This window comes from Cotesia glomerata, linkage group LG2 (assembly GCF_020080835.1).
Source record: "Cotesia glomerata isolate CgM1 linkage group LG2, MPM_Cglom_v2.3, whole genome shotgun sequence".
NCBI lineage: Eukaryota > Metazoa > Arthropoda > Insecta > Hymenoptera > Braconidae > Cotesia > Cotesia glomerata.
This window is the reverse complement of record NC_058159.1, coordinates 17,530,220-17,600,707: the sequence shown is the minus strand read 5'-3', so window position 1 is coordinate 17,600,707 and position 70,488 is coordinate 17,530,220. Positions and strand designations below refer to the sequence as shown.

The following is a 70,488-nucleotide window of genomic DNA, read 5'->3' as shown; positions in this document are numbered from 1 at the left end:
TGGTTAATTACAAATTTTTATGTTAATAACAATTATTCTTAATTACTACTTCTTATTTTTTATAACAATAATAATTATTATTCACAATAAAAAAATTACGGTTAAAACAGAACTCGAATTTCGACTCGGGACCCACAATGGAACCATTGCAAATTCACAATGGAACCATTGTGGAGCCACAGTAAGAACACCGCTAAACCACCATCGAACCACAGTCAAACCACAATAGATTCATAAGAAAGCTTTTACTTAACCACGGTGGAACCACGATGGCAAAACGTCACAAAATCCACAGTGGATCCACTGTTGTTCCACAGTACATCCCGTGTAGCTCCTCTGTGGACCCTTCATGTACCCACCATGGATCCTTAGTGATTTCAAGACCGCGAGGGCAGTATTATGTTCAATTGTGACAAATTACTGATGTAAAATAATGACTCTCAAATGGCATCGGTATTACGTACGACCGTGACTTGTCACTGATGTAAACGCATGATGTTAAACTTACGTCGTTATTACATACAATGATGGTATTAATGTTACGTAATATTGTAGTTTATATATTATGTTAGTTGTACGTAATATCTAAATCATTTCCGTGAAATCATAGAGAAGAAATAAACTTACATCAGTATGATGTCAAAATTATATCACAAATTTTTACATCATCTTTGGATCACAAGACAAGTCAATTTTACGGCATATTTACGTAGAATATTGTGACATTCCTATGACTTATTAATGACGTCATATTACAGTCATGTGTTCACTGCACTGATAAAAAATTTAACTTGATTCTAGAAAAAAGATCTTGAACCAAGAGAACCATTTTAAAGGAAATCATTTTCTTGAGTCAAGAGAAAAAATTCTTAAGTCAAGAAATTATTCTCAAATCAAAAATTTTCCTCTTGACTCAAGAAAACTATTATTTTCAAAATGGTATTCTTGATTCAAGATTTTTTATTTTGAATCAAGTTAAATTTTTTATCAGTGTGGGTTGTGACAATTTTAAATCGCCAGCATTTGCTACAAATTGTTGGTGGAAAAAATGCGTCAGAAACCAACAAGCCATTATAATATAAGTAAGTTATTTATAATTTTCAGTCAGTTTCTTGCACAAGGCACAAACGTAGATGGAGACGCTAGAAACTAAGGATTTTGAATAAGCTCTGCAAAAGGAAACTTGCTCGAGCCCGTGTTCTTTGGGCATTTCACGCGAAATCGACCACTGTAGAGTTTTTTGGATTTGGATTAAAATTTATTCTCATTTTTCTCGAGCAAAAAACTTCAGAAAATGAAATAGCTCTTTTCCAAATTTTTGTTTTTGAATAGAGTTCTTCAAAAATTAATTTAAAAAAATATTTTAAGCTACCTTCCTCGCTTTTTTTACAATTAAAGAAAAAAAAATTAGAAAAACGGTTGACCCTACACAGAAAAAAAGATTTCTTGACTGGAGCATAAAATTCTTGGCTCAAGTAAATTTTCGGGTGCCCGAAGGAAGACCGAAGCTGTCTTGGCCGAAGTAAAAATTTTTCTTGAAATTCTATTCTTGGTGGAAGTAATTTTTCTTAATTCAAATTATCATAAATACTTGATACATTAAATTTTTATATTGGATCAAGATTTTTTTTTTTTTTTTTTTTTTTTTATTGAAAAATAAAGAAAGGCTCGAGCTATGCGCTCACTCTGCCGTAGTTACAAGGTATTACAAAACTTACATACTAGAGCTCTCTTTGAGCCATAATAATGAATTATAGATTTCTATATATTTCTTATTATCTAGGGATCCATCTTCAGGATGATATAGGCATTATAAGGCTCTAAATTTTAAATTTATCTTAACAATAAAACTTCATTATCTGAAGCAAAAATATTAAAATATAAGTATTAAATATTAATGTTAATAGAATTTATAAACTTGGATATTGGTATCACAGCTATTAGATTCATTTCACTTAATAAGGCTTCGATATCATAAGGCGGAAAAATTTTTCCTTTAACAAGATCGTGAATGAAACCATTTCTAGCTTCCTCATATAGTTTACATTGCCAGAAGACGTGGTTCGGTTCTTCTGTTGCCTCACCACATGGGCATTGATCAGAATTGACCATTTCAAAACGTTTTAAACTGTGAGCTAGGGACGTATGTCCACTTCTTAATCTATTTATAGAGACAATAGTTTTTCTTCGAAATTTGAAATTGTGAAACCACGGATTTGCGCTTTCTGAATAAAATTTGTTGAAATAATTTTTACCTTTTTCTTTTCCAGTGATTAGACACCATTGATTGAATTTGTTTTTAATTTAAGTTTTCCAAATTGCTCTAAAGTCAGATGCAGAAATTAATAGCTGAGTATCTATACCGTTTTTTGCACTATCTTTAGCTGCTTGATCTACTAGTTCGTTGTAAGTAATGTCTTTATGCGCGGGAATCCATACTAATTTAATTTTCTTGTTGAGAAGACTGAGTCTGTAAAGCTGATTTTTAATTATATAAATAATGGGTTTTTGTTTTTCTGAATTGACAAAATTTTTAAGAGCTGATAGAACACTTTTGGAGTCGTTAAATATATAAAATTCCTTTTGATTTCGGTCGAAAAATGTCTCTAATGTAGTAGAGATAGCCATTGCCTCTACTGTGAAGATTGAGGCAAATTTTACAGTACAAAATTTATTTATTTCTCTTGTTCGAGCATTGAGATTTGCAAATCCTGCGAACTCATTATTATCTATCTTAGAGCCGTCAGTGAACCAGCAACTAGCTTTTCTCAATTCATGCCTGAAAAGGTTTTCAAACTCTAGTCTTGGATTGGGAGCTTTTTGAATACTTATTCCAGTGTCAAGATCAACATCGGTAATAAACCATAGAGATTCATAAGAGAAGTTGTAACACCAAGGTTTATCTGAGCAGGCAATATAATGTTGAATTGGTATTGTATCTTTATATGCAAAAAGCAATAAGGGTCTTGAACCCCGAAACAGTAAAGCTGGGTTTTCTCTTCTCGCTATGATATGGTCTAAAATTGGAATAAGGGGATGTTTTGTATTTGCTAATAGTTTGGTAAGGAAGTTATAACATAGGTACTGCATCCTAAGATGTATTGGAGGTTCCTTGGCTTCAGCGAACATAATATTAGTTGGAGTTGATTGCCTATAGCCCATGGCTATTCTCAATGCTTTATTTTGAATGATGTTTAGCTTTTTGAGCGATTTTTGTGATAAAGGATGAATCAGGAAACCACAATATTCCATTCGAGATCTAACCAATGCTTTATACAATCGTAATAATACTGTAGGATCAGCTCCTCTCCACGTGGTCCTAAGATAGCTCAGAATAGAAGTTGCTTTCAAACATTTTTCCCTGATATGTCCGATTTGAGCATCCCAAGCTAATGTGTTTTCAAAATATATACCGAGTAGTTTGAGTATCGATTTTGACTTGATTCTCTTGGTATCAATTTCTATAGACCATTGCTTGGAGAGTTCAAGTCCACTGTCGTTAAGAAATCTGAGAACGTCTACCATGGAGATTTCAAGAGCTTCTATTGCGATTCTTGGGTCTCTGTCTTTTTTTATAAAAGTTGTAACGGGGGTATTTATTCCCGCCGTTCCATAGCAGCCTTAATTTATTAATTAGATGTTAACTATCCATACCATGAGATTATTATTTTAAATGTTAAATTTAGGGCGCCACCAGGTTGTTATAACGGTGTCCTGGAAACCGTAAGAACATGAGAGATAATCTACAGGGCAGAGAGAATTAGGAAATTATTTGGAAATGAATAAAACTAATAATTCGCGGTTACCAATTATTTATTTTACAAATCACATTCACACGCACACTATAATTTCCATTGCAAAATTTCTATAATATAATTCCTTAATTTATATCCGCGAAGCAGAGGGGAAACCGTACCATAATTCACGGGTATGTAGACCATATGACCTCCAAATTCTTTTACCAATTTCCGTATTACAAAATGACCAATTTTATTGTAAACTTCTGATATAGAGGCAAAACCGTACCATTTACCAGAAGCTACTCGTCAACTTTCTCAACCTATTACCAAAATTTAGGAAACTTCTGATATAGAGGGGAAACCGTACCATTTATCAGAAGCTTCTTGTCAAATCTCACTCTCTATCACTCATAACCCAAACCGAATTAATTAAAACAAAATATTAACTTTATCTAACCGAACTAACAAATTTATCCGGTGGCTATTTTCAATACAATAGAATTACATGACGCTAGTAAACGTGACCTTGTGATTTTAGATGCGTAGTTAAAACGTTCTGCGTAGTAACAAAACCATATCACCACTTTCTTATAAAACCTGCCGATTAACAACCAATAACGAAACTACTTAATCGAAAATTATTAATAAATAATTAAATTAATTTAATAAAATTGACGATAAAATGGCGCGTAATTATCTTAACATAAAACTCGCCTCAAGGTCAATTAATATATTCCGGGTGTCGGACCACAGAATTCTCCAGCAATTTTATTTTACCCAATAATTAATTTAATTTATTTAACCCAATAAAAAATTTATTTAAACCTTGTCCAGAAGAGTAAATAAGACCGGGTGCTAACCACAGTCGAATTTTACCCACGAGACTTGACAATGTACCTTGTAATCGACGAACTACTTCCCGTCAACTTACAGCCACGGCTTTGTTCCGCTGCCGCCTCGTCGTTACTCGTACTCTCGGGGATTTTGTACTGCTTCCAACCGCAACAATTATTCCTAGACGAACCAATTGGATTAGTATAATGTAATTTATTAATTAGGAATAATTAATAAATATTAAACATCGCTTGCGTTCCAATTAAGTGAACGTGCGACTGGATATTTACCTGCTTATTCCAACTGCGTCCGGAACGTTCGGTAGTACAACCTCTTCTCCCTTGTCCACCGGCCACCAGGGGGACTCGTCTCGGCTTGAAATAAAATACTAGTTTGGTTAGCACTTAGGTATCTAAGGCTGAGGGCGCTTCGTTCGAATGAAGTGCTGCTCCTAGCGGGTTAATGCCATTTCTATAGTCGAATGTAAAAAAGTTCCTAAATTAAAAAAATTAATGTTTAAAAAATAAAAATAAATAAAAAATCTTTTTTTTTAGATCTTTAGTTGTTAATTGGATCCTTAAGCAACAAAAGATGACAAATAACATCATTTTTAATTTTAAACAATAAATTGTCATCCTCAAATTCGTGGCTTTTAATGTACATTTAAATAATTACCTGTAAGCTTTGCTTTGGCTATGCGGAAAAATCACAAGCGCCGGGGCAAGGCCGGGAGAGTTCAATCCAGGGTTACCAAACCTCGGGTAATTACCCGAACTGCGGGTAAATTTATCTCTTGCTGGTAAGGCAGCGGGTATTTCAACCATGGGGAATTTTCGGGTATAACTAGTAATTGTCACCTTGATCTAACGTTGAAAGCTTCAGGTTATATTTTCATATTACACATTTGCACTTCTACATTCTACATTTTACTTGTTCCTTAGTTTATTCCTATTTAAAATTTGCTTTGAATCAGACAATTGAGTTCAACTCATAAATTTTACTCGTAAATTATTGGTCATGATAATAAATGAGTCAATCAAACGTTAAAGAATTGATACCGTTACTTGATGACAATAATGAAATGCGTCGAACTGTTACTGGCAATTATCTTTTTATTCTTAAACCTGGTAAGTATAAAATAATTATTCTAAAAATAATAGATCATCAAATTTTTATTTTAAAATAATGTATAAATGTTCGTTGTTATTTTTTAATGTAATCAATATTATTAATATTAATTTGTGAAAAAATTTTTTTAAGATGGAGTTATAATCAGTATTGAACCTGTTCATATTGTCGACGCAGATAAAGATTTGAGCAGCGATACATCTCTTGAGAATAGTTTTTCGTTAATTGATGAAGAAGTACACAGTAAGTATTTTATGTTTAATATTATAGTTTTCATCTTCTAATATTTATTTAATTAATTTTAACTAGTTCATGACGAAAGGTTAGCTGAATCAGACAAACGAGAAGAATAAAATCTGCAAAATGGATCGCTAGTTAAAGAAGAATCCTAGTCAAGGTCCAGTCACTCCTAATTTATCAGACATTTGCAACATTGTATCTCTCCCTTCACCAAGCAGTGATAGTGAAACAGATTCATCGGCAACTATAAAAAAAGTAAAAGTTAAAAGATTATCGCAATCACAACGCTCATCAAAACAAACTAAAAACAAATTCCAACGAAGTTGGCTTCAGGATGAAGAATTTAAGGGTTGGTTAATGAAGCATGATAAAACTAAAAATGGGTATGAGATGGCTTTTTGTAAGATTTGCGATAAAATCCTTACTTGTCACAAAAATGATATTCGACGGCATAAAAATTCTCACGCCCATAAAGACAATTCGACAGGAATCCAAATTTCTCAAAAAATGCCTGAACAATGCAAGTTTGAGACATCAGTACGAAAAGCCGAACTATTATTTGCAGGAATTTTAGTTTCTCAAAATATAGCATTTTCTTTTATGGATGTTTTGAGCCCATGTTTAGCCAAAGCATTTCCAGACTCTGAAATAGCTAAAAAATTTTCTATGCGTCGAACAAAAGTAACTCAGATTGTAAATAATGTACTTGGTGCTAATTTAAAAGAGGATCTTTATCAACAATTACAAACCCCCGGATGCTTTTACTCTGTGATAATGGATGAAACGACTGATAAAACTACCACCAAACAATGTGCTTTCACGGTGATATTTTTTGACGAAAAAAAAGAACAAATTACAACACGGTTTTTGGACATGGTGGAAATAAAAAACAGCGGTACGGCGAAAAATTTATATGAGTGTTTGAAACTTTGTCTAGCTGAAAAAAATATAACTGCGAATCTCATCGGCTTTGCATCGGACACTACATCTGTAATGGCAGGATCTAAGCATTCTATATTTACATTATTGAAAGTGGACTTTCCAAATATTGTAATTGTGAAATGTTCATGTCATATGATTCATTTAGTGGCGTCAAAAGCGTGTCAAAAGCTGCCAGAATCGTTAGAAAGTTTATTAAAAAAATTAAGCAGTCATTTTCACAAAAGTAGCATTAGACAAGATCGACTACGAGAATTTCAAGAATATTTTTCCGTGCAATCGCATAGAATCTTGTCACCTTCAAATACTCGCTGGTTAGCGTTGAAAGAATGTGTTGATCGAGTTCTGGAGCAATACACGCCGCTGAATGAGTATCTCAGAGAATCTGTCTTTAGTGAACCAACTGTAGCAGTTAATGAAATGCTTGAAATAATGGAAGATGAATTTACTAAGATATATCTTGAGTTCATGTCGTATATTTTAGAAATTTTGGTCGACTTTAATAAGTTATTTCAGTCTGAAAACTCACTGTTACATATTTTGAAATCAGAAACCGAAAAAATGCTGAAAATTATTTATTGCAACTATTTAAATATTCACTACGTGAAAAGTAATGACGTCTTCACATTGAATCACGAAAATGTCGAGGAGTTTGTTCCACTAGAAAAAATATATTTTGGAGTTTCGGCATTCGCTACTCTAAGTGACCTGAAAAAAGAGAATTCTTTTCCAGAATTTGAAATAAAAGAAAAAGAATTCTTGACTGTTATTAGAGATTTCTATATAGAGTTGGCTAACTTGATTAAACGATATTTTAAATTTGACGATGATTTATATTCTATAATATCCATTGTAAGTCCAGAAGAAGCTCAAAAGTTCAGCAAGAAAAGTCTTTAGGATGTCTTGATTCGTTTCCCAATTCTAAAAGACTATGTTAATCCTCAAGCTCTAGATCAAGAGTGGCGAGAACACGCTCTTCTTGATTACGAAAAGTTAGGTTTAGATAGTGATCAGATAGCAGAAAAGTACTGGGTTAAAGTTTTCAATCTTAAAAATAAATTAGGTGCAACTTTATTTCCTAATTTAAAAATTGTCATGCGTTTGTTACTAGCTCTACCATTTTCAAATGCGAGTGTTGAGCGCGTGTTCAGCGCTCTTAAAATTTGTAAAACAGATTTAAGAAATCGAATGGATACCTCAACTATCGTTAATAGTTTAGTTATTCGCGAAAGCATCGAAAAAGACGGTGGGTGTAAAGCTTTTAATCCCAGTATGAAAATGATTAACACGGCTACATGGCCAAAAAAATCTGAAGACTCAACATAAATATTAATTGATCAGTAATTTTATACTACTAACTACAATAACATAAATCCTGTGATTTAATGATATCATTTTAAATAATATATTTTAAGTATAAATAATAATTAATCAGTCAAGTTATACTACTACTAATTAAAATAGTATAAATCCTGTGATTTAATAATATTTTATATTATTTAAATAATACATTCTAAGTAAAAATAATAATTAATCAGTCATTTTATACTACTAATTAAAATAGTATAAATCCTGTGATTTAATAATATCATTTTATATTATATTCAAATTTATTATGATTATATTATAAATATAATGTAACATTTTTAAATAAAGTTGAATGTGCATGTAAAAAAAAAACTTGAATAAAAATTTTATGAATATCAATTTTTTTATTCAAATTTGAATTTGGCGCTTTATTTTATTCGTTCGAGTAAATTCGGGTATTTCATCGAACTCCTACGGGTAATAGAAAAAAAATTATTGGCAACACTGATTTTAACGTCAAAATTCTGAACGAAACTAGGTTATAGACAAAATTGAGAAATAATTCAGGTACCCCTTCTTCTTTGAGTCTTTGAATCAAGATTTCTGGTAGAACATTATCATACGCTCCTTTAATATCAATTGATAGCACAGCTACGACTTCATTTTCATCAAAGGCATTTAGAATTTCGGAATTTAGGAGTGTGAGGTTGTCTAAACAAGACTTACCTCGTCGAAAACCAAATTGTCTATTTGGGAGTTTTTGATGATGCTCTAACCACCAGCAGAGCCTGAGATTAAGCATTCGTTCTAGAGTCTTCAGGAGACAGTAAGCCAGTGAAATTGGTCGAACTTTTTTGCCATCACCTTTAGGTATAAAATAGACAAGATGTTCACGCCATTCATTTGGGAATGTCCCCGTGAGGAAAATCTCATTATACAGAGTAAGAAGAAGTTTGCGCAATTTTTCTGGGAACCTTTTTATGATTTGATAATCGATGCCATCTATTCCAGGACTACTGTTGGTATTCCCTTTGTCAATAGCTACTTCCAACTCTTCCAGGAGGAAAGGTTGATCTAGAAATTGGTCGCCTATTTCGTTGTAGAAGTCAGGTTTAGCTAACGGGACCCAGGCTGGATACAACTGTTCTATTGCGATGTTTACATTATTAATTATTTCTTTTGAGTACTCGTTTGCTATACTTGAAGTATTCCACCTACTTTTTAATTTTTTAAGCTTTTTCCAGATATAAGAGGGGTTGGTGTATTTATTTAAAGTATCACAAAAGGTCTTGAAGCTTTCTTTTTTGATTTTTGCTAGTTCTGTTTTTGTATTGTGTTCAGCTATAACTAATTTGCGAAAATTGTCACTCCCTGATTAAGAAATCTAATTTGAAATGATTCAAAGAGACGCGGTTTTGATCATTTTAAATCATTCCAAATTGTATGGATCATTTGACTTTCAAGCATAAATTTTGGAACGAATTATTTTAAATCATATCAAATTAGTAAATAGAGTAGTATTTTTTGATGATTTGGAATAATTTGAAATGATTTCAACTTTCAAGTCATTTAAAATTGAATTGAATAAGAAAATAACTTCAGAATTTCCGGCTTCTCAGACAATTAGAAATTATTTAGAATAATTAAAACGTTTGAATCATTTCGAATTGAATTGAATCAGAAAATAATATCACAATTTCTGATTCTTCAGATGATTAAAAATTATTTGGAACAATTCAAACGTTTGAATAATTTTAAATTGAATGAAATGAAGAAATAATATCACAATTTCTGACTCTTCAGATGATTAAAAATTATTTGGAACAATTCAAACGTTTGAATAATTTTGAATTGAATTGAATTGAATAAGAAAATAATATCAGAACTTTTGGCTTCACAGACAATTAGAAATTATTTATAATAATTTAAACGTTCGAATCATTTTGAATTGAATTGAATGAGAAAATAATATCACAATTTCTTATTCTTCAGACAATTAAAAATTATTTAGAATAATTTAAACGTTCGAATCATTTTGAATTTAATTGAATGAGGAAATAATACCACAATTTCTGATTCTTCAGACAATTAAAAATTATTTAGAATAATTTAAACGTTTGAATAATTTTAAATTGAATTGAATGAAGAAATAATATCACAATTTCTGATTCTTCAGACAATAAAGAATTATTTGGAATAATTTAAACGCTTGTATCATTTCAAATTGAATTCAATAAGAAAATAATATCAGAATTTCTGATTCTTCAGATAATTAGAAATTATTTAGAATAATTTAAACATTTGAATCACTTTAAATTCAATTGAATGAGATAATAATATTGAAATTTCTGCTTCCTTAATTCAATATTAAAAATGATAGATGATTTAATTATTATTATTATTGCACGCTTCACAGAGCGAAGCGCGTGAGGTTGTGCTTTATACTCGACTCGTCAAGGTCAAGCAATTTTGTGATCTTTGAATGCCTCTATCACAACCATATTACATTTATACAATAATATAAGTAAATATACACTGAGAAAACACTTAAATTAACCCGTTGAGGACACACCTCGAAAAAATTACGTTGAGGACGCACGGGGTCCAGTGGACCACACTCAGCAAAACAGTTCTAATTCATTTCCTATGTGATGTATTGACTTATAATTGGCACCAAACTTTAATATAACATTCCCTCTAAATATCTTACTAGTTGTTTTTAATTTCTAATAATTTAAAAATACCGAAATACGAATTTCGGTCAGTCGCTTAAAATGAGAAAAAGACATTTAAACATGCAAAATAATATAGAATGATTTAGTTTTTTTGTCTTAAAACTTTTTTATTATAATTATTGCAATAAAAAAATAGAAATATCTTCAAAAATATCAATGAAATAAATCGTAAATGAGACTAAGTCTCATTTATAAATCTCCTTCTAAATTTAAATTGCCTCAAAGTTCGCCTGGGGTCCACTGGACCCCATGTGTCCTCAACGGGTTAAACCATTTTTTACTTTCTAAAATTATTTCATGTTGCTATATTGAAAAAAAAAAAACGTTCTGAATAAAATTTTACGTGGACATCCGGATGTCACCCCATTTTGGATGTACCAACGATTACTCCCGAAGAAATTGATATTTCAAGACCGGACCTTTTTTATTAGTTTAAGAATGCGATGAACTGGGTCCGTATTTCATATCTTTAGTCTAGGTTACGTATTTTTTGTTTTTTAATTGAATTTTCATTAAAATTCACTACGGTACAACCGTACAAAGACAAACGAACTTTTTTTATTTGTCACGTGAAAACTATGGCGCCACTTGATCAAGCTAGACCCTGATAGCCAGCGCTTTCTCAGCAAGTAGTTGACTTCTAGCAGTTACGGTTAACTTAACATCAAGTTGGCGGTAATTCTTCACTCAACAACAGTTGTAAGCAAATTGACGGAAATCTATGGCCGCAACTTGAATACAAGTTAACAATCAAACTTGTAGTTAAATTTCCTTTCAACTTTACTACAATTTGACAGAAATACTTGTACAGCAAGTTTTGACGTCTATTTGCAGAGTAAGTTATAGGTAACTAAAAGGTAATCGCTTGCTTTGCCAACTCTTTCCGTCAAGTTTGCTCAAATTGCGGACGTAGATTGACAGTAAGTTTAAGGTAAGGTGTTATGCTTCCATCTAGTGGATGTTATTTTTATTTATTGAAAACTTAACTTACTGTAGTTCTTTCGCCCGGGTGTATTAAAATACTCGGTTTCAGCGCGGGAAAGGAATCATTTTAAATAAAAGAATTCTATTTAGACGTTATTTAAGGGGGTATTCTGGTCTAGAAATTTGAAAAAATCGATTTTTTTTGCATATTTTCAAAGTTTAGACCCTTAAAAATATGTCCTTAAATGGATTTTTCAAAATTCGAATTATTTTCGAAGATACAGTCGATTTTGTGACGCAGCATCTAAGCCGGCCGATCGTCGCGAATCACACAATAAACAGTGGCAGTTCCTGGAAGACTTGAGCACTCGTTCTTTCCAAGAACTCTTTTGTTTTCGACATAAGCCTTCATATATATTCAATATATATTTTTATACTTCTATATATACCTTTATACATACTTAATATACTAGGAATATACATACTAAATATACCAGGAACTGTTCAATGCGAAAGTTATAATGTTGATATTGTTTATCATTTATTATTCTGTTCAGTTTAGTTTCAATCTTGAAGCGAAGTAGACAAGTGCTCTGTGGATAGTTTTGTGAAATAATAAATTTTGTTTTTTTTATTTGCTTAAAATGGATAGAAAAAGTGCGCGGGGGAGCAGTAGTCGTCCAGATAGGCACAAGAAGAAACGATTTTCATCAAATCAATTTACCGCTGAAAAAGATTGTAGTTATACGAGTGCTTCCGCAGCAAAGTTAAAAAGTTTGGAGATGAGGAAATAGTTATTAACAAAAATTTTGGGTACTGTCTTCTGGAATTTTTCTCAGTTTTTCAAACTCTCTCAACTTTAATTGTGTGTGCTACCTGCAAAGAAGAAATTAAATTTTCTCAAACGGCACCACGCGGTTTAGGATTTAAAATTACATTACAGTGCAGTTGTGAAAATGTTCGATACATTCAATCATGTCCGTTGGTGAACAAAGCTTATGAAATTAATCGCCGGATTGTTACAGCTATGAGACTTTTAGGAGTAGGAAGAGAAGGAATAAATATTTTTTGTAGTGTCATGGATATATGCAAAGGTTTATGTATCAGTACTTACTACAGTTGTCTTGATAATTTACATACAGCCGCAAGTGCAATTTACGATCAGCTAATATCAAAAGCTGTAAAAGAAGAGCAAGAATTATTATCAGAATTTGAGCCTAATGAAAATCCAAAACACTTGACGGTTTCTGGAGATGGCACCTGGAAGAAGCGAGGGTTTACTTCACTTTTGGCGTTACAACCCTTATTGGTAAATACAGTAAAAAAGTTATCGATACTGTCGTAAAATCTAGTTTTTGCCAAGGCTGTTGCCAAGGCGATTTACTACATCGATGTTTGGGATCCGAAACTCAAAATAACAATGAATCGCTCAATTCATTAATATGGACTTTTGCTCCCAAGCATATTCACGCTGGATCTCAAACAATTCAAATTGCGAATTATTTAGCTGTTGCCATTTTTAATGAAGGTTATTTACCCATCTTAAAAATGATGGAAGTTATGGGCATCACCGTTGGTACTGAAGCTCATTCATTTGCTATCAGACGTAACGAAGTTCGGATTGAGCGCTCTGAGCTACGAGCTACTGCTGCTTCCAAAGAAGGCAGAACAGCTCGATTAGCTGAAAGAACTTCACAAAACATCGAATATGAAGTTGAGGAAGGCCCAATGTATGGATCTGGAATCGCCGATTAATCCAAAGTGAGTATTGAATGTTATTATACGAGTTATTCTACTATAATTGTTTCTCAAACTTTAAACGCGTTTTTCTCAAAACTACTTTTTTTGAAGTGGTTGACATGATATCTCCCGAGATATCATGTCTACCCGACCGATTCTTTTGAAATTTGGTGGGAATCTTCTTTATATATCTCTCTATCGCGTCTGCCTTGGATTTTAAAAAATTTCAATTTAGAGTATTTTTAAAAAATTCGAAAAGGTTAAAAAAAGGGGGTAAAAAAAAATTGATATTTCATGTCGACGCCATTTTGTGAATTTTTTTTTTTTTTTCTTGACTAAAGTCAACGCGATAGCGACATCTTTACAGATTGAGAATTTTTCAAATTTTTTTGTTTCAGATCACTACAAGGGCTGGAATCATGTCAACCAGGGTGCACCGTTTTTTTTGTAGCCCCCACTTCACCGACCTGTAATTTGTCCAATTTATCATTTTTTTTTTTTTTTTCAATTTTTTTTTATATTCTTGAAACGTTAATAAACATCATATAAAAAAACCGATGGTAAAAATGTTCTTAATTTTTTTTTTATGTTAGTTTGAAAAATGCCTAAAATTTAGGCTTCTAGACCAGAATACCCCCTTAATTTTGATCAAAATTATTTAGTTGGTTTCAATTTATTATTCAAGTTGACAAAATATTAAAAAGCTTCAAAATATGAAATTGAGGTTTAATATGACGTGATCTTAGCAATCTAAGCTCTCGGTGAGAAGTATCGTTACATAGTTTTTCCGAAGAGCTTCAAACTCCGTTCTTCTCCCACCATAACTTCCATACATACATCCACTCTAAGGAATACATAAGCACACACATTTTCTACTACATATAAATGATCCTTATATACTAACATGTATTTTCTCTATATCTATATATATTTATTTCAGCCTATCGGCCTGAAAGTTAGACTTCACTAATATACACTTTTAGCAATACAGTCATTATGTTTATTTAACTATTTTTATTAATTTAACAGACCCTTTTAAAATCTATTTATAATAAAAATGAACTTATAATTAACTTGAAATTAAATTACAATAAAAAATTATAATAAACTATAACATGAATATATATTGTAACAGGCCGCTTTTAGCGCCACCTGTTAAGACGTTTGTTTATTATTTATTTTCTTTTATGATAATTTTATTTTGAATTTAAATTTTAAAAGAAAATTTAAATTGGGCTCTTAAATTTATTTAATGTCCGTTGATTGAATTCGCCGCGACCGAGTCGCCCTCGCGTGGAAAAAAAATTTGACCGAAGCTCGATTGCGTTCGAAACAAAATTTATTGCGAATAGGAATTTAATTTAGCGAATAAGTTAGTTAAGTATTGTATTATTGAGAATGGTACTACCGGCCACAAACCCGCGAAGAGAGACCAACGAGGATCAACGACGTGGATCATCTGCAAGATTATCAACGGCGGGCGGATGTTTATCTCGGGAACGAGCAACTGTTCCAGCCAATATATCACTCAATAAACGTCGATATTGGTAAATTGGACTTGCGGCGCCATCTCTGGAGTTCAAAGCTAACGACGGACCCAGAAGGGGGAAGAGACGAGGAATGCGACATGTGCTAATTTTTCCTTCTTCCACGTTTTCCACTTGCCACGTGCGGATGTAATTTCGATTCGGAGGATTTTTGTTGTCTGATTTTGAGATTTATGAGAACGACTATCGTGAAATTTCTCGCGTTTGAAATCTATTGTGTTTAGCTGCGAATTTGTTTGCCAAAAATTTATTACGGCATTACGACGATAATTGGCTGTCGCCAATTATTTATTTAATAGAAGCGATCTATTACGACGTTTTTTTTTGTTGGGTGATCGCTGGTTGACGTGTGCAAGTGACGAACAAAAATCACCCGTATCTTTGCCGAGGAGGTTCATTGTCCGAGATAGTTCGACGTGGAAGCCGAGTACGACCTGGTGTGGCCAATCGACGGACGGGATTAAGCGACGTCTTCGACCAGGGTGAGTGCCACGGGTTTCGTAAATAAATAGCTCGTGGGATTTATATTCATCAAGTAATATTTTTTTTTTTATTAAATTTGTCGATGAGGAATTTCAAGGTTGTGTTGACTCAGCCAGTAACCGAGTAATCCCACGAGGTATTTCGGTACCGCCATTGTTGTTATTTTTTTTGTGTACTGATGTATGAAAGTTACAATTAATACTGTTATTATCATTTTTTTTTGTAATTGCGACGTTTACTCCCGGGATAATCGACGAGGTCGATTATCCATTGATCGAGCTTCGGATTCGTGCTGAATAATTAATTTAACTATTATTTAACTGCGGTGAATGAATTTTTTTTTGTTTATTATTATTAGTACCAAAAATTCGGCGAAATTTTAGAAAGTAAAATTTAAAATTAATTATGATGAATTAGTTATTTGACTGCTATAAATTTGAACCGAGTGAATTTTATAAATTTTTTTGTGTTAATTTACTGAACGTAATTGAATTGAGCGACGATTTATGAACAAGTCATTTTTTTGGGTTAGTTAATAACAACTGACTTGAGCGACGATTTATATTTAACTATTTCAATTAATTGTTATTAATTGAATTTCAAGGACGTTCTTTTATTATTATTATTAGTATTATTTAATTAGGGGATTTCAATTAATTTAAGTGAAGATTCAATTTTTTTGGTTATTTAGTTAATCAATTGCGATTGAGTGAATTGCGGGGAGCTTTATTTTGTTGCTGTCGTTAACTGACTAAATTAACTGAGTGAGCGACGACAAAATTATTTTTTGAGATTGTTTGAGTGAAATTTGCCGGAGTATTTTGTTTATGAAACCGTTGAAGTTTGCTTTTCGGCGAAACTGCGTATCGACGGCGTATCGACGAGATCGTCGACGATTATTATTATTTTTCGCGTTTAATTCTTGTATTTTGTTAATTTTGAACAACTATTTGAATTTATTGTCAATAAATTGATAATTTATTTTTTTTTTAATTAATTGCGAATTAATGCGAATAGCCCGAATACTTTCCTCGTTCCTCTATAATTAAGTCGTACCCTTGAGGCCCGCCACCCGACGAAAGGAGTCCCGAACCGGAGTAGCCGGACATCGACGTGATTGGAGCAAGGCTCCTGGCGCCCAACAACAGGTAAAGCAGGTAGGCCAGATTATTTATTTCGGGCTTCGTTCTCGCTAACGCACGAGTACGAAATTACCCGTTATATAATTTGGCGCCCAACGTGGGGCACACAAAAGGGCAAATTACGACGCGTTATAATTAAATTAGAACGTAGGTTAGTTAATCGGCGAAATGAGCGATAGTCGCGAAGGAATTGTCCCGAATGATGGGGTGGGAGACGAGTCTCTGGTGACATGGGATCAAATCGTAAATGATTCCACGCAACAGGGTAATCAGGAGAACGCGAATGGACGAACGAATCCCGGGGATTCCCCGAAATTGACGACCACGACGAGTACTACAGTACATACAAGTAGTCCGACGCATATGGTGTCTCAACTTATTACAGTGACGACGACTAGTGCCAATGTATTCGGCCCACCATCGCCACCTAGACGTCGTATTCGGGTACCTCCGAATGCCATTGATGAGAATGAGACATACGAGTGGTATCTGAGGCGCAGGGGGAGTTAAGTGCGGAACGGCTGCGGCTGGAGACGATTCAGCGTAATATGGCTGATCAGCTCGCGCAGCTGGCAATCCGTGAGGGTATAATTCAGGACGAACTAGCCGCGATAGAAGGACGCCATGAATCGATGGGAGGATCCAGCGGATCAAGCGGGCAGTATGATTGGATCGCGGATGCGTCACCTCTGCAGGTGCAGGAAATCCTCGTGACGATGAATGCCAACCCGATAGGGAGCGCTGCGGTGATCCGCGACCGACTACATCGGTGTTTGCGTCTGAGGCGGTTTCCGAACACTGTCTGGACACACGAGGACCAGGCAATACCAGACAGACAGGTTCTGAACGCGTTTGAGCGAGAGCAACGACGTCCATCGAGGATGATGCCTTGCTCGACCGCAATGACAGGTTGTTCGACAGCGAACAACATGATTCCGCTGTCGACCACTATAACGGCGACGACCGCGAGCAATACGACGACGACCTGGACGACATTAGCCCCAGGAGCAATACATGTGGACGTCAATGGACGTACCACATACATGACGCAGCACGGGATTAACAATCAACGCCCGAGAATGACATCATTGCCGATAGTGCGTCCAATTCCGAGTCCTAGGCGACGAAATCGTCTAAATGAGGGACTTCTGCGACCTACTGCGAATTCGACACATTTGCCGGCACATAACGTGACTTTTGCACCAGAGGTGGCACCACTGGGTGCGAATTCACCTCAGCATCCACACAGTGAGCTCTGTGTGCTGTCTGGAATGGGTGGAGGACCACATTATCAACCCGCGATGTATGAGAGAGTGTCGAAATGGAATTTGAAGTTTTCCGGTTTAGGTAGCGCGCGCGTTGAATCATTTTTGAATCGGTTGGATGAATGTTTGACGACGTGTGGTATGACAGATGCGGATGCATTGGCAGTATTACCGTTATTGCTATCAGATGTGGCCAAAACGTGGTGGTCACACATGAAACGTCGTGTTACGTCGTATTCTCAATTCAGATCCGAGTTGCGTCGACGTTTTGGAGAGCCATCAGTTGGATGCAGGATTAAATGGGAAGTTATCACGCGTACTCAAAGGGAAGCTTGAGATGGGGTTAGACTTCCTAGACGCCGTGATCGCGCTGTGGTCGCGAGTAGACGATCCATTGCCGTTGAAGGATCAATTGGACTTTGCATACAATGGTTTACGCCCGGAATACCACCAGAAGTTCGAGCGGTACGATTTTAACAACTTCGAAGAGTTGTATGAGCACGTACGAGCGGTCGATATTCCCCGCAATCGTATTCAACGACGCGAGCCAGTACCCGTGGAACAGAGCGTCGTTCCAGAGTACGCCTACCAACCTGACAAGTACGAATCTAAGCGACGTACTGTTGGTCAGGTTGCTGCTGTATCGAACTCCTCCCAAGATGCGAAGAAAAATAAGAAGAAGCAGAATAAGTCGAACAATGCTGATCAGTCAGATGATCAGGTTGTTGCGATAAACTCGCAAGAGACGACGAACGCAAACCGAGGGCCGCCCTCAAGGCCTCCAAACAACAATGGAGCTCAGCGAGGTTGCAGGCCCCTCGAATGGCCGATCAAGCCCGAAGCAGGGTAAACCCAAGACGCCGGTATGTCGTGATCTTTGGGGCAAATGTTTTAATTGCTTCTCGACGGATCACGGATGGCGTAATTGTCCCGAGGCAAGACAAGAGAAGTTCTGTTTCGGTTGTGGAACGCGAACCGAACCAACGCCTGGATGCACGTGCTGCATGGTGTTCTTCGAGTACAACAGGCCGGAAAACGACGTCGGGAATCAGTAAGGACGGGTCCAGAACTGATTTCCCGCGACGTAAATGGGCCGATGATTGATGTGGAAGTCAACATGTCGAACGAGTCGCTGCCAGACATCTTTAACATTGACATTGAGCCTTGCGGGCCCGTGAACCAGTCCTCGGATGCTGGTTCCTCACCTGGATGTGACGTGAGAATACCGACGATAACTGAGGAAGACCTTTTGCGGCAGCGCCATCGCTGTGGCGTCTGTGGCGCAGAAGGCAACTTATGGCGATGTTTGGGGTGCAAGAATGCGTTTTACTGTTCGCGTGAGCATCAAGAAGCGGATTGGCCGATCCACCAGTGGATCTGCGTGCCGATTGATGACCGTGAGCGAATTTTTCTTGAATTAGCCGAGGAAGTATGTCCTATGCAGTCTGAGGGCGACGATGTAAGACCCTTTATAGATGTTAGGATAGGCGAAAGGGAAATTAAGGCTTTATTAGATACCGGTTCGACGATGACGTGCGTCAGAGAAGTTGACGAGTTGAATTGGGTCTATGGGTGCGGTGCTCGAGTGAGACCAGCACCTCGAAACTCAGCAGCAGTTGCTGATGGTTCGATGATGTCAGTGCAATCGCTGATCACGCTGCCACTTGCGATTAACGACGAAATCATGCCGATTGAGGTTCGTGTCATCCCGAAGTTGAAGTACGAGATGATACTAGGCATGGATGCGATAATTGCTTTTGGTATTTGCTACGACGGGGGTTCGGAGCGATGGTGGACTCGACGCGAGGGCCAGATATACGATTGGAACGCGAAAGATTACCTCATCGATGAGGAAATAGCGGCCATAGTTGAGATAACCCCGGATCAGCAGTCAGCGTTGGATGAATTGCTGGCACGACGATTGCCTAACGTGAATTATACAGGAGAAACGACGTTTACGAATCTGATGACCCATGAAATCGACGTGCAGGGTCATGAACCGATTCGACAGCGGAACTATCCGACTTCTCCGATCATTGAGGCAGAAATGTGCCGGCAAGTAGACGATCTACTTGCGGCGGGTATAATTGAGCCTTCGACGAGTGCTTGGTGCAATCCAGTCATCATGGTAAAGAAATCGACAGGCGAGTATCGAATGTGCCTGGATTTCCGACGATTAAATGCCGTTTCGAAGCCATGTGCGTATCCATTGCCGCTGATGACATGGATCTTGGACCAATTGAGTGGTGCGAAGTTTATTTCGAAGATAGATTTGAAACATGCGTACCACCAGGTGAAACTCGACCCTGCAAGTCGAGAGTATACGGCGTTTTGCGTACCCGGAAGGGGTATGTTCCAGTATGTAGGCATGCCGTTTGGCCTTGCTGGAGCGCCGCCGCACTTCCAACGTCTAATTGATAAAATGTTGGGACAAAGACGTGGTTTGAAGGTATTTGGGTACCTTGACGACCTGATTATCGTCACCGAGACGTTTGAGGAGCACTTAGAAGTGCTTGATGAAGTATTCGACGGTCTAAAAGCTGCGAATCTGAAGATAAATGCTGACAAATGTGAGTTCTGTACGAATGAGGTTCGTTATTTAGGCTACCGCGTAAATGAGAAGGGTTTATTAGTAGACCAAGAGCGTATAAAACCGATATTCGAGTTCCCGAGGCCGACGACGTTGAAGAAAATGCGACGATTTTTAGGAATGGCCTCGTGGTATCGACGTTTTATACCTGATTTTGCGACGATAGCCGAGCCATTGACGCGTTTAACGAGTAAGAAGGTCAGATGGACCTGGACCGTGGATCAAGAGACGGCTTTTGAAGCGTTGAAACTAGCATTGGCAACAGCACCAGTGCTGGCGTGTCCTGATTACTCAAAGACGTTCGTGTTGCAGACTGACGCGAGCGCAACTGGTCTTGGAGCTGTTTTGACCCAAGAACATGAAGATGGTGAGCGAGTTGTAGCATACGCGAGTCGCGTCATGAATAAAGCCGAGCGGAATTACTCAGCGACTGAGCGCGAATGCCTCGCAGTTCTCTGGGCATGTGAGCATTTTCGACGATATCTTGAAGGATATCGATTTAAAGTTATTACTGATCACAGCAGTCTTCGTTGGCTGCGTGATCTAAAAAGTAAGACGCCGAGATTGAGTCGATGGGCGATGCGTTTAGCCGAGTACCAGTTTCCGATCGAGTATCGAAAGGGTTCATTGAACGACGTTCCTGATGCGTTATCACGAATGTTTGAACCAGACGAACTGGAAAATTGCGATGACATCATGGCAATTGACGAATTGCCTGAGCAGGCTGACGAAATACCTGCTGCTGAAGTAGTTGACGATTGGTACTCGCGACGAAAACGCGACGTATTAGCTTTTCCGACGAAATTCAAGGACTGGCGTGTCGAGGAGGAACGTTTGTATCGACATATGCCGAATTCTCTTGTATCGAGCGTCGTTGAGGACTTGGATGCCTGGAAGTTAGTTCCACCGAAGGCCGCACATCAGGGAATCATCGAAGAAAACCATGATCCACCTGATGCAGGTCATTTAGGCATTGAGAAGACGGTATCACGTATTAAAGTCGATTATTATTGGCCAGGACTGGAAGAAGACGTCCGACGTTACATTGCTGAGTGCGATGTTTGCCAAACGTCGAAAGTGTCGCAACAACCAGCTGCTGGGCTGATGTGTCGACGGATTGTGAACACACCATGGACAGTGGTTGCTATCGATTGCATGGAATTTCCGCTTAGTCATGCAAAATGTAAATACATGGTGGTGTTCCAAGATTTATTTACGAAGTGGATCGAAGTATGCCCTATTAAGAAGGCTGATGGCCCGACGATAATTCGAGAGTTTGACAAACTCATCGTTCATCGTTTCCGATGTCCTGAAGTGATCTTGACTGATAACGGCACAGAGTTTGTGAATAAGCTGGTAGATGAGGTAGCAAAAGCTTATGGTATTCATCATTCTCGCACACCGCCGTATCACGCGCAAGCGAATCCCGTCGAGCGCGTAAATCGCGTTTTGAAGACAATGATCATCTCCTTTGTCGAGTTGGATCACCGAGCGTGGGACGAACACGTCCATGAGTTTAGGCATGCGTATAACACCGCTGTACATAGTTCGTTACATGTTTCCCCAGCGATGTTGAATTACGGGTGGCAACCGCGTGCGCCGAAATACTATCGAAAGTTGATCGAAGGTGCGACGGACATTCCGTGTCCTGATACTGCGGCGTGGTTAGACCGAATTGGGCGTTTAATGCAGTTACACGACTTAGTTGCACATAATTTAGGTCGAAGTTTTGAGCGACAAGCAAGATATTATAATCGTCATCACCGAGATGAACGATTTGCGGTAGGAGACGTTGTAAGGGTGCGACAGCACACACTGTCACGCGGAGTTGATCGTTTTTCGTCGAAGCTGGCGCGTAAATACTCGCAGGAGACGTATGTAGTTTCGAAAGTAATTTCACCGGTTGTTTATGAGTTAGTGAGCGAGAATAATCGTCCAGCGGGACGACAACATGTCAAAGCGTTGCGTTTAGTTGAGCGTGCGCTCGAGAACGACGAGATCGACGAATAACCGAAGCTCGAATCCCCTTAATTTAGTTAACTGTTGTTCAAGCATGTAATTGTTGGTTTGGGGTGTGTGTGTGAATTTCAGATGGCGAATAACGACGAAATCCAACGTCGCGTGCTGGCACGTCTACGCGCTGAGAACCAGAGCCTGTTCGACGAACTGCTGGAAAGAGAAGAGCGTACAATGCGCGCTGAGCGATGCCGCATTGTTGCGCTCCCGACGACACGACGAATGCGCCTGGGATGGTATCAGCGTTATCTGCTGTCCATCCAGATTCCAATGGCGCCGATCGCCGTGGGCTGGCGGTGTCCAACGTGCCGACGACCGACGTACGCAGCACAAGCGTGCGTGAGAGGAGCTGACGCGATCCTGGCGTCCCACCTGACGCTTGTCGAACGAGTGCGCCGAGCGGAAGCAACGTTGGAGGAGTTGCTGCCGTTGGCGGAGCGGTTGAATCGTGCACTCGCGTTTGTGCAACGTAACCCACCGCGGACGTTACTCCCAAAAATTCCTAGAGCCCGAGCGTTAGAGAACGCTCGAGTTCTTGCCCGGGAGCTGCGAGCCAACCCCACTGTGCCATCGCGGAGCCGAGCTGGATGCTGGAACTGCGGGATGCCGCACAACATGGTGATGTGTCCCCACCCTCGAGGCACGTTCTGCCAACGCTGCGGAGAGATCGGCGTTTACTTCGAGGAGTGCCGCCGGTGCCAGCCCGAGTGCCCAATCGACGGTCCCCGACGCCATTAGGTGACACTACTGTACAGACGACGTCTGTTTGTTTTTTTTTTTACTTGAGTTTTTTTTGTGTGTACTTTATTATTTTTTTTTGTATTTATTATTTATCTGAAGTTTTTTTTTGGTATGAGTTTGTAATAACCTTTTTGATCGTCGAGGAGATGACTGATATGCGCCAAAGGCGCTGACTGAATACGCCGAATGGCGATAGTGTTGCACGTGCCGCTAAGCGGAGTAATTTAATAAATAAAAACTTGTTTATTTTGGAATTGGACGGAAATTGATTTTGGTTATATTGCTGGTGAGGGGTAGTTTAGGTTGCTGTTGGTTCCGAAGGTAGTTGTGTTGGTCCAAGCGGTACCTAGATGAAACCATGGGCTCCTGGTCGACGGCTGGGGGGAGGTGTTGTAACAGGCCGCTTTTAGCGCCACCTGTTAAGACGTTTGTTTATTATTTATTTTCTTTTATGATAATTTTATTTTGAATTTAAATTTTAAAAGAAAATTTAAATTGGGCTCTTAAATTTATTTAATGTCCGTTGATTGAATTCGCCGCGACCGAGTCGCCCTCGCGTGGAAAAAAAATTTGACCGAAGCTCGATTGCGTTCGAAACAAAATTTATTGCGAATAGGAATTTAATTTAGCGAATAAGTTAGTTAAGTATTGTATTATTGAGAATGGTACTACCGGCCACAAACCCGCGAAGAGAGACCAACGAGGATCAACGACGTGGATCATCTGCAAGATTATCAACGGCGGGCGGATGTTTATCTCGGGAACGAGCAACTGTTCCAGCCAATATATCACTCAATAAACGTCGATATTGGTAAATTGGACTTGCGGCGCCATCTCTGGAGTTCAAAGCTAACGACGGACCCAGAAGGGGGAAGAGACGAGGAATGCGACATGTGCTAATTTTTCCTTCTTCCACGTTTTCCACTTGCCACGTGCGGATGTAATTTCGATTCGGAGGATTTTTGTTGTCTGATTTTGAGATTTATGAGAACGACTATCGTGAAATTTCTCGCGTTTGAAATCTATTGTGTTTAGCTGCGAATTTGTTTGCCAAAAATTTATTACGGCATTACGACGATAATTGGCTGTCGCCAATTATTTATTTAATAGAAGCGATCTATTACGACGTTTTTTTGTTGGGTGATCGCTGGTTGACGTGTGCAAGTGACGAACAAAAATCACCCGTATCTTTGCCGAGGAGGTTCATTGTCCGAGATAGTTCGACGTGGAAGCCGAGTACGACCTGGTGTGGCCAATCGACGGACGGGATTAAGCGACGTCTTCGACCAGGGTGAGTGCCACGGGTTTCGTAAATAAATAGCTCGTGGGATTTATATTCATCAAGTAATATTTTTTTTTTATTAAATTTGTCGATGAGGAATTTCAAGGTTGTGTTGACTCAGCCAGTAACCGAGTAATCCCACGAGGTATTTCGGTACCGCCATTGTTGTTATTTTTTTTGTGTACTGATGTATGAAAGTTACAATTAATACTGTTATTATCATTTTTTTTGTAATTGCGACGTTTACTCCCGGGATAATCGACGAGGTCGATTATCCATTGATCGAGCTTCGGATTCGTGCTGAATAATTAATTTAACTATTATTTAACTGCGGTGAATGAATTTTTTTTTGTTTATTATTATTAGTACCAAAAATTCGGCGAAATTTTAGAAAGTAAAATTTAAAATTAATTATGATGAATTAGTTATTTGACTGCTATAAATTTGAACCGAGTGAATTTTATAAATTTTTTTGTGTTAATTTACTGAACGTAATTGAATTGAGCGACGATTTATGAACAAGTCATTTTTTTTTTGGGTTAGTTAATAACAACTGACTTGAGCGACGATTTATATTTAACTATTTCAATTAATTGTTATTAATTGAATTTCAAGGACGTTCTTTTATTATTATTATTAGTATTATTTAATTAGGGGATTTCAATTAATTTAAGTGAAGATTCAATTTTTTTGGTTATTTAGTTAATCAATTGCGATTGAGTGAATTGCGGGGAGCTTTATTTTGTTGCTGTCGTTAACTGACTAAATTAACTGAGTGAGCGACGACAAAATTATTTTTTGAGATTGTTTGAGTGAAATTTGCCGGAGTATTTTGTTTATGAAACCGTTGAAGTTTGCTTTTCGGCGAAACTGCGTATCGACGGCGTATCGACGAGATCGTCGACGATTATTATTATTTTCTCGCGTTTAATTCTTGTATTTTATTAATTTTGAACAACTATTTGAATTTCTTGTCAATAAATTGATAATTTATTTTTTTTAATTAATTGCGAATTAATGCGAATAGCCCGAATACTTTCCTCGTTCCTCTATAATTAAGTCGTACCCTTGAGGCCCGCCACCCGACGAAAGGAGTCCCGAACCGGAGTAGCCGGACATCGACGTGATTGGAGCAAGGCTCCTGGCGCCCAACAACAGGTAAAGCAGGTAGGCCAGATTATTTATTTCGGGCTTCGTTCTCGCTAACGCACGAGTACGAAATTACCCGTTATAATATATATATATATATATATATATATATATATATATATATATATATATATATATATTATATTGTTTATAATATGTTGGATTAATGTTTGAGTTTGACTAATTAATAACTTGAATTAAATATTATTTCTATTATTTTACAATCGGAATTTCTAATAAAATTATAAGTCAATTTAATCATTATCATGTATAAAAGAATAGACATTATCGTTTAATTATAAATTAAATAATAATCAAATAATGATTCAATAATAAATTAATAGTAAATTAATTAAATAATAATTATTAATTATAAATTAAATACAAGATAATACTTATTAATTATTTTAACTTAATTTTGCTTAACTACAATATTATATAAAGTTAGATTTTAACAGTAAATGTTATTTAACAATCTTATTTTTGTTTAGTTACATATGGTTTTGTATTATTCTTGTGGCGAGAAATAGTCTTTGAATTATTCAAGTACTTTTTATGGGTTCTGAGAATTCGGTTACAATGTCCTTTTGTACCGAAATATGTTTTTTTATTTTATTTTATTTTCTTTTGTAAATAAAACAGAGTTAACTAAAAGATGTTCATTACAACTGGTAAGAGTAAAAGCATTAAATAAATGATTTGAATATTTACTTCGAATATAAAATTTAACTAATTTTAATCAATTAATATTTATTAATTTGAATATTTCATTTGAATTCGCGCTCTCATAATAGATAGCGCTCTAATAACAGGTAGCGTCACCTGCTGGATGCACTAGGTGCATTACAAAGGTGACTATCAGGGGATTTTTTTAGACTGCATGTGCATATGACAAGAAAAAAGGGCGCCAATATTAAAAAAATTAATAAAAAATACTCTGTAAGAAATTACTTAATTATAATTTTTTTTTTTTAAATCAATCACCCAATTAATTTCTTTCTTAAAAAATGAATGAGTGTTATGAAGTGTGCACTTTTGAATTTTCCAAACATTATTATTATTATTATTATTATTATATATATACTAGCAGCCACCCGCCCGCTTCGCTGGGCACACTATTAATTTTAATCTTTATCTATATACCTATAAGCGAAATACCATTGATTCATCACCAGATCTCCGAAACTATTGGACCGATTCATTTGAAATTTGGCATAGGTACTCCTTTTTCACCGTAGACGAGAGATAAGAAGGGATTTTGCGCAATTCCTAGCCAAAATCGATTTTTCGTCAACCATCACGTATGCTACCCCCTCCCCTCCCTCTCATTCTTCCCCTCCCCTCCCGTGCCTTCTTCCTCCTTCCCTATCTCGCTCTCTTTTTTTTTGGGGGGAAAAATATCATTTTGATTCTCCAATCTAAGAAACCATCAGTGGCAACTATCAATTATAGAACTCAACCCCACTGTATCCTCCCCCACAACCGTTGCCATGGTAATCGTTGTCATGGTTACCGTTGCCATGGTCACTGTTACCATGGTTACCGTTACCATGGTTACCGTTACCATGGTTACCGTTACTATGGTTACCGTTACTATGGTTACCATTACCATGGTAACCGTTGCTATAATAACTGTCAAAATAAATAAATTGTAATAACAAATTCAGTTGTCAATTAAATTCAGAGGAATCATTATATTAATAGTAGAAAGTTATTAAATACTAATATTCTATAAATCATCTACAGTATTATTCTATATAATGTTAGGCAAATATATTTTGATTTCAAATTTTCTACCAGGTCGATTCAGTCTAAACTATTGGTTAGTTAATCATTTTTCTTCTGAAAGTTATAGGTCAAAATTAACCCATAATTGTAAGATTCTAAAATGGTTTAAAAAAGTAATATTATAAAAAAAAAAGTAGAAAAACGGTTGGCCCTAAAGGCCATCCCTGCAACTTCCCGTTAATTTTATATTTAAGCGCTCAAAATTGTACTTACTCCGAGCTCAAAAATCTGGTAAAAGTTTAATATAACATTATTTCTTAAATTTGAAAACCAAAATACTTTTGAATGAATTAACCGATTTTTAGAGTCTTTGAGTTTTAATCGATCGAAGTAGGAATTTCGATGTAATTCCGAAAAAATATTTTTTTCTGTTTTTTTTTCGACAACGATAACTCACAAACGAATGAATCGATTGTGACCGGGCTAGCGGCGATCGACGTGGTTTCTTGATGTTGAGAGCTGATTAGTTTTTGGAATTGATCAGTAGTCGTTTAAAAGTAATTCTATAAAAACCACATTTAAAAAATTTTTTTTTGTAGTATTTTTGAGATTTCTCAAAATATACCGGTTCGAATCGGTCTAAATTGTATTTAAAATCTAAGTTTGGTCGAGCCCTTTCGGATGGCACCAACCGCGATCAAATCGGTCGAGCCGTTCAAAAGTTATAAGAGGTTTACATACGGCCACACACACACACACACACACACACACACACACACACACACACATACATAAAGATATACGGACATCACCGCGGAAACATTCGGGGAGACTTCCTAGGACCTCAAAACGTCAACATCCGTTAAAAACTCGATTTTCGAAAAACGGAGTAAAATTAATAACTTCTGAGATTATTAATAATCATAAAATGGTATTTGACGCAATTTATTGTAACTAATTCATTTGCAATTACTAATAATTATTAGTAATCGAAAATGAATTATAATTATAATGATATTGAAGTTGGCTTTAGATAAATGAATTATATCATGATATGCTTGAGAGAATAAATGAATAAATGTCAAAAATAAATCGCTGTCACGATATTTACAAAGAAAAATTTTAATAATTTCAAAAATTTTGGTATTTATACGTATTCAACGCTAATTTAAATAATTAAGATATCCATTCTTTATTATGGTTACTTCAATTGAGTATATGTCAATTATATTTTCTTTATTGTTTTGAATTCAAGTAAGTCTTCCTGAAAATTTTTTTATCATTTTTTCTAAAGTTTCCAATTGGTGAGTGTTTATTTAAATTCATCAAAAAATTTTTTATTACTTTACTAATTCTGATTTTATCAATTTACATTTTACATTTAATGTGATAATAGTTTTTAATTACGAACTTCTGTTAATTTTCAGTTCAGTAAATTTAATTTTTTTTAAAGTATATTTTGAAATAAACATAGTATTTTATTATCGATAAATATTTAAAGCACAATTGAAAAAATTGTTTAATATATATTCATCATAATGGATGTAGAATATATTTTGATAGATGGAATACTTACTCCTTTTAATGTTATAAAAATTAATGGTGATGGAGCATGTTTATTTTCTTCTTTATCTTTACTGGTTTACGGTAATGTATTAATGGATAATAAAATGAGAAATATTATTGTTTCTCATGTCATTAACAACTGGGATAGATTTTAATTTTATACTGTTATGTCATCTGGCGAGAATTATGATTCAGTTGGTTTATACTTTACCGAAATGTCTAAACGAAACATATATGGATCTATTTGTGAAATTATGGCAGCCGCAGAGATATTTCCATATCGGTTTGAAGTGTATCAAGGTGATTGCATTATAGCTTCCGTTGGTGAAGCAATTCGAGGTGTAAAAAGGTTACGTTTTACGGGGCATGATAATAATGGTCACTACGATGTTTATCTTTCGGTGCTTGCATCAAAAATTACAGGTAATAACTATATAAGTGGGGGTAGTGTAAAACAAAATGGAGAAAATGTGTCATTTTCGGTGCCTCAAACTCAAGAAAATGTGTTAATGAGTTTTTTATCGCATAAATTAATTCCTAACGTTGCTTCATCGTGTTTAAATTTAAATAGTGATAATTATGATAAACAAAGTGATGAAAATGTATTATTTTTAGTGCCTCAAACTCAAGAAAATATATTAGCGGAAGTTTTAATACCTCAATTAATTCCTAACGTTGAATTACAAAGTTCAAGTGAATCAGTTATTAATGATGTGAATCGCCTTCAATCAAATGGGAGAAAAAAAAAGAGGAAAAGAGTCAACTATACAATTAGAAAGAGACAATTGCGACAAGCCACTTTAAATTACACTCATCGTAATCCTGATGTACATGGAAAGGCGACAAAAAAGTACGCTTATAATAACCCTCATGTTAGTCGTGCAGCTACAACTAAGTACAACGAGAAACGATTACAAATTAAATTAATGTCTTGGACTTTGAAATTTCATTTCAAGAGGTAATTTAAATGTCGAGTGAGCTGTTTGCCTCCGTCAATTAAAGTAGCCGCAATTCCTGAAGAAGCAACAGCAATAGCAATACTTTTTTCACTTCTAATTTTCGCAAGCAACAAATTAATCAAGAATGTTTTTCCCGTTCCACCAGGAGCATCAAGGAAGAACAATCGTCCAGAATCAGAAACGACACTATTCAATATAGATTCATATGCTTCTTTCTGTTCTTTATTCAGTACCGGAACACTTTTTATCACTTCTTCGGTTAACTTAGCAGTGTCATAAGCTAATTCATTTAAATATTGTTGATTAATAATAACAGATTCTTGTTCTCGAGATGGTGAAGTGAGTCCAAATTGTAAAAGAGTCTTACCTGACATAGCAATGACCATATCTTCAAGATTAATCAAACATTGATTGTAAACAATATCAAGATCTAACTCAGAGTTTTCGCGATTCCTACTCATTCGTCTTTTAATGTCGTCCGTGAAATTATCTCGATATTTATCCCATAATTTAATCGGATCTCCAACTTGGCAAAAAACTAACATAACAGCAAACAATTCACGTATTTTGTAAGATAAATCAGAAATTGAGACTTCTGCTAAAGTTTGATCCCAATGAGCATCGTCTTGGAGCAATCCTATTACTCTGCAAGCTTCTTGAAATGTAGGATAGATTACATCTTTTATAGTTCTTAAAGCCGTAAATGACTCTGGACCGCGAACTTCATGCAAAAGAAGACGGAGGTAATAACATTCAGTATTAGTAGGATGGACAGTATACACTCTGCCTAAAACATGATCTTTTTTTATACCTAAATAACCTGGCACAATTTTTCCTTGTTTTCTTCTGTGAAACTGGTGTTTTCTCCAGACATAATAAGCTGGAACTTCACAATATAATAATTTTTTCGCAAAATTGTCCACTTTACAGAGTTCAAAAAAAGCCATAAGTGTTGTTTTGGAATTGTTGATCTGATTGAGTATATTATTTTCATTAAAAAAAACTCGTTGACCATTTTCTAAATGTACAGCAAGATGCATAACTGGAGGGAATCTCTCGTGGATAGGAAAACTCAGAATTCGCCAAACTGCCTCAGAAGTGATAATGTATCGTCCTGCTTCATACTTTGTCACTTCATCAAGATCTCCAACAGTGAATGCTGCTTGATCAGATCCCTTATTCATATACTTACAAATATATTTAATTGATTTCACTGAGTTGCAAACTTCAACATTTATATGAGCTTTGAATGTACGACACAGGACAGGGTTATACGGTACCAGCCATCGATTGTCTATATTAATTCCATTTATTATTGTTGTTACTCCACCATCTTCAGGAGATCGCCGACGATATTTAGGATATCCTTCTTCTCCTGTTTGGGTTTCCTTTAAAAAATGTTTTGGATATTTTTTCGTGCATGAACCATCCACCATACAGGGAGAATTTCTATTAAAAGAACCACATGGACCGTGAATCATATTTGTTTTTATTATTTCATATAGTTCTCGATCTTGATCTTGATTAGGCAGTTCAGCACTAATTACCTTATCAATAGATTCTGGTCTCAGCTTTTCTTCTAACCACATGAGGATATGAATGTGAGGAAGTCCACGTTTCTGCCATTCCACAGTATACATATGACACTTCGTTTTGCCAAAAATGCAACCTTTTGTCAGAAGATTCATCATATGCTTAATTTTCACGTGAAAAATTCTTGCTATTAAGTCATGTCTATCGTGAGATTTTTGGCCTTGAACTAAAGGTAATAAAAGGTAATAATAAATAAAAGCTCTTCAATTTCTTTCCATTTTGGATTGCAAGTGAACGTAATAAATAAGTCTGGACGTCCGAAATGACGTACATAAGTCATAGCATCTTGAGTTCGTTCATGCATGTATCGTTGCCCACCAGTAAAAGAAGATGGCAGCACAACCATTTTACCTATTTCTGTTATCTGACCGTCGGTTTTCGTTAAAGCGTCTTTAAGGTGAACGTATTCTTCACTTCGTAAGTTTGTTTGATGGTTACGAATCCAATTAAGTCGTTCAGTTTCAATTTTCGCATACATATCAACCAAAAATTGATTTAATAGAGTGCGAAATAAGAGTAAATGATTTTCTTCTCCATTACGCTCCATTATTCTATAACTGTAAAACTCAGAAGCTGACACGGTCTTATTTAGAGGACGCTTAGTTTTTTCATCACGCTTAGGAATATTAATGTGATAGCCATCTTCTCCACGACAGAACATCAGAGGATATTGTAAAGTATCATACGCGCGATGGATTTCACTGATTCGCTTTAACTTGTCGTCTCTGCTGTTCAGGATGATATCTCTCTTTTCAAAATTTTGTCCAACGATGATAACTGCTACTTCTTTAGCCATTGGAGCATTGAAACGACCTCGATGTTCACCCGGAGGCTTTTTATCAGCATTAATTATAACCTGAAACTCTTTCTGATTCTTAGGAACTGATTCAATAGCAACCTTAAAATCTTTGATGTATTGATGGTGTTCATGAAGCACATTTTGAAGTTGGTGAATTAACTCTGGCTTAATGCCAGGACAGATCCCACAACGAATTTCTCTTTCACGATTATCATCACCAACAAAGTATATTTGGAGAAATGATGGTTGTTGATTATTTTCTGCCATAAGACTTCCTATCCTATGGTAGACTTGTCCCTGCACTTTAAATGTTGACATAAAACTACCCTCCTTTACCTCTTTTGATCCAAAAGACGTCATTTGAAAGCACTCATTATACTTTCGAAGAGAAGAAAGAAAATGTTCTGAGATTGGGTGCTGATGAGTTAAAAGACTGTGTAAAGGCTCTGGGTAGCGTTGAAGAGTAGGAAGCTGAACTTTACCACCACTACAGCACATTCCTTCAGCCTCATCCTTCCATTTCAAAGCACGACACCAAGAACAGGGTAATCGATGCCCAAGATTTACAATTTTATCATTTTGATAGTCAATACTCGGTTCATAACTAAGGCCAGATAAAGCTTTCAAAGTCCAAGACATTAATTTAATTTGTAATCGTTTCTCGTTGTACTTAGTTGTAGCTGCACGACTAACATGAGGGTTATTATAAGCGTATTTTTTTGTCGCCTTTCTATGTACATCAGGATTACGATGAGTGTAATTTAAAGTGGCTTGTCGCAATTGTCTCTTTCTAATTGTATAGTTGACTCTTTTCCTCCTTTTTTTTCTCCCATTTGATTGAAGGGGATTCACATCATTAATAACTGATTCACTTGAACTTTGTAATTCAACGTTAGGAATTAATTGAGGTAGTAAAACTTCCGCTAATATATTTTCTTGAGTTTGAGGCACTAAAAATGATACATTTTCATCACTTTGTTTATCATAATTATCACTATTTAAATTTAAACACGATGAAGCAACGTTAGGAATTAATTTATGCGATAAAAAACTCATTAACACATTTTCTTGAGTTTGAGGCACCGAAAATGACACATTTTCTCCATTTTGTTTTACACTACCCCCACTTATATAGTTATTACCTGTAATTTTTGATGCAAGCACCGAAAGATAAACATCGTAGTGACCATTATTATCATGCCCCGTAAAACGTAACCTTTTTACACCTCGAATTGCTTCACCAACGGAAGCTATAATGCAATCACCTTGATACACTTCAAACCGATATGGAAATATCTCTGCGGCTGCCATAATTTCACAAATAGATCCATATATGTTTCGTTTAGACATTTCGGTAAAGTATAAACCAACTGAATCATAATTCTCGCCAGATGACATAACAGTATAAAATTAAAATCTATCCCAGTTGTTAATGACATGAGAAACAATAATATTTCTCATTTTATTATCCATTAATACATTACCGTAAACCAGTAAAGATAAAGAAAAAAATAAACATGCTCGATACATTATCACTTCTGAGGCAGTTTGGCGAATTCTGAGTTTTCCTATCCACGAGAGATTCCCTCCAGTTATGCATCTTGCTGTACATTTAGAAAATGGTCAACGAGTTTTTTTTAATGAAAATAATATACTCAATCAGATCAACAATTCCAAAACAACACTTATGGCTTTTTTTGAACTCTGTAAAGTGGACAATTTTGCGAAAAAATTATTATATTGTGAAGTTCCAGCTTATTATGTCTGGAGAAAACACCAGTTCCACAGAAGAAAACAAGGAAAAACTGTGCCAGGTTATTTAGGTATAAAAAAAGATCATGTTTTAGGCAGAGTGTATACTGTCCATCCTACTAATACTGAATGTTATTACCTCCGTCTTCTTTTGCATGAAGTTCGCGGTCCAGAGTCATTTACGGCTTTAAGAACTATAAAAGATGTAATCTATCCTACATTTCAAGAAGCTTGCAGAGTAATAGGATTGCTCCAAGACGATGCTCATTGGGATCAAACTTTAGCAGAAGTCTCAATTTCTGATTTATCTTACAAAATACGTGAATTGTTTGCTGTTATGTTAGTTTTTTGCCAAGTTGGAGATCCGATTAAATTATGGGATAAATATCGAGATAATTTCACGGACGACATTAAAAGACGAATGAGTAGGAATCGCGAAAACTCTGAGTTAGATCTTGATATTGTTTACAATCAATGTTTGATTAATCTTGAAGATATGGTCATTGCTATGTCAGGTAAGACTCTTTTACAATTTGGACTCACTTCACCATCTCGAGAACAAGAATCTGTTATTATTAATCAACAATATTTAAATGAATTAGCTTATGACACTGCTAAGTTAACCGAAGAAGTGATAAAAAGTGTTCCGGTACTGAATAAAGAACAGAAAGAAGCATATGAATCTATATTGAATAGTGTCGTTTCTGATTCTGGACGATTGTTCTTCCTTGATGCTCCTGGTGGAACGGGAAAAACATTCTTGATTAATTTGTTGCTTGCGAAAATTAGAAGTGAAAAAAGTATTGCTATTGCTGTTGCTTCTTCAGGAATTGCGGCTACTTTAATTGACGGAGGCAAACAGCTCACTCGACATTTAAATTACCTCTTGAAATGAAATTTCAAAGTCCAAGACATTAATTTAATTTGTAATCGTTTCTCGTTGTACTTAGTTGTAGCTGCACGACTAACATGAGGGTTATTATAAGCGTATTTTTTTGTCGCCTTTCTATGTACATCAGGATTACGATGAGTGTAATTTAAAGTGGCTTGTCGCAATTGTCTCTTTCTAATTGTATAGTTGACTCTTTTCCTCCTTTTTTTTCTCCCATTTGATTGAAGGGGATTCACATCATTAATAACTGATTCACTTGAACTTTGTAATTCAACGTTAGGAATTAATTGAGGTAGTAAAACTTCCGCTAATATATTTTCTTGAGTTTGAGGCACTAAAAATGATACATTTTCATCACTTTGTTTATCATAATTATCACTATTTAAATTTAAACACGATGAAGCAACGTTAGGAATTAATTTATGCGATAAAAAACTCATTGACACATTTTCTTGAGTTTGAGGCACCGAAAATGACACATTTTCTCCATTTTGTTTTACACTACCCCCACTTATATAGTTATTACCTGTAATTTTTGATGCAAGCACCGAAAGATAAACATCGTAGTGACCATTATTATCATGCCCCGTAAAACGTAACCTTTTTACACCTCGAATTGCTTCACCAACGGAAGCTATAATGCAATCACCTTGATACACTTCAAACCGATATGGAAATATCTCTGCGGCTGCCATAATTTCACAAATAGATCCATATATGTTTCGTTTAGACATTTCGGTAAAGTATAAACCTACTGAATCATAATTCTCGCCAGATGACATAACAGTATAAAATTAAAATCTATCCCAGTTGTTAATGACATGAGAAACAATAATATTTCTCATTTTATTATCCATTAATACATTACCGTAAACCAGTGAAGATAAAGAAGAAAATAAACATGCTCCATCACCATTAATTTTTATAACATTAAAAGGAGTAAGTATTCCATCTATCAAAATATATTCTACATCCATTATGATGAATATATATTAAACAATTTTTTCAATTGTGCTTTAAATATTTATCGATAATAAAATACTATGTTTATTTCAAAATATACTTTAAAAAAAATTAAATTTACTGAACTGAAAATTAACAGAAGTTCGTAATTAAAAACTATTATCACATTAAATGTAAAATGTAAATTGATAAAATCAGAATTAGTAAAGTAATAAAAAATTTTTTGATGAATTTAAATAAACACTCACCAATTGGAAACTTTAGAAAAAATGATAAAAAAATTTTCAGGAAGACTTACTTGAATTCAAAACAATAAAGAAAATATAATTGACATATACTCAATTGAAGTAACCATAATAAAGAATGGATATCTTAATTATTTAAATTAGCGTTGAATACGTATAAATACCAAAATTTTTGAAATTATTAAAATTTTTCTTTGTAAATATCGTGACAGCGATTTATTTTTGACATTTATTCATTTATTCTCTCAAGCATATCATGATATAATTCATTTATCTAAAGCCAACTTCAATATCATTATAATTATAATTCATTTTCGATTACTAATAATTATTAGTAATTGCAAATGAATTAGTTACAATAAATTGCGTCAAATACCATTTTATGATTATTAATAATCTCAGAAGTTATTAATTTTACTCCGTTTTTCGAAAATCGAGTTTTTAACGGATGTTGACGTTTTGAGGTCCTAGGAAGTCTCCCCGAATGTTTCCGCGGTGATGTCCGTATATCTTTATGTATGTGTGTGTGTGTGTGTGTGTGTGTGTGTGTGTGTGTGTGTGTGTGGCCGTATGTAAACCTCTTATAACTTTTGAACGGCTCGACCGATTTGATCGCGGTTGGTGCCATCCGAAAGGGCTCGACCAAACTTAGATTTTAAATACAATTTAGACCGATTCGAACCGGTATATTTTGAGAAATCTCAAAAATACTACAAAAAAAAATTTTTTAAATGTGGTTTTTATAGAATTACTTTTAAACGACTACTGATCAATTCCAAAAACTAATCAGCTCTCAACATCAAGAAACCACGTCGATCGCCGCTAGCCCGGTCACAATCGATTCATTCGTTTGTGAGTTATCGTTGTCGAAAAAAAAACAGAAAAAAATATTTTTTCGGAATTACATCGAAATTCCTACTTCGATCGATTAAAACTCAAAGACTCTAAAAATCGGTTAATTCATTCAAAAGTATTTTGGTTTTCAAATTTAAGAAATAATGTTATATTAAACTTTTACCAGATTTTTGAGCTCGGAGTAAGTACAATTTTGAGCGCTTAAATATAAAATTAACGGGAAGTTGCAGGGATGGCCTTTAGGGCCAACCGTTTTTCTACTTTTTTTTTTATAATATTACTTTTTTAAACCATTTTAGAATCTTACAATTATGGGTTAATTTTGACCTATAACTTTCAGAAGAAAAATGATTAACTAACCAATAGTTTAGACTGAATCGACCTGGTAGAAAATTTGAAATCAAAATATATTTGCCTAACATTATATAGAATAATACTGTAGATGATTTATAGAATATTAGTATTTAATAACTTTCTACTTTTAATATAATGATTCCTCTGAATTCAATTAACAACTGAATTTGTTATTACAATTTATTTATTTTGACAGTTATTATAGCAACGGTTACCATAGTAACGGTTGTTTTGCCGCCAAGGCAAAAGAGAGTTGGTCACCCCGACTCTCATAACTATACCTGTTTTGCCGCCAAGGCAAAAGAGAGTTGGTCACCCCGACTCTCATAACTATACCTGTTTTTCCGCCAAGGCAAAAGAGAGTTGGTCACCCCGACTCTCATAACTATACCAAAAGCTTAACCATACTGGAGACTCAACAAGAGTCATTTCTATGACTGTTCTCCGCGAACATGTCCAATAACACGTTTTGTAATGGCTGCTGCACCTGCGCACCATGAGCTAGCGGGAAGAAGCCCGGCCGGCACGAAGCACGAGGCGCGAGATGCCATGTGCGAAGTTCAGTTGCGATTAGGACCTGTAACCGACACGATATACCCGCTAGCCTCGCTAACACTTACTTTCTTTTATTCTGTGTTTTTCATTGTGAACAATTACATAGTAATACATCCATTCTGATATTAAAGTAACTTATCTTGTTAATTAAATTCGTATTCTTTATCGTGAAAATAAGATAAATTTATCGTAGTTAAATTTAAACACTTTTGATAGTTGTGACGCAGTACTTTGGTGTGGCGTCGCGGCCATTGTTTTAACTTACACGCCGGGCAATAAGACGCGTAATTTCATCACCTTTAAATATTAATTTAACTTCAATCCTTCGAATATATTTCGAATAAATTTAGCTTCATAATACGCAATTTAACTTATATTAAAAATATTGAACTTAGTGCTTCTCATGTAATAATCATCAAATATAGCAATTCATTTAAATTCTCGCGAATAATGCATAATTAATCAAAAATAAATTAAAAATAGTTATAATCACGAAATAATTCAAATTGACTAATTAAAATCTATTTCATCTCAATTTAAGTAATCAATTTATTGTCTCAAATCATAGATACGTTCGATCCTCTCGGATCGATTGAATCGATCTTTTCAGATCAAACGCACATTGATCCTCTCGGATCAAAATCCTCAGATCCTCTCGGATCATTATTAACAGGTACCGGTTGACCTCAACAACCTAATAGCGGCTGAGATCCTTTCTCACCCTTATTGTACACCTAGTGCAATTGTTTCACTTACATACACACACTTATTCATATCATACACGACTGTATCTATCTTCGAGGAGTTTTTCTCTAGTAATTGCTAGAGTTTTCTCCCATTGGGGAATAAATTATTTATAATTATTCACCCCAACGCCGAGTTTTTATTTTAAATTAAGAATTCCTGATCCTGGTTCCTGAATAGTTTAAGAAGAATAAATAATTACGGAAATTCTCCATCTTGGAGAGTTTGCGACAAAACAACGGTAACCATAGTAACGGTAACCATGGTAACGGCAACCATGGTAACGGTAACCATGGTAACGGTAACCATGGTAACGGTAACCATGGTAACGGTAACCATGGTAACGGTAACCATGGTAACGGTAACCATGGTAACGGTAACCATGGTAACGGTAACCATGGTAACGGTAACCATGGTAACGGTAACCATGGTAACAGTAACCATGGCAACGGTAACCATGGCAACGGTAACCATGGCAACGGTAACCATGGCAACGGTAACCATGACAACGATTACTATGGCAACGGTTGTGGGGGAGGATACAGTGGGGTTGAGTTCTATAATTGATAGTTGCCACTGATGGTTTCTTAGATTGGAGAATCAAAATGATATTTTTCCCCCCCAAAAAAAAGAGAGCGAGATAGGGAAGGAGGAAGAAGGCACGGGAGGGGAGGGGAAAAATGAGAGGGAGGGGAGGGGGTAGCATACGTGATGGTTGACGAAAAATCGATTTTGGCTAGGAATTGCGCAAAATCCCTTCTTATCTCTCGTCTACGGTGAAAAAGGAGTACCTATGCCAAATTTCAAATGAATCGGTCCAATAGTTTCGGAGATCTGGTGATGAGTCAGTGGTATTTCGCTTATATGTATATGTATATATATATATATATATATATATATATATATATATATATATAAGGGTGGCGCAAAAAAACCGACTATATTTTTTTTGAGTCTCGGATGAAAAAATGTTAGTTTTTGATGTATTAAGAGCCCTCTCCAAAGGACAGCTCAAAAAAAAATTTTTAAGAGGTCGCTCCAAATTTTTTTAAATTTATAAAACCGTCGAAAATCGAATTTTTTTTTTTTTATTTTTTTTCTCGTTACGGTATAATTTTATAGACCAAAAAAAAATAAGTTTCTGAAAGTTTCAGTTAAAAATTTTAATTTTGAAAGGTCGCTCATAATTTTTTTTAATTTATTAGTAAATGACTTTAGATTTTTTCGAGCGACCTTTTAATATTAAAATTAAAATTCCGGCCATTTTTTTCTTTATTTAGTACAATAATCTATAAAAATACACCATGAGATAAACTAAAAATCAAGGATAACAAAAAAAACACAATTTTTTTCTAATTTTATAATTTTATTTCATCAACTACAACATTTTAACAGTATTTCAATGAACTTTGTTATTAATTCTGAAACTAAATTTTAAATTATAACCGATTTTAACTTTATTTAGATCGATATCATATATTATTTATATATATATATATATATATATATATATATATATATATATATATATATATATATATATATATATATATATATATATTTATTATTTATTTATATATTGTATATTATATATTATTTATTCAAAGTCCGTATTAAATTCATTTTATTTGCATTGGGGTATAACTTACGATTTTCTTCGACAACTTGTAATACTTTTTGCAGTTCATCGTCATTTTTTACGAATTGTAGATACTCCTGCATTAATGAAATACCACACTCAGCTGTCATTAACTATATGTAATGTACGAACTATATTCAAACTCCTTAAGTAGGACTGATTCGAATTCCAGGTTGCAGGATGTGTTTCTAAGAATTCATCACTCAAGTTTAAGGCTTCGAAGAAATACCGTGTATTTTGATTCACGAAATGATGAATTTCCTTATTCATAATATCACTCTCTTTTATTTGGATACGATTCAATGGCTGCTGTTCAGATTGTGTTTTTAAGGCTGACACCATTTTAATCTTAGTTTTAATTGAAATTTCAGAGTCAACAAATGCCAATCCAATTAAATAGTCACTAATGTACCATAAATGTCGTGAAAAACTTTCAAGTGCTGCTGAACCTAACTTTTGATTTTTTTTTTTAAATTGGACCAGATCTTTCAGTAATTGTAAATCAATTCTCGGGGCTATAGTCGGAATTTGGCATAGGAACCAGGCTTTCAGATAAATTTTAATTACAAATTCGTTAAACTCTTCAAGTTTTTTCAAGACTACTTTAGAAACTTTAAATTGACTCCGGAAAAGATATATTTTCAAACAATAAATTATTTTGGACATCCACCTAGCTCGATGATATGCCCCTGGCTTATTTATTGAAAAATTAGTAGGCTCACCAAGATAAATCAGGGATAATGTCAATAACTCCTTATAATCGTCTCTTGGATGTTGATTTGTTAATTGACCCAAGATAAATTCTTTAATTCCCACTTGATCTTCAATGTTTCCACATTCAATTTTTTTTTTATCAAGCTTTGGCCATTCTTTCTTGAAACGCTCAAATAGTTTTATCTCTGGACCACTAGTTACAGGTTCCAATTGTGAAGAAAATGTTGCTGTTAAAATCAGCTCCAACATATGATGCCTACAAGCAAAATGAAGCAGTTTTTTTTCCAACATTGTCTCTAAATGAACAGCAGCTCCTTCATGTAGTCCCGTGTTACTAGCAGTCGTGTCAAAGAATAGTGACCAAACTCTATCAGAAATATTCCACTCCAAAAGTGTGTTGTAAATAGCTGTTGCTTGATTAATACCTGATGATCCATTGATTATAGGAATATTCAAAAGTTTCGTTATACCTTCTCCTGTAACTAATACTGCTAACCTATCTTCAGCTTGGGAAGATGTTGACGTTTTCATTAATTTCGAATCCCAGTGCACAGTAAGACATGTATCTGGTTTGAATGAATCTTTTATATATTTAAAGGTGGCTGCTCGATGTTTTTGGCGTGAACGACGGATGGTATATTTACTGACGCTAACTTTTAATAAATCTTCTTTCAAAGATACAGATGTTGCAGCTATGATGAGTGTTGCACTACGGTTTGAAGTTTTTGTTCGATCTAACATACTTGACAATGCTGGGGTCAATATATTTTTTTTGAGTGGTCCAGTTAGTTTTCTTTTTTTAGGCGGGGAAGGATAAAATTCGTGTGATGACCCACTACAACCTGATGCATTACTTTTTTGAGATAATAGTACAGGTGGTTCTAAATTACTTGAAGACAAAGCCTTTTTAGAATGTGTAACAGATTCCGTTGTTAAATTATTATCTTTTGTTTGAAGTCTACATTCAAACATATCATCTAAAGATTTTAGAAATGCATTCTCGTTTTCACGCTGGACGTTTGTAAGCCTCAAACGATTCTTTTTCAATTTTTGCCAACTGTCGAATATTTTTTTAATTTTTTCTTTAATATGAAAGTCCTTGATAGTTACTTGCGGTTCCAAACATTGTTGAATATTTTGAGCAGTTAATTTCAAACTGTCTGCAATTGTCAATTTATTTTCGTAGTGATGAAATAAGAAAAAACTGAGTACTTCTCGACGAGAAGGAGCTCTAGTAATTTTCAATTCTTTATAATATTCGCCAATTAACCATTCACCAGGGTTAGATGGTTTTGTTGATCTCAATTGTCGTTTAGAGCACATTTTTAGTCTACAAAAAAAAAATACATGAAAATCATAGTCAAAAACCAAAATATAGAAATATTTCAGATAAAAATTCTAAATAAAACATTAAATGTTTATGAAACAATTAGATACATTGAACTTTATTGAGGTTAGGACAAAAGAATGACAGAAACGACATAAATAACAAAGGAACATACCTGTTTGTTGAACGAATATATCAAACATTGTAACATTGAAAAATCACGAACTGACGAATTAGTATTCTATAATTAACTGTTATTTATTATGAGATGCTTTATTCGGAGTGAGAAGTAAACAGAAAGTCATGAAGTAATTGTTTACAAACAAGTTTTATATTCAAAAATAAAGTGGAAAAAGCGCTGGCCTAATATGGTGTCAAAATAGTGAACTAATAATTTCGCTGCGTCGGTAATTAAAATTTCTGTCTCAATGAAATGAAACAGCGGTAATTTTAAATTATTTACTACAAAACTAATTATAATTAAACGAAATATTAAGAAAAAACAATTAAATGTAATGATACGTTTTACTTGTAAAATTATAAAATTAGAAAAAAATTGTGTTTTTTTTTGTTATCCTTGATTTTTAGTTCATCTCGTGGTGTATTTTTATAGATTATTGTACTAAATAAAGGAAAAAAATGGCCGGAATTTTAATTTTAATATTAAAAGGTCGCTCGAAAAAATCTAAAGTCATTTACTAATAAATTAAAAAAAACTATGAGCGACCTTTCAAAATTAAAATTTTTAACTGAAACTTTCAGAAACTTATTTTTTTTTATCTATAAAATTATACCGTAACGAGAAAAAAAAAAAAAAAAAAAAAAATTCGATTTTTGACGATTTTTTAAATTTAAAAAAATTTGGAGCGACCTCTTAAAAATTTTTTTTTGAGCTGTCCGTTGGAGAGGGCTCTTAAAACATCAAAAACTAACATTTTTTCATCCGAGACTCAAAAAAAAAAATAGTCGGTTCTTTTGCGCCACCCTAGTATGTATGTATATATATATATATATATATATATATATATATATATATATATATATATATATATATATATATATATATATATATATATATATATATATTAGAGTGTTTCAAAAAAACAAACTATTTTTTTTTTTTCGAAGAAATTTGAAAATTCTTCAGAGTATCCCTAATCGAAGACATTGTGAAAATCTCAGCCCTTAATATTAATGTATAGAGGTGGCTGTAATTAATTTTTTATTTCCATTTAAATAACATAGAAAAAAATTTTTTTTTACTTTTGAATTTTGCTAGTCAACAACGAAGCATTTTATAGCTATGATCGATACAAATTCTTGTAGGAAATTTAACGATCTACAAAAATTGTCTGAATGAATATATGCGTACGGAGAACCATTTCGGAGTTATCAGGCCTTAAACATCGAACTGTTTAAAAAAATAATAATATTTATTTATAAATACGAAAAATCGACTTAAATCACTTAAATAAACAATATTATATATCACAAAATTAAAATCATAAATTTCTAAGAGGTTTTTGATGAAAAGTTTTTATTAATTATTGATTACTGACTAATTTCACTGAACAGCGCTAAAAAAATACAGATGTATTACGAATTTATGGTCAATATACCTTCAATAGTACAATTTACATAAAGTTTTTTTTAGAACAGCTCGGAAAGTCTTCTCTATGTTTTTTTACCGTTTGTAGCAAACCTTGAAATTGTTCTTCACTGTTAGTTAAATGCTGATTATATTTAGTAATTAATGCGACATTCCTCTCAGCAACGTCATTCACTACTTTTAATGTACTAAAAAATTGAATATTTTCTTGAAAGCTTCTGTGACTAGCCCATAAAGTGATGTCGACATCAAGAAACTCAGTAGACAATCCAAATCGTTCAAATAATACCAATGATCTTTTAGAAACGAAATGACTTAGATCTTTTATTAATAACGTATTCAACTTATTCTTATTGATTATGAAGCGCTTTTTATTTAATATACTACTATCTCGGGACTTTATAGCAGTTACCATTCTAATTTTTATTCCCGGTGAAACTCTCGAATCAAATAAAGCCAAAGCTGCTAATTCTTCAGAAAGGTACCACAGATGATTAGCCATTTTCTCAGATGTCTTTTTTGAAACAGCTGAATTAATTTTTTTGTCGAGAAGCAAATTTTTTATCAGCATTAAATCATTACTTGGCGCTGTTATCGCTGACGTTGCTGAAAACCACGCTTTTATGTGAAATTTTATCACAAAAATACAAATTTGACGGACTCCTACAATTTCGGTCTTTGTTAGCTTTAACTGATTTCTAAACATGAATATTTTTAAATTATAAATCGCTTTTGCTATCCACCTTGCATGATGAACAGCTCCAGGATATTTAAAAACTACTCTGTCAGATGGCAAAGCTCCCAAACAAATCAGAGCTAAGTCCAGAAGCTCCTTATAATCTCCTCTTGGTTGCGAAATCTACAACAACAATAATAATGATTATTTATATTATGACACATACGAAACGCAATTGAAGATAATTAAGAACCATAATCAACATTACTTGTAAGTAATTAGCAATAAGTATTAGGATTTCATCTTTTATATCTGCAAGGGCTTCTTGAACTTCTCTGTCTGAAATCCCAGTAGTATATTTTTGTTGATCAATATCACTCCATTTGTTTTTGAACCGAGTAAAAATCGAAACATTTGGACCTGAATATGTAGGCCAATAAGTTTCAAATGCGGATCTTAAATGTTTAACCGCTAGGAAAAGGACCTAGTCACATACTTATAAGAAGAATTGCGCCTTCGGGCTTAATCGTTACAACTCGGGAATAATCGTATCACGCTATGGCCGTCGCCCATGCGCGCCTTGGTTAGCGGTAGAGAAGCCGGCTCACGTGGCCGGCTGCAACAGTTGTGCTTGGACATTTGTACTAGTACGACTACTCTGTGCGAATCGATTCTGATATTTCTTACTTACATCTCACTTTCATTTAAATATTTAAATTATTCATTAAATATAAATAATTATATTAGCTTCAATTATACTTTAAATTCTCAATTCATTTAAATCAGTTCAATAGTTCAGTGAATTAACATAAATAAAATCAAGTAAATTTATTTAGTGACGCCACGCGGCCATTACGCGCCACCGTTAACAAAGGATTGCATCAGCCACGCGGCTTTAGTCAATCCATAATTGACGCGTGATATTAACAATTAATTACATTAAATTAGTTATTGATATTTAATTACGATCTTATTTAATTTAGCTTATAAATAATTAAATTCCAACTTCAAATCATTTGACTAATTTCTACACTAAAAACATCAAACTCAATTGACTAACATTCTGTTATCAATTGAATATTATTTGCTCTCACCTTGAGACAATTGAACATTAATAGATCTCACTCTGAGATAGTTCAAAGTGATTAGATATTACTAGCTCCCACCTTGGGACTTATCTAATTCAAATTATCGATAATTTTCTATCTAAGGCGGTTGAGCTCACCCCTATTGCGTTATTGCAACGTAATTTACACATTCACACTTACACACACACAATTTACTTGTATAATTTCATCAAGGAGGTTTTTTCCCAGCCTAGCTGGGTTTTCCTCCTTTGGGGACAAATAAATTCTTCTAAATTGTTCCCCAAAAAATCCAAGTATTTTATTTAATTTCCTAATCCCAACTTTATCGTATAATTTAAAACAATTGCGGGAATTATCCGCATTGGATAGTTTTCGACAAAACATTTGGTGCCTCCTGTGAGGTTTGAAGTGTACACGAGCCCTGATTTGCGAAGACGAGCAAGACGTGCCGAAGATCCAGTCACTATACCACCCAGCTGCTGCCAGCATCGTTGGACTTCAATACAAATAAGATAAGTCTTTAACACTAAATCATTTATAATATTAATTAATATATTATTTAATCATTTGATAATATATCCAACTTATTTATTTGTAATTTAATTAATTGTTTGACTTTGGCTGACTGATCGATTGTCACTTGGCAATCAATTCATCGGTCAACTAGTGCAATTGGTTATCATTCAAATATTTATTTACGTTATTATTTTAATTATTTACGTATAACTTAATTTAATTAATTAGTCGACAATTCACAATTAATTGATCATTGTCCGGTGATTAATTGTTGTGCAACAGAATAATTAATTATCAATTCTCAAATTATTTAATATTTAATTATAATTAATTATTTAAATTGTTTCTCAAATCAATTGATTACTGTAAGTGATCTATTTATTACAGAAATAGGATAATTAATTATCAATTGATATTTATTATTGTTATTTATTATTACTATTATTATCATATAAATTTATCGCAAAATGACTAAAACAAAAATGACTTTAGAACAAACACGTGTTCTATTAACTGCTAAAATTACCGCATTGAACGATGAATTAACAGCAAAGACCACAGACATTCAGACTGCTTCTTTACGTTTTCCTAAAATCGAAAAAATGTTCGATCAGTACGATGCCAGTATCGACGAATTAGAAGTGAACAAACCTGAGGACCCAGAAATAGAACTCGCGGACGGAATTCGCAAAATTTATTACAATCTTGCAACTAAAATAAAAATTCCCAATCAAGATGTTCTCAATGCCACTATTCAAACTGCAATTAACGCTTCGACTCTTAATCGAACACTCGAGACTCAACGACTTACTAAGCTCCCTACCACGGATTTACCAAAATTCGATGGCAATTTTGAAAATTGGCTTTCTTTTAAAAATACATTTAAGACACTGATCGACGAACGTAAAGATTTAGATGATCTTAATAAGTTTTTATACCTTCGCGGATGTTTAACTGGTTCTGCTGCAAACAAGCTCGCGCTTTTGGATGCAAGTGCAGAAAACTATACACAGGCCAGGGACCTTTTAACAGAAACTTATCAGAAAGAGCGCGCTTTAGTTTTTAAACATTATGACGCCTTTTTAAATCTTAATTCAATATCAACCCCGACTAATGAAAATCTCACTAAATTCATAGATGATGCTCGACAACACTTAAATGATTTAAAATCATTAAAAGCAAACCCAACTGACGCATTTATAGTAAGATTATTAGAACTTAAATTACCAACAGAAATTAGAGACAAATGGGACGAAACGTACGAAGACGATAACACTCTCCCAACGTTTGACGCATTTAGCAAATTTATAATAAAAACTGCTTTCCGACTCAGTACACGTAAACCTAATAAACAGCGCGACTCCGATGGCTCTTTTAAAAGACGACGTAATGAATATTCGAGTAATAATTTCAAGAAACAAAAAACAGACTCACCAGTCCGAGCTTTAGTAACAACCACTTCTACTGCCTGTCCATGTTGTAAACTATCTCATCCGCTCTATAAATGTTATAAGTTTGATGCATTAACTATAGGAGAACGCATAAAATTTGTAAAATCTGCTAAACTTTGCAATAATTGTCTTCGCGAACACAAAGGAACTTGCCCTTCCAGTAGTAGATGTCAAACCTGTAAGAAATTCCATCATACCAAATTGCACATTCAACAAAAGACAGTTCAACAACCCTCTAATCCGAATACTTCAAAGAACAATGCCGTAAAATCCGAGTCACCTATTACTGTTACGACTGATAAGGGATCTACATCTTGACTAGTAGTACACAACTATACGACAATTCTCAGAACACCGCGTTTCCAATTGATGATGAGCGCACTCATCCAGTTGCGTGATTCAACGGGTGGATTCATACAAGCTCGCGCTTTACTTGACACCTGTGCAACAGCTAATTTCATTACTGAAAATTTGTCTAGCAAATTAAAATTGCCAATGCAAAACTGTTCTATTCCGATCGGGGCTGTTAATGGAATGCAAACCTTTTCAAAACATGTCGTTCAAATAAGTTGTAAATCTTTAAATAATAAATTTCAAAGATCATTATCATTTTTAACTGTTAACGAAATTGCAGAGCTGAGTCCAAATGAAATCTTTCCACGTAATAAAATAGACATACCTAAAAAGATAATACTTGCTGATCCGGAATTTCATATACCAAGACCCGTAGATGTCCTTATCGGTTCAGGTACCACACTTTCTCTTCTATCTGTCGGACAGATTAACTGCTCACAAAATGATTGTGATTTAATATTACAAAAACGCAACTAGGATGGGTTGTAGCGGGAGGAGTCATTGACGACAAAAATATACTTTCTGTAACTTGTCAACTAACTGATCTGTCGAGTCAATTAACAAAATTCTGGACTATTGAAGACATAAGTTCTAGTGATTCTCGATCTATTGAGGATTCTACATGTGAGACTTATTATCAAAACACTACTATTCGCGATACAGACGGTCGATATATAGTAAAACTACCCTTTCGCGCAGACGATGTCGAGTTCGGGAATTCCAAACAAAAGGCTCTAAATAGATTTCTGTCTTTACAGAAGAGATTAAATTCAGACTCATCATTAAAATCCGAATACAATAAAGTCATGAATGAATACATCAATCTTGGCCACATGGTACACGTACCGGATGATAGTGGACCAGGGTATTACATGCCCCATCATCCGATAATAAAAACATCCAGCACTACCACTAAGGTACGCGTTGTATTTGATGCTTCAGCTAAAACCGATAAAGGTATCTCCTTGAATGAAGTCTTACTAACAGGGCCTACTATACAAGATAATCTTTTCACCATTCTCTTACGTTTTCGCACTTTTGTCTATGCTATGACTTCTGATATCGCTCAAATGTATCGACAAATTTGCATACATCCGGATCATCATAAATTTCAACGAATCCTTTATTATCATAATGACAAAATTAGTACCTTTGAACTTAAACGAGTTACATTTGGGGTTTCTGCAGCTCCATTTCTAGCTATACGCACGGTAAATCAACTTGCTGATGACGAATCTCATAATTTTCCTGTAGCTTCAAAAATATTAAAACGAGATCTTTATGTCGACAACTTATTAACCGGATCCAATTCTTTGACCGAAATTTTAAAATTGCGTGACGAAATCATTCAACTAGTGCGAAAGGGTGGATTTGAACTCAGACAATGGGCTTCGAATCACCGACACGCACTGGATAATTTCGATCAAAGAACCTTAGATTTAGATTGTGCTATTAATGATGATCCTATCTCTAAAACTTTGGGCATAGCATGGAATTCTCTAACTGACGAATTTATCTATACAGTCAAATCAAACGATTCATCACGAAAAATAACTAAACGAACCATTTTATCTGACATTGCAAAAATTTTCGATCCTATCGGAATTCTCGGTCCTATTGTATTAGCGGCAAAAACCATCATTCAAGAATGTTGGAAATTAAAGGTCCATTGGGATGAAACGGTCCCACAAGAGTTGCATTTGCGCTGGTGTAAATTTGCTGAACAATTACCCCTAATCAAAGACTTTTCGGTTGAACGAAATATTTTAATTCCTGATCCGACTGACATACAACTGCATGGATTTTGTGATGCTAGTAGAGTAGGCTATGGTGCTTTGCATTTATATAAGATCAGTGAATAAACATGGAGACGTGATCGTGAAATTAGTTTGTTCCAAATCTCGAGTTGCTCCCATTAAAGATGTTACAATTCCAAAATTAGAATTATGTGGAGCATTATTACTTGCTAAATTATATAAGGACACAATTCCTTCATTTAACTTTGACATATCTAAAGTCACATTTTGGTCTGATTCAACTATTGTACTTCAATGGCTCAAACGATCTCCCAGCACTCTCAAGGTCTTTGAAGCGAATCGCGTTACACAAATTCAAACCCTTTGCAGTAAAATCGAATGGCGACATGTCAGAACCAAGGATAACCCGGCAGATTGCTTATCTAGAGGTCAACTTCCTTCTGAATTTCTAAATAACAAAATGTGGTTGATAGGTCCTACGTGGCTATCACAGGATCCTCTCAATTGGCCTAACTTAAAAGCCAACAGTTCTTTCTGAACTTCCTGGTGTTCGAAAAATTACTTGTTTACTAGCTTTCACTGACAATTTATTTAAACGGTTTTCATCATATTCTAAACTTATAAATTCTTTTTCCTATTGTTTGCGAATGTTAAAAGATAATCCATTCAAACACAAACCTTTAAACGTAGAAGAAAAATTATTAACTGAAATTAAAATCTTAACTCTGATTCAAAACGAACAATATTATGATGAAATCAAACAAATTAAAGAAACCGGAGAGACTAAAAATCTACGATTACGATGCCTTAATCCATTTATTGATTCAAACGGATTATTGAGAGTGGGAGGCCGTTTGAAACATGCTCCTATATCCTTTTCGAAAAAACATCCTATTTTATTACCTTCACGTCATTATGTTACGGATCTAATTATTAGAGAAACTCATGAAAGTTTGTATCATTCGGGTATACAAAGTACACTTTCAAATCTTAGACATAAGTTTTGGCTGCTAGATGGCAAAAATCAAGTACGTAAAATCATTAGACATTGCGTTAAATGCATTCGATATCAACCAATTCTCTTACAAAGTAAAATGGCCGATTTGCCTAGTTCTAGAGTCTCGGAATCTCCGCCATTTTCTCACGTAGGAATTGATTATTTTGGACCTCTCTTTATCAAGGAACGTAAATTTCGAAACAGAACTAAAGTCAAGGTCTATGGATGTGTTTTTGTTTGCATGGCTACTAAGGCTGTACATTTAGAAATCGTAAGTGACTTAACTACCGAGGGTTTCTTAGGAGCTTTCGGACGTTTTATTGGTAGAAGAGGGGTTCCATCTCATGTATATTCTGATAATGGTACCAATTTTGTGGGTGCAAATAATCAATTAATAGAACTTTACCAACTATTCAACTCTAAGTCCCATCAGGACATTGTTAACAACTATGCCATAAAGAGAAACATTGTCTGGAAATTCAATCCACCTTTATCTCCTCATTTCGGGGGTATCTGGGAGGCGGCAGTCAAGTCATTTAAACACCATTTTAAACGAGTAGTGAAAGAACAACTTTTAACATTTGAAGAATTAAATTCTCTGGCTATACAAATTGAATCTATATTAAATTCTCGTCCTCTATGTTCATTGTCAAGTGATCCTAATGATCCTATTGCTTTTAACTCCTGCACACATTTTAATAGGTCGTCCTCTCACTATGCTACCTGAAAATGATTTTTCTGACGTTCCAGATAATAGACTAAGCTCATGGCAATTCACTGTCAAGGCGCGACAAGATTTCTGGAAACGCTGGTATTTGGAATACCTTCATGAGTTGCAGACCAGGCAAAAATGGGACTCCAATCGAGGGGATATTAAGGTCAATCAAATTGTCTTACTGATGGACAAAAACCAACCCTGTATGCGGTGGCAGCTGGGAGTAGTGATCGAGACTCATCCAGGAGAGGATAACATAACACGAGTGGCTTCAATTCGAACAGCTCAAGGCATATATAAACGGAATATTACTCTGTTATGTCCATTACCAATCAATTCTTAAAATCTGTAAATTCAAAATATTGTAATCAAGTAATATCACTGATTGTAAACACTATTCATAATATCTTGCTCAACCTTCGCAACGGGGGGAGTATGTTTAACCGCTAGGAAAAGGACCTAGTCACATACTTATAAGAAGAATTGCGCCTTCGGGCTTAATCGTTACAACTCGGGAATAATCGTATCACGCTATGGCCGTCGCCCATGCGCGCCTTGGTTAGCGGTAGAGAAGCCGGCTCACGTGGCCGGCTGCAACAGTTGTGCTTGGACATTTGTACTAGTACGACTACTCTGTGCGAATCGATTCTGATATTTCTTACTTACATCTCACTTTCATTTAAATATTTAAATTATTCATTAAATATAAATAATTATATTAGCTTCAATTATACTTTAAATTCTCAATTCATTTAAATCAGTTCAATAGTTCAGTGAATTAACATAAATAAAATCAAGTAAATTTATTTAGTGACGCCACGCGGCCATTACGCGCCACCGTTAACAAAGGATTGCATCAGCCACGCGGCTTTAGTCAATCCATAATTGACGCGTGATATTAACAATTAATTACATTAAATTAGTTATTGATATTTAATTACGATCTTATTTAATTTAGCTTATAAATAATTAAATTCCAACTTCAAATCATTTGACTAATTTCTACACTAAAAACATCAAACTCAATTGACTAACATTCTGTTATCAATTGAATATTATTTGCTCTCACCTTGAGACAATTGAACATTAATAGATCTCACTCTGAGATAGTTCAAAGTGATTAGATATTACTAGCTCCCACCTTGGGACTTATCTAATTCAAATTATCGATAATTTTCTATCTAAGGCGGTTGAGCTCACCCCTATTGCGTTATTGCAACGTAATTTACACATTCACACTTACACACACACAATTTACTTGTATAATTTCATCAAGGAGGTTTTTTCCCAGCCTAGCTGGGTTTTCCTCCTTTGGGGACAAATAAATTCTTCTAAATTGTTCCCCAAAAAATCCAAGTATTTTATTTAATTTCCTAATCCCAACTTTATCGTATAATTTAAAACAATTGCGGGAATTATCCGCATTGGATAGTTTTCGACAAAACATTAAAACTAGCTCAATAATGAGATGACGGCATGGTAAATAAGTCAACTCTCTTCTTAGTGCTTGTTCAACGAGAACACATGCACCACTGTGAATTCCTTAAAAAAACCATGAATTACAAATTTAAATGTAAGTACTGATAAATAACAAAATAAATAACCAATACATTAGCTGAAACAATGAAAACCAAAAAAAATTTTTATTTGAGTTAAGGGGGTAGTCTGGTTTGACTTCCGATTTTTGTGCACTTTTTTGGGATTTTTTTGTAAAGACCAATGAGGAGATAGAACTTTGAACCTTTAAACATTTATTTATAGATATTTCAAGCGTATACAGTTAAAATTTGAACTAAAAACATTCACTAGAATTAAAGTTATAGTGGTCTGAAGACACTCGCCACGACAAAAATTGACGCTCACTTCCTCCATGATATCAGCTGATTGGCTTATCTGGAAAACAAAAGCCCGCCGGGGTTTTAATCTGTATACTTAAATACATCGATTGGACTACGATCGAAAAAAAATTTTTTTGATTTCTATTTTTTTTGTATCAAAAAGTTGACAAAAAAAATGAAATTCGAATTTTTTTGTTCCGAAGTCTGTCAAAAATCCAATTTTTAAAAATTTTTTTTGATCGTAGTCCACCCGGTGTATTTGAGTATACAAATTAAAACCCCGCCGGGTTTTTTTATTTCAGATATGCTAATCAGCTGATATCATGGAAGAAGTAATGAATAATTACAGAAAGAGCGGAAAAGCGGGGATCAGGTTTAGGTCTGGATATCTCAATTAAAACGCGTAAATATTTATCAAAAATAACACTAGTAATTTATTTACATTAAATACACTCAATATTTAATATAGTTAATAGCGGATTGTTAAGATAAAAGCGGATTTGTAAATTACAGCGTGGGTTGCAAAAGCGAAGCCGGTTGACACGTGGTTGAACACTTTGCCGGCACTGAAAAAGCGGTGAAATAAATGCACTGTTAACACAATTTACCTATAACAAATTAAAGCAAATTATTAGCGGTTAATTTAAGCAATTTAAATTATAAAATAAGCGAAATGCGGTTTATTAACAAAAAGCGAAAGTAAAGAAATACTAATGGCGACTTGATGCAGCGAAAGCGTAGAAGCGAAAGATAATAATAATAGTCTGTCTTTTTCCTCGTTGAGTTGGGGAAGAAGGCTATTGCGCATGTCTAGTGGGAGCGATCAGCCAATAAAGCGGTCGATTCATGACGTGATCGAGAGGCTGATTTTCTATTGGCGGTTCGATTTTTGCGGGAACTAGCGGTGGACAGGTGCGTCTCTTGAATTTGGGAGTCCCCCAGGAGCGAGTTAATCGCTACTGGGCCTTGTTCACCGAACATTCTCCCCCGGGTTGGCGGCTGCGTCGACAAGATCATCTTCTTCATGCGTTAGCGGCAGGACACAGAGCTTTGTAATTGGACGTACCAGCTCTGTGTTAACTGTCTTAACAGTTACTACGCGGATTTGTCCATCTTTACCTGGATGGACAGCAATTACTTTGGCTAATGGCCACTTGGTTGGCGGGAGATCCTCAGTGGTGATCAGTACTACTGAACCCACCTTGATCTGGTTGCGTCGATGATGCCACTTTGAAATGGCCTGGTAGCGGTGGATGCAGTCCTGGTAGTAGCGTTTCCAGAAATGTTGAACCATTTGCTGGACTTGTTCCCAGTGCGAGAGCCGAGCAGGTTGTAAATCTGTCAGCGATGGCTCTGGGATAGCGGTCAGTGACTGTCCGATTAAGAAGTGACCTGGAGTCAGTTTCAATTCTCGTAATGTGCGGGATCCTGCAGCGAATAGTCGTTTCAGCTCTTTATCTGCTCCTACAAAATTGGTTCCACAGTCTGAATATAGCGTGTGGCAGATACCTCGGCGACTAGTGAAGCGGCGATAAGCGGCGATGAAAGCGGCAGCGGTGTAGTCAGTTACTAGCTCTAAGTGTACAGCTGAACTGAACATGCATACAAAGACTGCAATCCAGCCTTAGTATGTTTTTGCTCCACGTCCTTGAAACGTTTTCAGTGTGATAGGTCCAGCGTAGTCGAGTCCTGTATGCAAGAAGGCTCGAGTTGGCTGTACTCGTGCGGCGGGTAGTTGACCCATCAACTGTTGAGCGCGTTCTCCACGGTGTCTCGTGCAGATAACGCAGCGTAAAATAAATGATCTGACTGGAACACGGCCTCCAATGATCCAGACACTCTTGCGTAAGTCAGCGAGCGTAAGCTGAGTACCTCCGTGAAGCGTTTTGCGGTGCGAATCATCAATCAAAATTGATGTAAGCGGTGATTGTCGCGGTAGAATCGCTGGATGCCTCTCTTCTGGGTCCAACAATGCGTTTTTCAAGCGGCCACCGACTCTCAGGACCCCCTGATGGTCGATGAACGGAGTCAGCTTAGTGATGCTGTTATTTTTAGGCAGATCATCACCATCTTGTAGCGTGTGAATCTCTCTAGCGAAGTATTGTCCTTGAGTGAACTTAATCAAGGTCAATTTAGCGCGCTCCAGGTCTGATGGAGTAAGCGGGTAGGCCAGCGAAGATTGTGGAACTCTTTTAAAGCGGTCGATGGCACGATGCCAGATGCTAAGCTTCCGTAGCAGTGGAAACAGCTGCGTGTAATGCGACAGTAATTGTTGGAGCAGGCAATTTTCTGCTTTCCAAGTTACTAGTGTCAGACCTTGGCGTTCTTCTCGATGCGTTGCGTTGTCTTTTGGAGGCTCCAGAGTGGGCCAAGAGGATTCTGGTTCATGAAGCCAAGTTGGTCCATGCCACCAGAGAGCGTGTTGTTTCAGTTTTAGCGTAGGTATACCTCTTGAAGCGCAGTCAGCGGGTTTTGTTTTCCTGGAATAAATTTCCAGGAGACATCTCGAAGCGTTTCTTGGATTTTTCCCACTCTATTGCGGACGAATGTCTTCCAGCGGATTGCTGGACTTTTAATCCATGCGAGAGTCACGGCGGAGTCAGTCCAGAGATTGATCCTGACATTTTCAAGCGACTGAACTTCTTTAACATGAAGTATCAGTTGTGTTAGCAACCATGCGGCAGATAATTCCAAGCGTGGGATTGTCATGGTCTTCAGCGGTGCTACTTGCGTTTTTGAACACAAAAGTGAGACCTTTGTGTTCCCATCAGCGTCAGTGACTCTCAAATAAACAGCGGCAGCCATAGCGTTTTGCGAAGCGTCTGAGAACCCGTGCAATTCCATAGTTGCTCCAGGTGCTATATTATTCCAGCGTGGAATGCGGATGGATTCGATGTTTCGAAGATCCTCGCGGTATCCAGTCCATTTGTGAATGAGTGATGGTGACAATTGTTCATCCCATGACACTCTATCTAGCCACAGATCTTGCATAAAGATCTTGGCTTTGACGACTATTGGTGCGAGAAGTCCTAGCGGATCATACAGCTTAGCGATTTCAGACAAAATAGCTCTTTTGTCTTGGGCGTCTCTGGCGGTAGCGTGTACTTGAACTGTAGAGCGTCAGTGCGTGAATTCCAGTACATGCCCAGGACTTTTACTGGTGCATCACTGATTTCCTTAAGCGGTGTATCCAGCTGCTTTTCTGGAGCGACTTCAGCGAGTAACCGTGGGCTATTGCTAGCCCATTTGGCAAGCGGGAAGCAGCCTGCTGCACACAGAGCTTTTGTTTGTACTGCAGCCTTGATAGCGTCTTCTTCGTTGTCTGCTCCACCGTAGATGTCATCTACGTAGCGTCTTTTCAACATTGGAGCAACAGCTAGCGGAAAGCGGTGTCCTTCATCCTTTACTAGTTGGATAAGCACACGTACAGCGTCAAAAGGTGCACTAGCGGTTCCGTATGTGACTGTCTTGAGACAGTAAGCGTCTATTAAGTCATTCTCATCTATCCAGAGAATGCACTGAAGCGGCCAATCAAGCGAGTCGACCTCAATCTGTCTGAACATCTTGGTGATGTCAGTAGCGAATAGAATCCTGCTGCAACGGATTCTCAACATCACATCAAAAATGTCAATTTGCGTTTTGGGTCCTGCGTGGAGAATGTCATTCAATGAAATTCCTGTAGATGTTGCACAGGAACCATAGAACACTGTGCGGAGCTTCGTAGTGGCACTATCAAGCTTCAATACCCCATGGTGAGGCAAGAAGTAAGCGTTTGCGGGCAATTCGTTGACTGGTACTCGTACCATGTGTCCTAGTTGAATGTATTCTGCCATGAATGCACGATACATGTCAGAATATTCTCTTTCTCGCGACAAGCGAGTTATTAATCTGCGGAGTGACCCCATAGCTGCGTTGATAGAGTCGCCAAGTTGACTCTCAAGGGCCTTAAGCGGTAATCTCACTACGTAGCGTCCATCAGGCTGTCGATAATGCGTTTGACGAAAGTGAATTTCACATTCGTCTTCTTCAGCGGTGTTGAGCGGTGAATTTCCTGATGGAACTTCTTTCTGTTCCCAAAACTTAGTGATAGCGTCTTGTAATTCAGTATCTACTGACGCATGTAGTGCTGCGTGTGATGTTGAAGCGTGTTTAGCGGTGACAGCCCCATAGACAATCCAACCAAGCGTGGTGGATTGTGCAATAGGAGCATTGCGAGGTCCTCGTTGAATCTCTGCGTTCATGATCTGTGCGGCTGGTGATGCACCTAGAATAATATCTACAGGGCGTGGCTGTAGATACTGCGGGTCAGCGAGCTTGAGATTCTCAAGATGCGGCTATTTCGGATCAGCGATCACGAACGATGGAAGATCTACCGTCAGTGTTGGTAGAATATGCATGCTGACATGCATTGATGCGGTCGTACACAGCGAACGAAGCTCAATTGTGCTCACACCTAGTGAGCTTCCTGCGGAGACATTGCCAATGCCCTTGAGCATGACCATGTCACGCTGTAGCGGTTGTCCAAGCTTCTTGAAGAGCGACTGTCTCATAAATGAGAGCTCTGAACCTTGATCAATCAACACTCTGGCGGTGATTGGATTACCATGATGCGGGCGTACCTGGACTAAGGCGGTAGCTAGCAATACTTGAGCGGAAAGCGGATCTGAAATAATCAACAGTTAATTTCAAGTTGTAAACGGTCTAAAGGGAACGATTAGTTGCCTGTGCGGAAGATGTAGACTGCGGTGAAGCTGGTTTCGTTGGTGCATCCAAAATGGATGGACATGTGGTGACGTTGACCACATTTTCGGCAATCTTGAGCGGTCTTGCAATCTGCGGCGCGGTGCGGAACACGAAAGTTGAAGCACAAATTGCATTTTTCAACTATCTTGTGTAATTCTCCATAGCGAGGTTATTTAAGGCCCGAAGTCGAGTTTTCAGTCTTAATAAACGGAAAGTTCAGCGTACCGGTGTACGAATGACTATCAGGAGCAGCACCCGATGTGCTCTGCGATGCTCCTGACACTCGACCTTTCCTAGCGGTATTACACTTCACTTAGCACAGCACAATTTTTAAGCGGAATAATAAATTAATTTAATTGAGATAGAGCCAGCCTGATCCGGCTCGAGGGACCAATGAATAATTACAGAAAGAGCGGAAAAGCGGGGATCAGGTTTAGGTCTGGATATCTCAATTAAAACGCGTAAATATTTATCAAAAATAACACTAGTAATTTATTTACATTAAATACACTCAATATTTAATATAGTTAATAGCGGATTGTTAAGATAAAAGCGGATTTGTAAATTACAGCGTGGGTTGCAAAAGCGAAGCCGGTTGACACGTGGTTGAACACTTTGCCGGCACTGAAAAAGCGGTGAAATAAATGCACTGTTAACACAATTTACCTATAACAAATTAAAGCGAATTATTAGCGGTTAATTTAAGCAATTTAAATTATAAAATAAGCGAAATGCGGTTTATTAACAAAAAGCGAAAGTAAAGAAATACTAATGGCGACTTGATGCAGCGAAAGCGTAGAAGCGAAAGATAATAATAATAGTCCGTCTTCTTCCTCGTTGAGTTAGGGAAGAAGGCTATTGCGCATGTCTAGTGGGAGCGATCAGCCAATAAAGCGGTCGATTCATGACGTGATCGAGAGGCTGATTTTCTATTGGCGGTTCGATTTTTGCGGGAACTTGCGGTGGATAGGTGCGTCTCTTGAATTTGGGAGTCCCCCAGGAGCAAGTTAATCGCTACTGGGCCTTGTTCACCGAACAAGTAAGCATCAATTTTTTTCGAAGCGGGTATCTTTAAGCCACTTAACTTTAATTCTACTAAATGTTTTTAGCTAAATATTTAATTGTAAACTGTATACTCTTGAAATATATATAAATAAATAGTAAAAGTTCAAAGTTCTATCTCTTCATTAGTCTTTACAAAAAAATCCCAAAAAAATGCACAAAAATCAGGACGTCAAACCAGAAGACCCGCTTAAGCAAATAAAGTAGAGAAAAAAAAGTTTCAGATATATCTAGATTTATAGCATAGAATTTGTTCGACTTCGATTTTTCGTCAATCGAGATATATTATAATTTGATAAAAACCTGTATTTACAGCCGCAGTATCAAAACATAATGCTGTAATACTGTCAGCGATAGACCATTCACTCAGGACAGAAATAATTGCTGAGGCTTGATTTTCCCCAGTTCCAGAGTCAATTTTGGGAGCACCAAGTAGTATTTCTTGTCCCGAAGCTGATAATACGATTGGTAATCTATCCACGTTTTGGCGCGTTTCAATGTCAGACATTATCTTCCCATCGCAGTGTAAAACGCATTTATCAACTTTTAAATTTTGTTGTAAATTTGCCATTGTACTTTTTCTCGCTAATTCACGCTGACGATGGATGGTTGAGTGACTCAAATTATATTGACTTATATCTAGTCCCGCGCTGATTAAAGTAGCAGCTACAATGTAAGTAGCATTTCTGCTACTTACATTTGCACGATCCAATGCACTGACAAGCTTAGGCGTGATTATTTCAAGTTTTTTTCGCTGCCGTGAAACCTCTATATCATCTTCGAAATCAGATGCTGCATTTGAAGTTCGACTTAAACTTGAATCTGTTTTTTGACTTAATAATAATCTAGTATTATTCTCATCACTTTGAATTTTGTCTGCAAAATATAAAAAGTTTAACTTTTGAATCCTCGGAGATTGAAAGAAAACCAAAAATTTTTAAATATATCAGACACAGTATAAGTTACGCACAGAAAATAAGTGTGAGACATTCAAGTTAGTCAGGATTTGTAATTAATTTTATAAAAATAAAAAAGAAAAATGTTAAATATTTAACTTGTATTCAAGAATAACTAAAAATATTCAAAATAATTACTGACCAATTTAAGAAAAGGTCCCTAGCGGTTTTGTAAATGCTGAAAAAATGTCGCAATTATATAGTATTAATGCGGTATTTTTTCAGCATTTTTTCGGTTGTTTTGGTCAGTTTTTTTATCGAAAAATTACGGAACATTTACCGTAAAAATGCCATACATTTACGCTAAAAATTTAGAATATTTACGCTGAAAATGCGGCATATTTACGGTAATAAGGCGGTAAAATGATTGTATTAAAACCATATTTAAAAAATTGTGTAAAATTAAATAACGCTCGGACTGGGATTCGAACCCAGAACCTCCTGGGGACATGTCGGCTACTCTACCATTTGAGCTACCCAGTCTATACCATATTGTTTTTTGCTTATTCTATAAACATTAAGCCACACCGTCCATCTTACGATAAGCATATTTAAAATTAAATAATATAATTATATATGTGAAATAATATAACTTTTCGATTTTAGAAAATTTGCAATTTTCTAAGTGAGAAATTAAAAATTGAAATTAAAATTACAATATATTTACTTAACATATGTATTATTTTATATTAATTACTGCTAAATACCTAATTAAAAAATAATATTCTACATATTTTTTATTCAAAAACAGTATTTATTTTTGCAAAGTAGCGATAGAGAATAAAAAGCAAAATTTAAAATTTTTCATTTTATTCATTTCTAACATAGAAGTGAACTAAAAATAAAACTAAATCTTTAACAATTGTCCATTATGTCAGAAAATATTCGGCAAAATTACTGTATTATTACGGTAATTATTTGGAATTTTTTGGGTAAAATTTGGGCATTAATGCGGTAATTGTATAGTATATTTTTGGTAACTGTACAGCATAAGTGCAGTATATATACTGGATAACTACAGTATAAAAACTGGCCAAAACAACTATAGTTTAACCGCATTATTACCGAATTATAACGGTAAATATACGGCATGAGCATAAATGCCGGAAAATTACGGTATTTTTACGGCATTCTCAAAACCGCGAGGGGTAATACTGAAAAAAAAAAAAAAACGTTTAAAAACATAATTTTATTCAATTGTTAGAATTCAATAAATACTTCGTGCATAAAAAATCAGTAAGAAGATACGTAATTTTTTTGCTGATAATAAAATTATCTTTAAAAAATTTTGTGGAAATGAAATAATGCTAGGTTTATAAATTACTATTTTTTGAGGATTTTTGTGCTATTTACCCTAGGTGACAATTAAAAATAAAAACCACTCACCAATTCTATCTTCATCAACATTATTAGCTACCGTTTTTACTGGAGGATTAATATGGAGAAAACCTCGTCGATTTGACTGTCTTTGGCCTTGCAAAAATAACTTTTGACTTTCATTAATGAGTTTCATTACTTTGTGATGTGCTATGTCGAATAATTTCTCAATATCGGCACAAAAAATAGAAACTTTTTTTTTTTGAGTAGATGACAGCTTTTGATTTTTATTTTTTAGCAAATTTTTCCAAACAGTGTGATGGCGAATGAGTTTTCTTACTGCAGAATTTTTCGCACAAGTCGGAATTCCAGCTTCAGACCATAAATCGAATATATTCTCAACCGTAATTAATGTACTTTTCTTAATAGTCAAGCTTTGAGAACAATGATAATGAAAGAAAAGAGACATAACCTCTTTTAAGCTCGGCAGTTTGCTTCCTACAAATTTTGTAATTTGATAACCAATTAAATAAATTTGCTTCTCCATCTTAAGCTTAACAATGAGATTTTATAAACACAATTACAAATAATTATAAATAAATTAAATATAATATTAAACTAATTTTAGTTTAAAACATTAACGATTACGTTGTTTTACTACGAAGTAATGTAAGATAAAAAAGCTATGAGAGAGACAGGTTTGTGACAGCAGAAAGCGGAAATAATTAATGTATTATCATTTCTATAAAAATCATACTAACAATTCAATAAAAATTGATTGTTCAATTGAAGTACTATGTAACTATATAGCACTGAGTTAAATTACATAACCTAGAATTTTTAAAACTATTTCGTTAATAACAGTACATGACAATTTAAAAAATATGATAATTCATAAATTTTATCAATTAATAAATAATTTTCTTTTTCATGTTTATAATTTATTTTTAAAAAAGCAAAAAATTTTTTAAAAATAGTGAAAAATTATAATTTCCTAATTCATGAAATTTTATCATAAATTTATCATTTTAATTTTTTGATATATAATATTGTTTATTTAAGTGATTTAAGTCGATTTTTCGTATTTATAAATAAATATTATTATTTTTTTAAACAGTTCGATGTTTAAGGCCTGATAACTCCGAAATGGTTCTCCGTACGCATATATTCCCAGTGAACACATGACTTCAATATGACGTCATTTATAAGTCATAGGAATGTCACAATATTTTACGTAAATATGACGTAAAATTGACCTGTCTTGTAATCCAATTATGATGTAAAAATATATGATATATTTTTGACATCATACTGATGTAAGTTTATTACTTCTCTATGATGTAACGAAATTGACTTAGATATTACGTACAACTGACATAATATATAAACTACAATATTACGTAACATTAATGCCATCATTGTATGTCATAGCGACGTAAGTTTAACATCATGCGTTTACATCAGTGACAAGTCACGGCTGTACGTAATCTTGACGTAAGTTTAACATCATGCGTTTACATCAGTGACAAGTCACGGTTGTACGTAATCTTGACGTAAGATTAATACCAAACAAAAACAGTTTCACTGTAAAAAATTGCGCCAAGTCCACGTTCATAAAACTCATCTCAATAACATTTGCACTTTACAAAAAAAATTAGGCTCGTTTTAATAATTTTCATTCTCTACAAAAAGATGTGAAATACAAAAAAATACCAAGAAACCGTCATAATGTTGAAAAAATTGAAAAAAAATTTGTTGAAAATTAAAAAATAAAAATTTTTTTATCGTACTTGGCGCGCGTCATTGAGTACCCCAAATTTTTTCGGAAGAATTTCAACTCAAGAAAAATCGATTTCGCTTGTATATTGTATATATATAATCATATTATATATTTATATAGATTTCATTAGTCAAGGATACTGAACTTATTGAAAACATTGCTTAGTGTTTTAATTATCAGTTTTAGTGAAAAAACCCGTTCTTAAAATTTTTTTTAGATCTTTAGTGAGAACAACTGTCAATATGGTGGTGTGTTTAAGAAATCTGAAATTATATAAAATTTTTGGATTTATTTTTTTTCAGCTTCGTCATTAATCTTTAATGAAGAACCTTATGCAATATTAAAGTTTGATATTGCTTCGTTTAATTGTGATTAACACATTTTGATTGGCACTCACACCACATTGTCCCAATTTAGTCGGCCATATGTTTTATTTTTTAGTAAACACAATTCTCACAATGCAACCGACCCAACGTATGCATGCGTATCGACTTATATGTAGTTTGCATAACTGCGTATGACATGTCAATTTTACCTAACTTGTAAAACTTATTATGAAATAACATAGGTTGACTTACTTATAAATTTCTCAGCATTAAAAGGATGTTTATTTATCCTGAAAAAATTTGGGGTACTCAATGACGCGCGCCAAGTACGATAAAAAATTTTTTTTTTATTTTTTAATTTTCAACAAATTTTTTTTAAATTTTTTCAACATTATGACGGTTTCTTGGTATTTTTTTGTATTTCACATCTTTTTGTAGAGAATGAAAATTATTAAAACGAGCCTAAGTTTTTTGTAAAGTGCAAATGTTATTGAGATGAGTTTTATGAACGTGGACTTGGCGCAATTTTTTACAGTGAAACTGTTTTTGTTCGGATTTCAGTATTTTTTCTAATTATAATAAAAATTGTCAATTTTAATTTAATACATTTCCGGTGGCAAACTATCCCCTTTAAGCTATAGTTCATGTAAAAGTTATTCTTGCGCCGCCTGGCGTGTGTAATTGCAAGCTGTCAAATATCTTTTTTTCACTGTAGTTTCCCATCTATTATAAGATTAGCATGCATCCTTGTATTATTTAGTCTCTGGCCGTCCGCTTTTTACATAAGAAAAAAGTTAAAATCTAAAAATCTGGGTCGCTATAGTTTGTGCTGATTATTTTTAATAATTTTATTGTCTCGGATAGCTTAACTGGAGAGCCTTTGGCGCGTAACCGAGAGATCTGGGTTCGATTCCCAGTCTGGGCTGTCTGATTATTTTTTCAATTACGGAAAAATTCCCACTGAGTAGGTCCCCCCTTTCCCCTATCCGTTCTTTCCCAACTCCCTTAAAATTTGCTTTAATTATAAAATATAATATAGAAAAAAAATCAAAATAAATTTGAAAAAAAATTTGTAACCTCAAAAAACCGTTCTGCTTACGGTATATACACACTGGGTAGTCTGGCTTGAGAACGGAACTTGGCGCCAGACTCTATCGAGTCTGTTGATTTTTTCATTTTTCTATTTTATATCTTTTTGTAAAGATTAATATCATGTGTTTACATCAGTGACAAGTCACGGTCTTACGTAATACCGATGCCATCTGTGAGTCATTATTTAACATCAATAATTTGTCACAATTGTACATAATACTGACGTTATTTGAAAGTCATTTTCTAAATCAGTGACAAACGATTATTTTCTATAATATTGATAAAATTTGGGGGATGTATTTTTTAATATTATCGATTGATCAAAATTTATCAAATATAAAACTTCTTCAACAAGATGTCTAATTTACAATTAATCGCTAAATATTAGTGAAAATTGGTTTAAAATTTAGTAAGAATCAGGAAGAGGTAAACAGCTGATTTAAGCTGGTACCTTGCAAATTTAAGTCCACTCTTAATAACAAAAATTTATAATTTATAATATTAATGAATATATCTAACATATTAGCAAATAACATACAAAATATTTTTCATTTACGTTTTTAAGAAAAAAACATACAAATTAAATACATGTTAGATATAAACTTTTATATCTTTGATTGTATGTTTCCATACACTGCAGAAAAAAAATCTTGACTCAAAGGTAAATTTCTTTGGACTAAGAATATATTAGAGATGACTGAAAATTTCGTGAATGGTCAAAATTTCTTGACACTAAAACACTTCTTGCTCCAATATAACTTCGGCCTCCGTCAAAATTTTCTTGGTGCAAGAAATACTTTTTTTTCGTAGCATATGTTTCTCACTTATATTTTTTCCATGAATTTAGGTACTTTTATCCATTGTAAAAATATTTTCGACTTCATTCAGTATAAATGATTTGGTGTCAAACTGATAACAAAATACCGAGTTCAATTTATGTGGCATGAACTCTAAATTTTTAAATCGTCAAGCGAGTAAACATATAATTTCTTATGATTTCGCGTCAAGAAATTAAATGTCAGTCATTTAAATATTGCACTATTACTTGAAAAATAATTTTCTGACATTAGTGCTGCTACTTATGAAACATTGTATTTGAAATAATTCAAACAGTTCCATGATTGTTATTGACGAGACTAATAGTATTTTACACAGTAAAAAAATTTATGTCATTGCGTCAAAAACTTTAGTGTTAAAAATTTTTGTGTTAAATATTTAACTTTTTAAGTGTAAATTTAACATTTATTGTGTTAAATCAACATAAAAAATGTTAAATATTTAACATAAAAATTTTAACACAAAAATTTTTGACACAATGACGCAAAATTTTTACTGTGTACATCAAGTTTCATAATGTTGTTAGTATGTTAAATTAAAGAAATTCAAATTTCGAAAAAATTGAAATTAAAAAGAAATATAGATTAAAAAAATGGTATACTTAAAAGAGTTGAAATTAAAAAAAAAAAAAATTAAATTTTGTAAATTTAAATTTTAAAGAAGAAAATCCAAATGAAAAATACTAAATTTTCGGAAAAAATTAAATAAAAAAAATTCGAGTCTTGAGAAATCAATAAGTATTAAAAAATATTCAAATGACATGGATACATCGTTTACTCTGAAAAAATTTCACTCTGTGAAAGTTCTCTGTGTCCGCAGAGAGTCTAAAGTTCTCTGTGTCCGCTTTTAGACGAAAATTTTTGAAAGTGTAAGATTCAATCAATTCTTATGAAAATTTATAAATTGCCTATTCATTACCACAAGTTTCACTAGAGAGCCTTTTATAAGAGTTTTTACAAAGTTTTATAGAACTTTATAAAATTTCATGAGTTTAATGAAATTTTATAAAATTGTATAAATTATTAGACTTGAATTTTATACAATTCCAGCTCTAAATCCATTTAATCTCAGAAAAAATTATGAAATAAGCATTTTTTGTCATGTAAGGCTTATCACATAAGTTATTTACTTCATAACATGAACCGTTACTTGGACAAGTGAGCAGCGTTCCAGACTTCGATACGTGAGGACCCAAGTTCGAGCCCAGCATATTTCAGGATTTTTTCATCAAGTATCAACATATAACTAGTGTTTCAAACTTTGTAATAAGTCCACAACACTATAATTAATTTCAAAATTGCCATCTTTTTATTTTTGAGAAATTTTTTTTTAAATATTTTTTCTGAGGTACAATTCTTACATCACTTACATCACTTTTACGTCATAATGACATCTTTATCATGATATAGACATCACAGGTATGTCATATTGACGTCATAAATGTCATTGAGACATAATACTGACGTCATGACTACGTCATATTTTTACGTCAGAATCTTACGTCAAGAAGTGTGAAATAATGAGTCATATATGACTCATTCGTGACTTGTATCTTACGTAAATCCTGACATAGCCCAATGTCATTTTGACGTCACATTGACGTAAACGTGTTTACTGGGTATTCATTCAGACAATTTTTGTAGATCGTTAAATTTCCTACAAGAATATGTATCGATCATAGCAATAAAATGCTTCGTTGTTGACTAGCAAAATTCAAAAGTAAAAAAAAATTTTTTTCTATGTTATTTAAATGGAAATAAAAAATTAAATACAGCCACCTCTATACATTAATATTAAGGGCTGAGATTTTCACAATGTCTTTGATTAGGGATACTCTGAAGAATTTTCAAAGTTCTTCGAAAAAATAGTTTGTTTTTTGAAACACTCTAATATATATATATATATATATATACATATATATATATATATATATATATATATATATATATATATATATATATATATATATATATATGTATATATATATATATATATATATATATGTACATATATATATATATTAAATACCTTAAATATTAAAAGCCTTGGCAAAAAGAGACTTACTCAGTGGAACTTAATAGGTAACTGGAAGGTAGTTACGGACAGTGTTTCAGATAGCTTAACTGGTAGAGCACTTGGCGCGTAACCAAAAGATCCAGGTTCGAGTCCTGGTCTGGGCTGTCTGAATTATTTTTTCAGTTACTGAAAAAAGTTACACTGAGTAAAAAAAATTACATCTTTCTCTAACAATAATTATCGATAAACGAATTTTAATTGTGAATTTCACCTAAATTTTCTCTGATGGTATGAGATCTCATACCGATAAAATATTATGGTGAAAAAGTAATAATCAAAAATTAGTCACTCTTCAAGAATTTGGATCGGGAGTATTCGGCTTAGAATAATAATCTATCTTTATTATTATTATTATTTTTATTCTTATTATTTTTTTTTTATTGAACTTCAAAACTATTGGGTTGTAAACATACATAGTCTGTAGAGTGCTTCAAAAAAATTTTTTAATTTTTAACTTCCCGCCAAGAAAATTGAAAATTTTCAAAAATCGGGAAGTTATTGGTTTTACCCCGTTTTTCGAAAATCGAGTTTTCATCGGATCTCGACGTTTCGAAGTCCTAGGAAGCTTTCCTGACTATTTTCACGATGATGTCCGTACGTTTGTATGTGTGTGTGTGTGTTTTTTTTTTTTAACTTGGGGGGGGAATCCCTTTTACGGATTCCAGGCATAGTTGTTCGGCCTGGATATGTGGCGACTCGACGCAGCGTCATACTAAAACTCGACGCTAACGCCCCTACCCACTAAACCCTAAACCCCTTTTCTTCTTTCCTCTAATCCTTCATGGAAACCGCCGTCAGGCATTACTTCGTGAGGGGAGGATCTAGCTACTGCTATTCCTTCTGCCGGCTAAGGTGTTATTTTTCCTTCCTTCTAGTTTCTGTCATTTGCCCTTTTTCTTTCAATGGAACGCAGCTCTGTAAGCACTTCGGTGGTAAACGTGCTTGTGGCGTTCCAGGTAGCTTCGAATGACAGCATTTCTTCTACTATTGACTCTGGTGTGATTTTCTTGTTCAGAATCTTCTCTAACTCATCACGCTGTGGGTTAAAACGAGGGTACTCAAAGAAAACGTGCTCCGCATTTTCAGCAACTCTTGGGCAAGACGGACATTCTGGGGAATTATCGTGTTTAAAGCGATGAAGGTACTCCCGAAAACAGCCGTGTCCTGACAACATCTAGGTCAGATAGTAGTTGGCCTCGCCGTGATTCCGGTTAAGCCAAACGTCAATCCTTGGTATAAGTCGATGAGTCCATCTTCCCTTCTCCGCAGCATCCCATAGTTGTTGCCATCTTGCTATACTATGTTGTCATACTGTGGCAGTTGCGGAGAGCAGTTGATAGTTGTGCGTTACTAAAATATATTATTTTTGAAGTTATTTATTATGGGACGTGATACGAGAAAAGTTTCGAGAGAAGTTCGGAAATCTGAAAATATCCGTAAGTCTTATTCAAAGAAACGAAAAAATATATTTAACCCAAAAACGGCGGAACGCGATGAAAATGTTCGGAGTACATCGTCTAAAAAACTGAAACAAAATACTGAAAACGATGTACCCGAAAGTTGCACCTCTGAATTTCGAATAATTAATTTTATTACGGTATTCACTGCCATTTCTGCTCTTGTGAAATGTAAGAAATGTGATGGAAACATTGAATTTCTAACAGCTAGTACACGTGGGCTGGGATTTAAAATTGTAGTTTCATGTAATAACTGTGACAGTGAATATATTCCTTCCTGCTCTTTCATTGGGCATTCTTATGAAATAAATAGACGCTTTATTTTTGTGATGAGAATCTTAGGGATAGGATACGAAGGTTTGTGCAAGTTTTGTGGCCTGATGGACATGCCGTCTTTTTTTAGATAAAGCTACGCATACAATATTATTGAAGCAAATTTTAGATTGTGGTAAAACCGTTGCAGAAGCCTTGATGAAAAAAGCTGTGAATCAAGAAAAAGAAGCGACAAGTGAAAATGAGAATAAGAACGATTTGACTGTATCGGGAGATGGAACCTGGCAAAAACGGGGATTTACATCGTCATTTGGAGTTTCTTCTGTAATTGGCTATTATACTGGAAAGATTCTTGATATAAACATTAAAAGTGCTTATTTTAAGCTATGTGAGTATTGGAAAAAGAAAAGAAATACGGTTTAGTTCGAGGAATGGTATGAATCGCATGAAAATGAGTGTAGTGCTAATCACAAGGGGTCTTCGGGGAAAATGGAGGTGGATGCGATGATTGAAATGTTTCAGCAGTCTGAAACAAAACATGGAGTTAAATATACAAACTACATTGGCGATGGTGATTCGAAAACTTATTCTGGAATTATAAAATCAGATCCTTACAAAAATACAACCATAAATAAAAAGGAATGTATAGGCCATGTTCAGAAGCGGATGGGGACTCGACTGCGTACTCTGAAAACTAAACAAAAAGATCTTGGTGGTAGAGGTAGGCTTACTGGAAAAGTAATAGACAAATTAACTGTGTACTATGGTTTATCAATACGTCGTCATTGCGATTCTATTGAAGATATGAAATCTGCTATTATGGCAACTTTTTACCACTACGGTTCGACTGATGAAAATCCGAATCATGATATGTGTCCCAAAGGCGAAGATTCTTGGTGCTCTTACCAGCGCGCTGAAGCAAGTGGAGAGCTTGATACTTATACTCAAGATTATTCTCCCTTACCTCCTGATGTTTTAAAAGCTATTAAATCGATTTACGACGATCTCAGTAATGATAATTTACTTTCAAGATGTGTAGGTGGATTCAATCAGAATAATAATGAGAGCTTCAACCAACTA

At 34.8% G+C, this 70,488-nt stretch overlaps 9 protein-coding genes across 9 annotated transcripts; 4 read left to right on the top strand and 5 right to left on the bottom strand.

The window, feature by feature from the left end:
- Positions 1 to 15,515: 15,515 nt before the first annotated feature.
- Positions 15,516 to 23,369, top strand: LOC123259036. The gene is made up of 2 exons (XM_044719297.1): positions 15,516 to 15,617; positions 22,707 to 23,369. The coding sequence occupies exon 2, from the start codon at positions 22,707 to 22,709 to the stop codon at positions 23,367 to 23,369; it is 663 nt and encodes a 220-aa protein (XP_044575232.1). The 5' UTR covers positions 15,516 to 15,617.
- A 6,674-nt stretch (positions 23,370 to 30,043) lies between these two features.
- On the bottom strand, positions 30,044 to 31,696 carry LOC123259035. The gene has a single exon (XM_044719296.1). The coding sequence runs from the start codon at positions 31,694 to 31,696 to the stop codon at positions 30,044 to 30,046; it is 1,653 nt and encodes a 550-aa protein (XP_044575231.1).
- A 12,312-nt stretch (positions 31,697 to 44,008) lies between these two features.
- Positions 44,009 to 44,868, bottom strand: LOC123258889. Its single transcript, XM_044719155.1, has 2 exons — positions 44,841 to 44,868; positions 44,009 to 44,760 (listed from the first exon to the last, which is right to left on the bottom strand). The coding sequence occupies exons 1-2, from the start codon at positions 44,845 to 44,847 to the stop codon at positions 44,123 to 44,125; spliced, it is 645 nt and encodes a 214-aa protein (XP_044575090.1). The 5' UTR covers positions 44,848 to 44,868; the 3' UTR covers positions 44,009 to 44,122.
- A 1,826-nt stretch (positions 44,869 to 46,694) lies between these two features.
- On the top strand, positions 46,695 to 52,101 carry LOC123258876. The gene is made up of 2 exons (XM_044719140.1): positions 46,695 to 49,099; positions 51,687 to 52,101. Exon 1 carries the CDS (start codon positions 46,845 to 46,847, stop codon positions 48,144 to 48,146), a length of 1,302 nt encoding a protein of 433 aa, XP_044575075.1. The 5' UTR covers positions 46,695 to 46,844; the 3' UTR covers positions 48,147 to 49,099; positions 51,687 to 52,101.
- Positions 48,201 to 50,477, top strand: LOC123259034. The gene is made up of 3 exons (XM_044719295.1): positions 48,201 to 48,576; positions 48,660 to 50,012; positions 50,071 to 50,477. The coding sequence occupies exons 1-3, from the start codon at positions 48,201 to 48,203 to the stop codon at positions 50,475 to 50,477; spliced, it is 2,136 nt and encodes a 711-aa protein (XP_044575230.1).
- LOC123259033 lies at positions 50,535 to 51,663 on the top strand. The gene has a single exon (XM_044719294.1). It carries the CDS (start codon positions 50,587 to 50,589, stop codon positions 51,661 to 51,663), a length of 1,077 nt encoding a protein of 358 aa, XP_044575229.1. The 5' UTR covers positions 50,535 to 50,586.
- Positions 52,102 to 55,113: 3,012 nt separating the features above from the next.
- On the bottom strand, positions 55,114 to 56,480 carry LOC123259032. The gene is made up of 2 exons (XM_044719293.1): positions 55,938 to 56,480; positions 55,114 to 55,737 (listed from the first exon to the last, which is right to left on the bottom strand). The coding sequence occupies exons 1-2, from the start codon at positions 56,478 to 56,480 to the stop codon at positions 55,114 to 55,116; spliced, it is 1,167 nt and encodes a 388-aa protein (XP_044575228.1).
- Positions 56,481 to 56,518: 38 nt separating this feature from the next.
- On the bottom strand, positions 56,519 to 57,730 carry LOC123259031. The gene has a single exon (XM_044719291.1). The coding sequence runs from the start codon at positions 57,728 to 57,730 to the stop codon at positions 56,519 to 56,521; it is 1,212 nt and encodes a 403-aa protein (XP_044575226.1).
- Positions 57,584 to 58,698, bottom strand: LOC123258894. Its single transcript, XM_044719162.1, has 2 exons — positions 58,212 to 58,698; positions 57,584 to 58,152 (listed from the first exon to the last, which is right to left on the bottom strand). The coding sequence occupies exons 1-2, from the start codon at positions 58,273 to 58,275 to the stop codon at positions 57,824 to 57,826; spliced, it is 393 nt and encodes a 130-aa protein (XP_044575097.1). The 5' UTR covers positions 58,276 to 58,698; the 3' UTR covers positions 57,584 to 57,823.
- Positions 58,699 to 70,488: the final 11,790 nt, after the last annotated feature.

What these genes read in the sequence shown, in the direction of transcription:
- LOC123258894 (XM_044719162.1), bottom strand. Translation starts at nt 58,275, where the DNA reads ATGTCCATCCATTTTGGATGCACCAACGAAACCAGCTTCACCGCAGTC. An exon ending in AGTCTACATCTTCCGCACAG is followed by an intron (nt 58,153 to 58,211) that starts GCAACTAATCGT and finishes TGATTATTTCAG; the next exon opens with ATCCGCTTTCCGCTCAAGTA.
- LOC123259034 (XM_044719295.1), top strand. Translation starts at nt 48,201, where the DNA reads ATGAGCGCACTCATCCAGTTGCGTGATTCAACGGGTGGATTCATACAA. An exon ending in AGATGTCCTTATCGGTTCAG is followed by an intron (nt 48,577 to 48,659) that starts GTACCACACTTT and finishes AAACGCAACTAG; the next exon opens with GATGGGTTGTAGCGGGAGGA. An exon ending in TGCTAGTAGAGTAGGCTATG is followed by an intron (nt 50,013 to 50,070) that starts GTGCTTTGCATT and finishes TCGTGAAATTAG; the next exon opens with TTTGTTCCAAATCTCGAGTT.
- LOC123259036 (XM_044719297.1), top strand. Translation starts at nt 22,707, where the DNA reads ATGGCGAATAACGACGAAATCCAACGTCGCGTGCTGGCACGTCTACGC.
- LOC123259032 (XM_044719293.1), bottom strand. Translation starts at nt 56,480, where the DNA reads ATGCAAGATCTGTGGCTAGATAGAGTGTCATGGGATGAACAATTGTCA. An exon ending in CGCTGACTGCGCTTCAAGAG is followed by an intron (nt 55,738 to 55,937) that starts GTATACCTACGC and finishes CATTACACGCAG; the next exon opens with CTGTTTCCACTGCTACGGAA.
- LOC123259031 (XM_044719291.1), bottom strand. Translation starts at nt 57,730, where the DNA reads ATGAACGCAGAGATTCAACGAGGACCTCGCAATGCTCCTATTGCACAA.
- LOC123258876 (XM_044719140.1), top strand. Translation starts at nt 46,845, where the DNA reads ATGACTAAAACAAAAATGACTTTAGAACAAACACGTGTTCTATTAACT.
- LOC123259035 (XM_044719296.1), bottom strand. Translation starts at nt 31,696, where the DNA reads ATGTATACTGTGGAATGGCAGAAACGTGGACTTCCTCACATTCATATC.
- LOC123259033 (XM_044719294.1), top strand. Translation starts at nt 50,587, where the DNA reads ATGTTAAAAGATAATCCATTCAAACACAAACCTTTAAACGTAGAAGAA.